The 72,089-nt window shown below is 35.0% G+C and overlaps 1 protein-coding gene across 1 annotated transcript; it reads left to right on the top strand.

Moving 5' to 3' along the window:
* The first annotated feature begins 42,357 nt into the window (after positions 1-42,357).
* On the top strand, positions 42,358-42,663 carry LOC139871507 (uncharacterized mitochondrial protein AtMg00860-like). The gene has a single exon (XM_071859209.1). It carries the CDS (start codon positions 42,358-42,360, stop codon positions 42,661-42,663), a length of 306 nt encoding a protein of 101 aa, XP_071715310.1.
* Positions 42,664-72,089: the final 29,426 nt, after the last annotated feature.

Raw genomic sequence — 72,089 nt, 5'->3', positions numbered from 1 at the left:
ACGTCTAAACTATCCTTGGAACGAACACGGATTTACCAACTTTATACTATTGCATGATCGGGTACACTGCCCATTAATGTGTAGTAATCCTTTTAACCGGTATTTTCCATTATATAAATTATAGACGCGATTTCACACATCAAGTTTTTGGAGCCGCTGCCGGGGATCAGTTGTGTCGAAAATTAAGATTTGTTATCTAATTGTTCTTAGTTTAGTTTAGTTATAGTTATTTATCTCTTTTCGATTATTCTCAGTTGAATCGGTGCTTTTAATCAGTTGTTAGTTGTGATTTCGCAGATAACAGGTAGTGCATGCCACATACGCGTTCTTCTAATTCTCCGATTCTTCAACCATTTGCAGAACCCGAAAGAGAGTTATTCAGAGCGTTCAGTCAAGAGCAACAGTCTACAGTGGATTCATTTTTTTCTTCGAGTGCTAATATAATTAATTTGGGTAGTAGTTCTGAGATTGTGGTGCCCGATACACCACCTGAAATCAGAGAAGAAGAAGAATCTTACGTTTCATTAGATCTTTTCGAGACTGAAGATATGGCTGACCAAGCTGATCAACCGAATCGTCCTCAGACTATGGCAGAAAAGTTGAAGACCACACGAGGGGGCCAAGGCAAATTGATTACTCAACCAAACATCACTCAGCCTTTTCAAATTACAGGGCCGATCCTGAGTTTGATTTTTTCTGACTGCCAATTTCATGGCAAGGATAGTGAGGATGCTAATGAGCATCTTCGTATTTTCAATGATGTATGCAACTTGTTCAAACTGCATGAGGTTGCCAATAATTCGATCAAGACAAGGCTTTTTCCCTGGACTCTTAAAGGAGAAGCTAAGAGATGGTTAGATAAGCAACCAGAAGGAGCGATTACCTCTTGCCCGGTAGATAAGTTCTTATCAAAGTTTTTCCCTGCGTCTCGAGCTGCTAGACTTCAAGCAGATATTTCTCAATTCAGACAAAAGAGCAGTGAGACACTATTTGATGCTTGGGACCGTTATTCTAATATGTTACGATCGTGTCCGCAACACGGGTTGAATGATTTACAAAAGGTCCAGATTTTCTATAAGGGGTGTGACATACCAACTCGTCAGTGTATTGATCAAGCAGTAGGTGGAACTTTAATGGATAAAACTGAAGACCAGGCACGAGAGATTATTGAAAAGCAAGCTGCTTATACTCACGAATGGCATCAAGATCATGAGTTAACTCGTTCAGCGTCAGTTAAGAGAACCAAAACCACTGGTGTGTTTGATGATTATGGGTCTACTAATGCTAAGTTAGACAAGTTTGGTAGACACTTGGAGAAGTTGGAGAAGGACATGCATGGTATTAAGGTTGGTTGTGAATTTTGCGGGGGATTACATTTAGGAAAATATTGTGATGCGGGTTTGACTATGAACCAGAAAGAAGAGATCGCTTATATTAGTCAACAGAACAACAATCAGTTTCAGGGAAGTGCGTAGTTTAATAGGAATTTCAACAATCCCTATAATCCTCAAGGTAATCAAGGTTCGAGGTTCCAGCCAGGTTCTAGTGGAGGATATCAACAGCAAGCTCCCCGGGTATTTTCAAAAGCCCCAAGTTGAAGAGAAAAAGTCCAACCTTTAAGCTATGATCGAGAAGCTTGTGATGTCTCAAACTCAGCTTGTTACTACTGTTACTCAAAACAATGAGAAGAACAATCAAATGTTTCAAAATCAACAAGCAGCTATTCAGAATTTTTAGAAACAAATTGGTCAACTTGCTAATCAGAATAATGAGAGGAAACCGGGGGAGTTACTGAGTAAGACAGATAATAACCCAAAGAATGGGCACGTTAATGCTATTACCACCCGAAATGGTTTAGCATATGATTCACCGTGTAATCCAGATGAGTATGATTTGTGAGTGCCGTTGGTTAAGGATAGTGAGCCGGTTGTTGTTAGTGAACCGGAGGGGGAAAGGAGCCGGAACAGGTGATTGAGAAAGTTGTGAGGGCACCGGAAACTATTGCTGCTAAACCGATAGTTAAAGAGTATCAACCACCGCTCCCATTCCCAAGGAAGCAGAGATTGGAGAAGCTTGAGGCGGAAAACTCCAAGTTCATGGACTTGATTAAAAAAGTTAATATAAATTTGCCTTTTATTGATGTGATTGCAGGTATGCCCAAGTATGCAAGGTTTCTTAAGGACTTGCTAACTAACAGGAAGAAGCTGGAGAACGTGTATTCGGTCAGGTTGAATGCCGCATGCTCAGCGGTAGTTGCAAACAAGCTTCCCGAGAAGCTTGAGGATCCTGGGAGTTTTACCATTCCTTGTTTACTGGGTAATTTGGATTGTATGAGGGCGTTGGCAGATTTGGGAGCTAGCATAAATTTAATGCCCTATTCTATTTACTTAAAGCTAGACCCCGAGGAGTTGAAACCCACGCGTATGGCTATTCAGCTAGCTGACCGCTCTATTAAATTCCCTCGTGGAATTATAGAGAATATGCTAGTTAAGACCGGGTCGTTGGTTTTTCCGACCGATTTCGTGGTGTTGGATATGGAAGTGGATGAGAGGATTCCACTGATTTTGGGTCGGCCATTTTTAAATACGGCTAGATGTATTATTGATGTTTATGGCCAACAGTTGACCCTTAGGATAGATAATTTGCATGCAACTTTCTCAATCGACCATGCTTTAAAATACCCTGCCTACACTGATGATACATGTTATTTTCTTAACACTGTGAATGTCTAGTCTGAGTTTTTGCAAGAATTCCCAGAGTTACAGGGTTCAGGAGAATGTTCATTGGTTGAAATTGATGAAGAGTTACAGGTTGAGGAGGTGGATATTTTGACCACCTTGATGGAAAACGGCTATGAGCCGACTGAGGAGGAGTTCAAAGAACTCGAACGTGATGCAGATTACCGGAGCAAGTCTTCAATTGAAGAACCTCCCGAGTTAGAATTGAAGCCACTTCCAGATCATTTGGAATACGCTTATTTGCAGGAGGAATCTAAGCTCCCGGTAATTATTTCTTCTTCTCTTACTACAGGTCAGAAAACTGAACTTGTGACCATGCTAAAGGCCCATAAACCGGCCATTGCTTGGAAAATTCATGACATTAAGGGTATTAGTCCCTCCTATTGCACCCACAAAATCCTAATAGAAGATAACTCCAAGCCTGTGGTGCAACGACAAAGGAGGTTGAACCCGCACATGCAAGATGTCGTGAAGAAAGAGATCATTAAGATCCTCGATGCAGGTCTGATTTACCCGATTTCTAACAGTCCATGAATTAGCCCGGTATGCTGTGTACCTAAGAAAGGTGGTATGACTGTTACCACCAATGATAAAAACGAGTTAATTTCCACTCAGACTGTCACGGGGTGGCGTGTTTGTATTGACTATCGAAAGTTGAACGACGCCACACGCAAAGACCACTTCCCGTTACCTTTCATGGATCAAATGCTAGAGAGGTTAGCGGGAAACAGCTTTTATTGTTTTCTTGATGGATTTTTGGGCTATTTCCAAATTCCTATCTCACCCGAGGACCAGGAGAAAACTACTTTCATGTGCCCGTATGGCACATTTTCATACCGACGCATGCCCTTTGGCCTTTGCAATGCTCCGGCCACTTTTCAAAGGTGCATGATGGCCATATTCCATGATATGATAGAAGATTGCATGGATGTGTTCATGGATGACTTTTCGGTCTTCGGTGACACTTTTGATTCATGCCTTCTTAATTTAGAACGGATGTTGGAAAGGTGTGAGAAGTCTAATCTTGTGCTAAATTGGGAAAAGTGCCATTTCATTGTTCAAGGGGGCATAGTTCTCGGGCACAAGATTTCTAAGAACGGTATTGAGGTGGATCCCATGAAGGTAACAGCTATTAAGAACCTTCCACCTCCCACCGATGTTAAGGGTGTTCGGAGTTTTCTCGGGCACACCGGTTTTTACCGGCGTTTCATTAAGGATTTTTCTAAGATTTCTAACCCGATGAACAAACTCCTCAAAAAGGACACGCCATGGAACTTCTCCGACGAGTGCCAAAAGGCATTTGATCTTCTTAAGGAGAAGCTGATTAATGCACCCATCATAATTGCTCCGAATTGGTCTCTTCCATTCGAGCTTATGTGTGATGCATCCGACTTTGCTGTGGGCTCTGTTTTGGGCCAAAGGGTTGAGAAACATTTCCGACCCATTTATTATGCAAGCAAGACCTTGCAAGGAGCACAATTGAATTATACTACCACTGAAAAGGAGCTCCTTGCTGTGGTCTTTTCGTTTGATAAGTTCCGGTCCTACTTAGTCTTATCTAAGACGATAGTCTTTACGGACCATTCTGCTCTAAAGTACCTTTTCGTTAAACCGGATGCTAAACCTAGACTTCTTAGATGGATCTTGCTTTTGCAAGAATTCGATGTTGAGATCCGGGATAAAAAGGGTGCCAAGAACTTAGCGGCTGATCACCTTTCACGTCTTGAGAATCCCTCCCGTGAGGTTCTCGATGAGACTACTATTCATGATGATTTTTCCGATGAATATCTCATGAAGGTGGAGGAGTGTGACGACCCTTGGTTCGTTGATTTTGCTAATTACTTGGTTGGAGGGTTCTTAGAAAAAGGTTGGTCACATCATAAACGTAAGAAATTCTTTAGTGACCTTAAGTATTATTTTTGGGAGGACCCTTATCTCTTTAGGCGGTGTTTCGATGGAATGATCCGCCGATGTGTTTCCGGGGAGGAATGCGAGCGCATTCTTGTCCAATGTCATCATGGACCGAGGAGTGGGCATTATGGTCCCCAAGTTACGGGGCGAAAAGTCTTTGAGGCCGGTTTTTATTGGCCTACTATCTTCAAGGATGCCCACCGAATTTGTCAATCGTGCGATGCTTGTCAATGGGCGGGCCAAATCACCCAACGAGATGAGATGCCTCAAAATGTCATCCAAGTTTGCGAGGTTTTTGATATATGGGGGATTGACTTCATGGGCCCGTTTCTAAAATCTAATAATAAGCTCTACATTCTTGTTGCCATCGATTATGTTTCAAAATGGGTTTTAGCAAGCTTTGCCCACTAATGATGCACGGGTTATAGTTTCGTTCCTTAAACAACTCTTTTCTCAGTTTGGTGTCCCGAAAGCTTTAATTAGTGATCGGGGAACTCACTTTTGCAATGCCCAACTTGAAAAGGTGTTGAAGCCAAATGGGGTGACCCATAAAGTTTCAACATCCTACCATCCTCATACCAATGGGCAAGTCGAAAACACCAACCGAGCTTTAAAGAGGATTCTTGAAAAAATAATTGGTTCTAATCCTAAAGAGTGGTCGTTTAAGCTTGATGATGCCTTATGGGCATTTAGAACGGCGTACAAAACGCCAACTAGAACCACTCCTTCTCGTCTACTCTATGGTAAAGCGTGTCATCTCCTAGTGGAGATTGAACACAAAGCTTTTTGGGCTCTCAAAATGAGCAATCTTGATCTTAAGGAGGCGGGACGTCTTCGTTTGAGCCAATTAAATGAGCTAGAGGAGTTAAGGCTAGATGCTTATGAAAACTCGTTGATTAGTAAGGAAAGGACAAAGAAGTGGCACGATAGTCATTTAAAAGATCCTAAGGAATTTAAGGAGGGGGATCGTGTGCTTCTTTTTAATTCACAGTTTCGTTTGTTTCCGGGAAAGTTAAAGTCTAAGTGGTCGGGACCCTTTATTGTTCGTAAGGTTTATCCCCATGGGGCGGTTGATTTGGTTAACTCGAAGGGGGAAGAATTTAAGGTTAACGGTCATCGGATAAAGCATTATATCAATGGACCGTAAGAGGTGGATGATGAGGTTAAACTCCGACACGTGATAATCTTGGTGGTAATTGTTTGTTGTAGAGTTTGTATACTTTTTGCTTTTGTTTTGTATATTTAATGCTTGAAACAGGTAATTTGATCAACGATATTGTTTTGGTTCATGGAGAATTGATTTAGATGAGTAAAATGAGCTAAGTGTGATAAAAATATTGAAAATTCGAGTCTGGGCATATGCGCGTCACGCACTTCCACGCGCACCGCGCGATTGTGAAGGAAAATAGCTGGCAGTTTTGTGAATTCTCTGCCCTCGTTTCATGTTATAACGCGCACCGCGCATAACTACACGCGCCGCGCAACTCGTATACGCTATAAAGCGCGCCGCGCCGGTCCTTGCGCGCCGCGTATAACCCCTTATCAGACCAGTTCGCTCTTTTTAGGACCCGAACCAAACTTTTATAACCCGAATTCAAAATGGGTCCAGTCGATTTTTAAGGGGTTTTAAGGCTATTTTATACCATTTTACACCCAATTTAACACACACAAACATATACAAACGCATCCTAAGCTAAGGGTTTTCTTCAAAGTTCAAATTTTTTGTGATTTTCTCTCAAATTACTTGTGAATCATGCCTCCTAGGGTCCGTTTCTCTTCCTCTTGCACTTAATTTCATCTCTATTTGTGTTAGTTATGCTTTAATTGATGATTAATTGAAAGTTAAGTGTGGGGTTAACCCTAAATTGTTAAATGCTTAATGATTCACATGCTTGGTGTTAATAATGCCTAATATGCTTTGTTTGTATGATGTTTACATGTGATTAGTGCATATTATTGATGCTAGGGTTTGCTATGAGATTAACTACGAATTTGAAGTTTTAATTTGGGGTTTTGTGTGTGAGATGGTTAATGGAGGTAGTTCATGATATTGTGGGGTAATTTGGGCGGGTCATGTGTGAAGTTACTTGGTTTTTGATGTTTTGAGTTGGATTGCTAATTAAGTTAATAATTTTGAGTATGTTTGAGCATGTTTGGAGCTTTTCATGCGTTGTAGTGTTTTCAAAGATGATTTTGAGTTAGTTCAAGTTTATGTACATGAATTGCTAAGCCTAGCTTGTTTGGAAATTGAATTTTATTGATACTTTGATTCTAGCTTTTCATGTAACAGGGCATGATTGTTTAGTTGGTTGCGAAGGATAGTGTTATTTTGAGACATGCTCTTATGTGATATTTAATTAGAAAAGGAAAATGAGTAAAAGAGGATGTTTGCGAGTTTAAATTTAGCTAACACTAACTTTTGAATTTTTGTGGTTGTTTTGTGGTTAAAATTGTGAATGCAGAGTCAAGCAAAGCGTACTAGAACTGCACCAAGTGCTTCAGCAGAAGCACAAGCACCGCAAGAGGATCCGTGGGATGGGATTGAGTACGTCAGGAATGAGTACCCGACTGAGTTTGCAAGGATAAATGATCGGGTTATTGGTCTCACTTGGTACTTTGATTGGAGCTTTCTTGAGGAAGCTCAAGTTCATCGAGAGTTTGATTCTATGCTAATGTTGTCCTATAACAACACGATTCTCCGCCCGTGGGAGAGGGTGTTTTCGCTTCATGATGATATTTATCCGTTGTAATGCAAGGAGTTTTTCTCTTCTTTGGTGGTTACTAATACCCGGGATCCGAATGAGCGTAACTTTATGCGGTTTCATTTGGGTGGCCAAAATCAAACGGTGAGTCGGTCTCAAATTGCTCGAGCTTTAGATTTGTATCCGGAATTGGATAATATCCGACTTCCGAATTATTTGATTAGGACTAAATTTTACAAGCAGGAGCCTTTTAACACTGTTGCTTTTTGGGGTAGATTGACTGGTGGTGAAATTTTTCATGCAGGAAGAGTAAGCTATGAGAAAATTAAATTACCATTCGATCGGTTGTTGCAAAGGTTGGTGGCTTGTACTTTTAATGCGCGGGTAAATGGGAAAGAGAAACCAAATAATAAGGATTTGTGGTACATGGATCAAATCAAGAGGGGGAAGCATACTGATATTGTTGGTTCTGTAGCTACTTACTTGAGCAAATGTGCAAGCGATACGGCTCCGGGAAAGAAGCTCTTGGGTTGCCATTATATTACTATGTTTGTGAGAAAGTTGAATGTGGATTTGAGCAGGTTGCGTACGACAGATCAGATTATGCCAGTTTTTGGTACGATGTTCTATACTAATGGGAAGATTTTGATGCACGGTTTTGAAAATCGATTGGTGATGTATTGGGAACCTGTGGGTTCTAGTACTGCAGGTACGAGTGCAGCTGGGGCTGTAGGTGGTTCTTCATCGGGACCTAGCACGGGAGCTGGTCCATCTGCTAGTACACATTTTGAAGGTTCTTGGTACCCGAGTCAGGAAGGTTGGGACAGTCTGATAAACAGTGTGAACAGAATGGGTTTAGATTATGGTGATGTTGCAGGTCAGGTAGAAAATCACGTGTATCAGTATACTATGGATCAAGCTGATAATGCGGAGTTTCATCGTGACATTCGTAGGCATACCGAGGTGGTGGAAAAGCATAATGACGAGGTTAGTCGACACAACGCTCAGATGTGGGATAGTCAGCAGTGAACGGAGGAGCTCGCAAGAGCTAATCATTATGATACAGGGATGATTGCATATGGTGTCGATTGGCAGCGCCATAATTCATGTTTGTATTTTTCTAACCCGGAGCAGTGTTGTGGTACGGCGAGTCAGGAGTCGGTTTATTATTATGATCAGAACCGTCCTGAGCATCCGCTGCATTATAAAGAGACAGAGGCTATGAGTGACGCACAGTTGAGGTTCCAGCAGGAGTATCCGGGCGGGCATCCGAGCAGGAGCAGTTCGGGGACCTATGGATGGCCTTTTGATGATTACCAGGGTTGAGGGCCTGCGTGCATGTTGATCATGTTGTATTTGTTTGCAAACATTTTATTTGGTTCTGTACTTTGATAACTATTTTCTTTAATTATGTACTGTAGATTTATTCGAGGACAAGGCGTTTCGGTACCGGGTGGTGCCACCTTGTCCCGTTTTATATAGTTTCTTTTATGTTTGTTAGGTTTGTTGGTGAAACGATTTTCAAGTCTGGCATTAAGTTCAGCAAAACCGCATGAGTGATGATATTGGTGTAAGGATCGGGAATGGACAATGTTCTTATGCTGGCAGTCAGTTCAGCGCCATCTGTCACTGTCATTCCATGATCAGTGGTTAACTCGATAAGTTTTTTTTTTCTTACCCTTTCGATTTTAATCTATTTTTGATCTCAAGTCATGGGGACATTACTCGATCTCAAGAGTGGGGTGGGGATGTAAAATCTCTCGGGTTGGTTATTAATGAAATCATCATCATATTAGTTTTGATATTAAAAGACTTGACGTTTCACGGGTTTTGGTCGTAAAAAAAAATGAACAAAATTAGGGGAAAAATAAAAAAAAATAGAAAAGTTAGTTTAAAAATAATAAAAAGTATAAAAACAATTGAAAATTCAGCCAAAACCTTTACTATGAAAATTGGCTTGGTATTTTATGGCATATTTTATGATTTCAAAGAAGCCAAAATTGTTTCACATGTTCATTACCATTGAACATGAAATCCTACGAGTTCGGAGAACTCAATAGTAGGTCACCTGTACCAAAACGGGTGTAAACTGTGAGAGAGCGGTGATTGCATAACGTGATTGTGACCGAAACACGTGCCAGATCAAAAACTTTTGGTTACTTGGTATAGCATACTTTCGAAACTATATCATTTTATTATTACATCATCTAATAGTGTGATACTGTGGGAAGAGGAGTCTTGAGCTTCATCAGTGTTGTCCTTTTTAGGAACAATAGCTACGTGCTTGTGTTTGCTTAGACAACACAACCCATAGCCAAAAGCTATGGCACCCAAAGGTTTTTGGGATTTAAACTGAGTGTCAATTGAAATATATTGGCACTCCCGAGTGATTCAGATCCACTCATTAAGGAAGTAAAGTCTTTCAACCGTTTCACTTGGTACGTATACCTCTTAAGCTATACCATTTCATTACCCATCATTTCACGATGAGGTACTATTAGAGGAGAGAGTCTTGAACTTTCAAGACATGTTCATTATTTTGAATGTGAAATCCTACATGAACATAAAAATTCATACGTAGGTCACTTGCACCAAGGCGGGTGTCAACCGTATGAACGGTGATAGTAGCGTGTGGTCGAAACCGGACCATGCACTAGATCGAAAACTTAAACAGGGCGATCCTCATTGTTTCTCCTAACAAGGACAATGTTGCACCCGACCACTTTATTTAACCACACAGGATGTATCCATTCCATCCTTAAGGGAGTCAAGTCTCCCGAACGACACACTTGCTGATTTATTTCAGAAGTTGTTGTCCAGACCGGTTGTAGGGTGACGAAAAATCTTGAAAAGTCATTGCTAAAATCGGCTGGAAATCTACCAGGCCTCAACATCAAATAGGAAAACTGGTAGTCAAAGCTTATCTCAATGGGGGAGATTTGCTAGCCAAATGGGAAGCGCACCATGATATACAAAATGTCAGTGATTGATCAGATTCCCAGTGGATAACCTCCGGAAAGGTAAGATATCAGCTTTTAAGCCTGATGAATTTCAATTTTTATGGTTGACTTAACGGATTAGATGATTACCTCATGATTATCGATGATATCTGGACGTAATGTGTATCCTCCTAAGCACATTATTTTCTTACTGACATCTCACGATGTTAGGTACTGTGGGAGGCATTGGCTTGACCAATCGTGGGGTAGCCCGTATGGTTCTTTGGTTCGAAGGTTCTACCTTCTCGGCTCATGGTTTCCACTTGTATCCACATTCAATATTTGAAGAAATTATCAGGTTCGGGATTCTCTACATTTATTTGGATTACATATTTGGAGCACGTTGTTCGAAATATTTTTATTGTGCCGATACTTTAATTGGGGATGTTGGAGATTTCGGGATTACAAGTGGAAGCCACATGGTTAATTTGTTCTCTTTAAACCGTACCCACGCTAGTTTCTCTTTTGGTTCATGTTCGTTGGTTCTACTTACACTTATGAAGATGTTATCATTTAGTAGAAGATTATTTTCGAGTTGACTTTGCTTGAGGACAAGCAAGACTCTAGTGTGGAGTGATTTGATATTGTGTGTTTCTCATATATTTATCATGGCAATATCCTTCATTTTTAGTCCATTCGGATATGGTTTTGGTTATTATTTGCGAATATTTGGAAGATTATGATTTGTGAGCCGAGAAGTGTCAAATGATTGAATTATGGTGTTTATGGGGCATTTACAGCAGTTTATGTGTTATTTGTGAATTTGGGACGTGACCAGGACTTGTTATGTTTAAAAACGGGCAAGAATTGCTGAAAACAGTTATGCACGCCGCGCGTTGGGGTGCGCACCGCGCGGTTCTACTTTAAAACAGATCAGAAGTTACTAATTTTCGAACAGCACTTTTTATGTAGAAGTGCGCGCCGCGCAAGTACCTGCGCACCGTGCATTTGGAGTCGGCCAGATTTCTTTTGCTATAAATAGGGAGCAGTTTTCTATTATGAGGGTTATCTTTTTCGCAGCCGATTTTGAGAGCATTATGGGCAATTTTCAATCACTTTTGGGGAATTCCAAGGTCACTTAAACGCTCCAATCATTCCGATTTCAAGGATCAATCTCAGTACTCATCAAGATTCATCGTGTTAGGTTGATTCTATTTTACCAAACATTGTTTTCTTTATTATTAGTTATTTTGATTTCTATTGTTGCCATGGTTATTGGCTAAGTTATTTAATGTTTGTCTAGACTTATAAACCTATGTATTGGATGCTACTTATCAGTTATTCGTTTAATTTATGATGTTTTGATGTTTGAATTAAAGAACGATTCTTATTTAAGCTAGACTTTTCGATTCAATTGGTTGTGTACTTGTTTGATAGGACGAGAGTTCATTAATTTAGTACATAAATTTACAATTGGTTTGTCTTAATTGGTTGTTTGCTTACTCGGAGATGAGAGTAAATTGGATTCAAAAGGCTAGACGAAATAGGGGTGAATTATACGCAACGAGAGTTGGTGTGATTGTGATTTGATTCTTCATCTCAGTCGAAATATTTGGTCACAATTGAGAGGTCTTAGGGTACGAGGAATTCCGTGTCGTGTAATCTTAATTGAAATGTTTGCGATGGGGAATTCCAGGTGAAACGACTAGATAATTCACATAAGTTAGATAATAGCTGGGGCTTAATTTAAATGCATCCAATACTAGGTGTAAAAGGTCTAGACGAGCATTCGTTTTCCTATTTGTTTACAACTATCTTATTTTTACTTGTTTGTTTGCTTTAAAGCTTAAATCTTAAAATACCAAAAATATTGTCTTTTCTTGTTATTAATTAAAGCTATCTTTGACTTGCTAATCGTTAAATAGCCACCAAAACTATTATCTCGTAATTTCCATTTTCTAGATTAACTTAGTTTATTCCTAATAGTTACAATCTTAATTTTCACGTCTAAACTGTCATTGGAACGAACACAGATTTACCAACTTTATACTATTGCATGATCGGGTACACTGCCAGTTAATGTGTAGTAATCCTTTTAACCGGTATTTCCCATTATATAAATTATAGACGCGATTTCACACATCAACAGGGCTAGTGCGGGGCGCGCACACTTAACCCTGCGGGACGCGCACAAGGTTCTGGGCAGGATTCTGACCTCTGTTAAACTGCACTGCACCCCCACACCTTATGTACTATATTTACACTGTTGTACAATGAATTATTTGTGAGAGGACCCGTCCTTATCCACCTGGACGAAGTCATCAACATTTGGTCCCATTGCGATGATCGACTCCAAGTAATGTCCTTAAAATGAGCTAATGCACAGCGGAAGACTTAATTCGTACCTGAGAATAAGCATGCTTAAAAGTGTCAACCAAAAGGTTGGTGAGTTCATAGGTTTATCATAACAATCATTTCAATATTTTAATAGACCACAAGATTTCATAATCATAAACATAATACACTCGCAAGTGTATGTAAAGCATTCTAAGTGGTTGAGCACTTGGTAACCATACTTAACATTTAATCAACGTCGCATATTCCCTTTATTATGAAATCTCACTACACCGTACCAAGTGTAGTCATGAAACGAAGTACTGTGCAACCGTTGAATACTGGTCGTCCAGTCCGGTTGGGGTTGTCAGGCCCGATAGATCTATCAACAGGATTCACGTTTACAATACCACATGTAAATAGTAGTTACCAAGCTACAGGGAAGTATGCCAGTGGTACAACTCAACGTAGAATATATTTTTAAGTACTTGTGTCTATTTCGTAAACATTTATAAAAGCAGCACATGTATTCTCAGCCCAAAAATATATATTGCAAAAGCAATTAAAAAGGGAGCAAATGAAACTCACATATTGTATTTTGTAGTAAAAATACATATGACGACATTGAACAAGTGTAGGGTTGATCTCGGATTTACGAACCTATATTCAATCATGTATATTAATACATGTAATGGTAATCGAACAAATAACTTAATTAGATATATTTATTTTTATATAAATAATTAGCATTTATTACAAAAGTATTATTATGGTTAGGTTTTTATGTCCTAAATATATTTTTATATAGAAAATCTTCGTTTGATATATTTAATAATACTAATAATAATAATGATAGAAGTAGTACTAATTATGATAAAATTTATTTTAATTCCAATAATAATATTAATGATAGTTTTAATAATAATTTTAAAAATAACTTTAATAAAAATAATAACTTATTAAAAATGATAATTTTAAAAATATTGATTCTTTTAACAATAATAATTATAATAATATTAAAAATGATAATAATATAAATTATACTAATGTTAATAATAATTATTATTTACTTAATCATAATAACAACAATTAATAATAATAACAATAAAAATCATAGAAATTATAAAGTGCTACCTTTGAAGAAATAAACTTTAATAAAAACATTTGCCACTGCCCAGGCTTGAACCTGCGACCTCTGGCTCACCATGACAACACCTTAACCATTTGAGCTAGTATACTTTTCTATTTTATTTTTCTAACTGAATAGATTCAATCCATTTCTGTTTCTAATCCAATAATATCAGCAAATGTTTGGCCCAATCTATAGTTTCAGCCCAACAGCATAATTAACTTCGGCCCAATCTTAGTATAAGCCCGATCAATTTATTTGTCCACTTTGCAGAATAATTAGGTTGACAGGAATAAAATAAAGGGGTGGGGTTCGGTGTTGTTAACAAGTGAAACAGAAACTGCAAGTGGGAACAAATATAGTTTTTCATCACGTCGCCTTATATCATAAATATCGTGTATATCATCTTCCTTACGTCCATCACCGTTGTTATATTTACAATTACTGTATCTTAACTATAGTATCACAATCATCTTTATCATTGGCTTCGTAAATAGTAGTAGGGTTTTGTGGGTTTTGTTGGGTTGTCAAAAGGAATAAGTAAAGGTTTAGTTAATGGTGGTTGTCGAATAGATTAGTAACGTTCAAGAACAATAGTAAATCAGTTTCGTTGTTGATTGCTCTATCAAAACAGAAACATAATAGAAACTGAATGCAATGGTAGCGGTTATGAACAATAGCAGTAGTTCAGTTCAATATTGAAGTGGGTTTGAAGGTTCCATTGGTGTTTGAGGGTTCCACGAAGGGAGAGAGATGTGAGAGAGACAAAAGTGGTGATGGACTTTTTAAATGGAAACAGAAAAGAGGAAACTTAAGATAACGGTTTGGTGGTGGGGACTCTTGTGTGATATACTCGACTAGAACAGAAATATATATATAGAAGTAGATAACAGTAGCAGGGAAAAGCGGGTACTGTTACAATTACAAGTGGGTTTGAAGAGGAATAGCAGCCAAATTCGATGGTGTCAGTTAGTTGATGATTAGTGGTTGTCATGATGATTGTTTTTGCCAACAGTAACAAAGAGTTTCAAGTGGTAGTGTTCGGGTTTCGAAAAGAAAATAATAACGATGATGTTTGGGTTGGTTCTTGATGATGGTTTTGGTCTTGATATGGTAAACTGAAACAGTAGTTGTAACCAGTTTCGATGGTGGTGATCGGTGATGTGAGTGCTCGAAAGAAAACGGATATAGACATAATAGTTTGGTGATGGGTGATGACGATATCGAGGGGTGGATTGAAGTGGTATAAGGTGGTGACGATCAAAGGTGTTAGAAGATGGTGGTGTTCGGAGATGTTTGCTCGTGGTGGCAAGTGGTGGCCGGTGAGATTGTGAACGTACGTGTGTGTTTGTAACTGGATGAATGGTTATGGGTTATATGCTTGGGTTGCTAGAAACATAAAAAGGGGTAGAGAAGATGGTTGGTTCAAGTGGTTATGGGTTTTAAGTTTCTATCTCCAAGTGCATGTATCTGACTATATATCTATGTATATACATATTAATATGAATGTGAGGTTCTTAAAATAAGTGTAAGAGGTTGAATAAAATATGTAAAAGAGGAACCTAAGAAATAAGTTGTAGGTGATCAAGTTACAAGTATAATATATATAAATATAATTTAGACAAAGGTAGTGATCATTGAAATTTAATAATATGATAAATCATCAATCAATGAATCCAACACAGTAAAGCCATCGAATATCTTGGTTCTTTCTACCGACAGTTTATCCCGGATGATCATATCGTGTCCATTGCTAAACAGTTAATGTATAAAAGTGTCCCTAAAAATTCCAAATTTTTAGGTTAAATATATTTAATTATTTCACTCATTACCTGTTTGAAACCTAATCAAAATGGTTCGAAAATTATTTATTTTCTGTTCTGATTTATATGTACGGAGTACTAATATTTGAACTTAAAAAGGTAAAAATACTTTTAACAAATCTAAAATCTTCGTAATCGATTTACAGTTCAACTTTTATTTTAATTCTTCATAAACTTATATTAAATCTATATGAACGCTAACGAAATGTCAACCGAGTATTACTGACGTTTACTAATTAAACTCGAAATCATTCATTTTCCATTTACACTCTCTCTATATATAACCAGTTTTAAATAACAAATTTTATCACATAAATATATATTATATATTTTTAAACAAATAAATTTAATATTATGTTATATATTTCCAAGTAGTATTTATATACACTCATATATATATATATATATATATATCTATTTATAAATAGTTGTTCGTGAATCGTTGACACTTGTCGAAGGGTAATTGCATATATAAAACAGTTCAAAATTTTTGAGACTTAACCTAACAGACTTTTCTTATCGTGTCAAAGATAATGAATCGTATCGAGAGTTTGGTTTAAAATTAGTCGAAATTTTTCGGGTCGTGACAGTACCTACCCGTTAAAGAAATTTCGTCCCGAAATTTGAGTGAGGTAGTCATGGCTAACAATAAAAATATAAGTTGATAAATAGTGTTTTATCATTTTTTGATTAATATAGATAAGACGATTCGATTACTCGAAGCTACGAATGAAGCTATCACAAATGAGTGAAATGAGAAAGTAAAGATTCGTCTTGACTTTTGACGTAGTAATGATGGATTTTCGAAATTCAAGGAATTTAAGGAAATCTTCTAATCAGAAGGAAAATGTATTAGCACGAATTATTAGCAAACTGTTGGAATTACGAAAGAACATAAATATCAAAGGAAGTATTTCCGTGATATGCATAGAACTTAAGTAGAATGAAAGAGTCGTGTAACATGGCACATGATGACGTTATGATCTGTGAATCATCAAGCTCCAATAGAACTTCCAGCATGACTTACTGTAATATAATCACGTTGGCCAAGCGCATTATAATATACTAACTCATGCTTCAATTCCCAACACTTCTCCACAATTCATTCATAATTTATACTTAGATTTACAGAAGTTTCCAATATAATGGAATACATAAAACACGAAGAAGTAGGTAATTTCGGACAGGAATATTTATGAAAATATCCTCAGAAATATCGAAGATATTTGTGATGACGTTTTGGAATTTCTAAGTTCGAAGGTTGATGAAGAAAAATTTTTCGCAAGATTTTAACATGAGTACGGAGCAAGGTATTCTCTAAGGATTTCATCGGATATAGAGTTATCTGGATTCCTTGAAGGTAGGGTTTTGGACCTTGTATTTGTCCTTGGTCTCCTTCATGGTTTGCTCAATCCATTTTTCATTACCAAATTTTTTTATCGAACGTTCCTAACACTTCCTTCTTTATCATTAACTTTTGGCCATTAAGACCATCTACAACATACTGCTTCGTCAGCATTTTCAAAGTTAACGGATCTGGGTCATCGGTTATCAAACCGAGGTGTTTTCATGAGAATTGCGTTTTGAGATGATTAAACGCTTATGGTAGTATGGTGGAATATAAAAGGTTCCTCGGTAACCATAAAAGAGTACGTATATATATCAAAGTTATAATAAGGTTGTTTCGGATAAAAAGTCGGAGTTGACTTGCTGCTGTGACAAAATTTGCTACTTTGAAAGGGATTACCAAATCATTTTGGGTAATAATAACACTAAAGGAATTAGCATAGCTATGTGTTAAACGTTTACTCAGTTTTCGAGGTTTTTTTTTTCAGGTGCATAACTATATGCATCAATCTTCTCTTCCGTAGATGAAGTGCGGCTGGTTCATCCTCTCGATCGAGGTGTTTTCAAGAATCATGAAAGATTTGAACGCAGATTGTAATCGCTAAGATACAAATGAAGTTTAAAATGAAATCAAGTGGCAAACTTGAAGAATTGTTTAGTTTCATATGTTATAATCAATATTTTAATTCATTTTAATTGTCCAATATTATTAGTCCACAGTCGATAGTCCACAGTTAACAGTCCAATAATTCATATATAGTTTTATATATAATATTCAAATTAATTAATACGTATCGTGACCCGTGTACCGGTCTCAGTATTGATCACAACTCAAACTATATATATATTTTGGAATCAACCTCAACCCTGTATAGCTAACTCCGTCATTTGCATATAGAGTGTCTATGGTTGTTCCAAAATAGATATATAGATGGGTCAATATGATATGTCGAAACCTTGTATACGTGTCCCGTTATTTGAAGTGCGTAAAAGTAAATAACAGAAATTAAATAACGATAAATTAAATTGCGATAAATAAAATATAATACGGAATTAACAGTTAGCTGGGAACAGTTAGCTAGGATTTTGTCAGCGTGGATTCTTAACAAATTCATCGTAGTTAATTTGTTTGTTTCTAACAAATTTTATTTTGTCCAATGTTTTCTTCATTATGCCACTTGTTGGATTTTGATAGGTCAAAATCCAAATATGAAATTGAAAGAAAATGGTTATTCTGTGGTGAACGAATACGTATATCGGTGGATGTAAGTAGGATAGTAAATGACCATTGAGTCAGATTCGAAGAATGTACGGTGTAGCTTTTTAATGTGAAATCTGAATATTCCTCGGGTATTACCTACCCGTTAAAATATTTTCAATAATAACAGTTTGTACGAAAGAATTTTTAATTACAATCTTTATGAAAATATACATACATATATAATTTCTTCAGATTTAATCATGGATTTAATGAATTAATATGATATTAATCTCATTTGCTTTTTGGTTTGAGCTAGAATAGCTAATCTCTAAGACTTTAGAGATTACATAATTGCCATGTTCCGTGAAGATAAATGATATAGAACGATTCGTAGAACGAAAATTAATCGATGTAGAACAAAGTGTAAAACGAAGATTATGCTCGAGGTACAGAATGAGATGTTGAGGCATGATTTGTTGATGGTAATGGTGCCAATGCTGGTGGTACTGTTGGTGTCGGTGATGCTGGTGCTGGTAAGTTTTGCACCATATTCTCCCAATTGATTTACTCGAGCGCGAAATTCGTTGACTCTTCTATTATTCCGGGATGATTGTCGGTCGATACGAGCGGATGAATAAGGTTCAGAATTGTGGATAGAATATAATCGTGTCGAACTACTCTGGAACTGAGGCTGAAAATGGTGTTACGAACAGGTTCGCCGGTAAGTACTTCAGGTTCTTCATCAAAAGGTGAATTCGGTTAGTGGAAGGGATCGCCTTCTTCTTGTCTCCATTGGTTAAGTCGACTATGAACCCATCAGATGAATTGGGGATAGCTGATTGATTGATTCATTCTGGTGACGCTGCTTTTGGGGCTGGAGTGAGACTCCATATCGGAATCCGAGGGACTTGAACTAGTGGTGAGTTCCATTGCGTACGATTGAATAAAGGATTTTTCGATATGAAATGATTTTCGGATATCGGATGATATTCTAATTATATAGAATACTTATACATAGTACAGAAGATCCCGTAGATTACGAAGGGATTTAAGGAAACGTGTCAGATAAAGTCTACAGTAACAGATACGCTAAGATATGAATTAGCAGATACGCTAAGATATGAATTTATCTGTACACTATCTATCAAATAGGTGCAGGAAGTCGTGTCTAGACTTAGGAATGATAAGCAAGTAATTTTCCAGTAGGAATGACAAACAATACTTATAATATGTAGCTAAGGTCGAAGTACAGACTCACTAATGCATCATAGCGACTATCAGTTAGACACACTAATGCAAGACCTGGTTCACTAAGACCACCGCTCTGATACCACCTGTGAGGACCCGTCCTTATCCACCTGGACGAAGTCATCAACATTTGGTCCCATTGCGATGATCGACTCCAAGTAATGTCCTTAAAATGAGCTAATGCACAGCGGAAGACTTAATTCGTACCTGAGAATAAACATGCTTAAAAGTGTCAACCAAAAGGTTGGTGAGTTCATAGGTTTATCATAACAATCATTTCAATATTTTAATAGACCACAAGATTTCATAATCATAAACATAATACACTCGCAAGTGTATGTAAAGCATTCTAAGTGGTTGAGCACTTGGTAACCATACTTAACATTTAATCAACGTCGCATATTCCCTTTATTATGAAATCTCACTACACCGTACCAAGTGTAGTCACGAAACGAAGTACTGTGCAACCGTTGAATACTGGTCGTCCAGTCCGGTTGGGGTTGTCAGGCCCGATGGATCTATCAACAGGATTCGCGTTTACAATACCACATGTAAATAGTAGTTACCAAGCTACAGGGAAGTATGCCAGTGGTACAACTCAACGTAGAATATATATTGCAAAAGCAATTAAAAAGGGAGCAAATGAAACTCACATATTGTATTTTGTAGTAAAAATACATATGACGACATTGAACAAGTGTAGGGTTGATCTCAGATTTACGAACCTATATTCAATCATGTATATTAATACATGTAATGGTAATCGAACAAATAACTTAATTAGATATATTTATTTTTATATAAATAATTAGCATTTATTACAAAAGTATTATTATGGTTAGGTTTTTATGTCCTAAATATATTTTTATATAGAAAATCTTCGTTTGATATATTTAATAATACTAATAATAATAATGATAGAAGTAGTACTAATTATGATAAAATTTATTTTAATTCCAATAATAATATTAATGATAGTTTTAATAATAATTTTAAAAATAACTTTAATAAAAATAATAACTTATTAAAAATGACAATTTTAAAAATATTGATTCTTTTAACAATAATAATTATAATAATATTAAAAATGATAATAATATAAATTATACTAATGTTAATAATAATTATCATTTACTTAATCATAATTAGAACAATTAATAATAATAACAATAAAAATCATAGAAATTATAAAGTGCTACCTTTGAAGAAATAAACTTTAATAAAAACATTTGCCACTGCCCAGGCTTGAACCTGCGACCTCTGGCTCACCATGACAACACCTTAACCATTTGAGCTAGTATACTTTTCTATTTTATTTTTCTAACTGAATAGATTCAATCCATTTCTGTTTCTAATCCAATAATATCAGCTAATGTTTGGCCCAATCTATAATTTCAGCCCAACAGCATAATTAACTTCGGCCCAATCTTAGTATAAGCCCGATCGATTTATTTGTCCACTTTGCAGAATAATTAGGTTGACAGGAATAAAATAAAGGGGTGGGGTTCGGTGTTGTTAACAAGTGAAACAGAAACTGCAAGTGGGAACAAATATAGTTTTTCATCACGTCGCCTTATATCATAAATATCGTGTATATCATCTTCCTTACGTCCATCACCGTTGTTATATTTACAATTACTGTATCTTAACTATAGTATCACAATCATCTTTATCATTGGCTTCGTAAATAGTAGTAGGGTTTTGTGGGTTTTGTTGGGTTGTCAAAAGGAATAAGTAAAGGTTTAGTTAATGGTGGTTGTCGAATAGATTAGTAACGTTCAAGAACAATAGTAAATCAGTTTCGTTGTTGATTGCTCTATCAAAACAGAAACATAATAGAAACTGAATGCAATGGTAGCGGTTATGAACAATAGCAGTAGTTCAGTTCAATATTGAAGTGGGTTTGAAGGTTCCATTGGTGTTTGAGGGTTCCACGAAGGGAGAGAGATGTGAGAGAGACAAAAGTGGTGATGGACTTTTTAAATGGAAACAGAAAAGAGGAAACTTAAGATAACGGTTTGGTGGTGGGGACTCTTGTGTGATATACTCGACTAGAACAGAAATATATATATAGAAGTAGATAACAGTAGCAGGGAAAAGCGGGTACTGTTAAAATTACAAGTGGGTTTGAAGAGGAATAGCAGCCAAATTCGATGGTGTCAGTTAGTTGATGATTAGTGGTTGTCGTGATGATTGTTTCTGCCAACAGTAACAAAGAGTTTCAAGTGGTAGTGTTCGGGTTTCGAAAAGAAAATAATAACGATGATGTTTGGGTTGGTTCTTGATGATGGTTTTGGTCTTGATATGGTAAACTGAAACAGTAGTTGTAACCGGTTTCGATGGTGGTGATCGGTGATATGAGTGCTTGAAAGAAAACGGATATAGACATAATAGTTTGGTGATGGGTGATGACGATATCGAGTGGTGGATTGAAGTGGTATAAGGTGGTGACGATCAAAGGTGTTAGAAGATGGTGGTGTTCGGAGATGTTTGCTCGTGGTGGCAAGTGGTGGCCGGTGAGATTGTGAACATACGTGTGTGTTTGTAACTGGATGAATGGTGATGGGTTATATGCTTGGGTTGCTAGAAACATAAAAAGGGGTAGAGAAGATGGTTGGTTCAAGTGGTTATGGGTTTTAAGTTTCTATCTCCAAGTGCATGTATCTGACTATATATCTATGTATATACATATTAATATGAATGTGAGGTTCTTAAAATAAGTGTAAGAGGTTGAATAAAATATGTAAAAGAGGAACCTAAGAAACAAGTTGTAGGTGATCAAGTTACAAGTATAATATATATAAATATAATTTAGACAAAGGTAGTGATCATTGAAATTTAATAATATGATAAATCATCAATCAATGAATCCAACACAGTAAAGCCATCGAATATCTTGGTTCTTTCTACCGACAGTTTATCCCGAATGATCATATCGTGTCCATTGCTAAACAGTTAATGTATAAAAGTGTCCCTAAAAATTCCAAATTTTTAGGTTAAATATATTTAATTATTTCACTCATTACCTGTTTGAAACCTGATCAAAATGGTTCGGAAATTATTTATTTTCTGTTCTGATTTATATGTACGGAGTACTAATATTTGAACTTAAAAAGGTAAAAATACTTTTAACAAATCTAAAATCTTCGTAATCGATTTACAGTTCAACTTTTATTTTAATTCTTCATAAACTTATATTAAATCTATATGAACGCTAACGAAATCTCAACCGAGTATTACTGACGTTTACTAATTAAACTCGAAATCATTCATTTTCCATTTACACTCTCTCTATATATAACCAGTTTTAAATAACAAATTTTATCACATAAATATATATTATATATTTTTAAACAAATAAATTTAATATTATGTTATATATTTCCAAGTAGTATTTATATACACTCATATATATATATATACATATATATATATATATATATATATATATATATATATATATATATATATATATATATATATATATATATATATATATATATATATATATATATATATATATATATATATATATATATCTATTTATAAATAGTTGTTCGTGAATCGTTGAGACTTGTCGAAGGGTAATTGCATATATAAAACAGTTCAAAATTTTTGAGACTTAACCTAACAGACTTTGCTTATCGTGCCAAAGATAATGAATCGTATCGAGAGTTTGGTTTAAAATTAGTCAAAATTTTCCGGGTCGTGACAATTTGGGTCTTACATGACCTCTTACGTCGGGAACACCATCGATGTTACGTCGGAATACACCCTCGACGTTAGCACTGGGTGTGCACATAATCACATATAGTCACTGCAATGGTCACAGATTCCTAAACAGTCTAGTCATAAGCATGGAACAGATCACTATACTTGTCACTGTATAATCAAATCCATAAAGATAGTCCCATTCACCTGGAAGCACAAGTACTCAGTTGTCTTATATCACTGAGCCTTCACCTTTTCGTTTATCACCCGAGAATATCATTTCTCTAGTTAGTACACTTTTCAATCAAGTTACATATTAGAATAAATAAACATAGCAATACAGTAAATGAGTCAGAATTGCACTTGGCCCAAACATACAAACACTGTCACTCGCACGAATTGGGTCTCACTCGTGCGGCTGACTAGCTCACTCGTACTGGTGAGTATCATCACTCACACGACTGACTTATCACTTATTCGAGTGGTTTTCAAACTCACTCGCATGGTTTAGTGTCTCACTCGCACTGATGGACACTTCACTCGTACGGGTGAGTGCCTCAAACGCACGGTTGAGCAAGAACAGCAGCAGACCTACAATTCGAGCTTTTTACACCCAAACCAAAGTTTGATTTAGTATTTTAAAACCTTATCATTGGAAATTAGACCTAAAGACAATTTCAACGATAGTTTATTTGTCGAAAATGAAGTTACGGTTTGAAAGTTACACCCTTTTCAATTTTACCAAAAGCTGACCACTGCTCAACCGCGTGGTTGAGCCCTCAATCGTACGGTTGAGCCCCCAACTGCATGGTTGAGCCCTCAAAAGTGTGCTCAACCGTATGGTTGAGTTGTCACTCGTGTGGATGCTGAAGAACAACATCAGCTCGCTGTTTTTGAGTTTTTTACACCTAAAACTCGTTTTCTGCTTGTTTTGACCAATCTAAAGACTCAATAAAACCATATAACACATATATAATCTATTTCTAACCATAAAAAAGTATAATAAACACATTCAAAGCAAGAATCAATCACTATAAACCCATTTAACCAAACCCACATAAAACACAATTCAATTCATCAAAATTGAAGATACTTACCTTGTTTTGATTCTGAAATCACAGAGAATTTGATACACACAATCTCTAGCTTTGATTTACACTTTTTAATTTTAAGGGTTTGAAGAGTTGAGAGTTTTTAGGGTTTTAAACTTACCAAAAATGGTAAGTTAAAGAAACGTACACGTATATATCTAATTTGGGTTTCTTCAATGTAAGGAAACCCTACTCCGTATAACACACGAGTATTTTACCAGTTATCTGAAATCCAAAATCTTTAATAACTTATTTATTCTAAGTCCAATTCACAAAAGAAAATATGTTCTGTGACCCTTGTCACAAAATGCACATTATCCCATACACAATAATTATAAAATACATAATTATTAAAATCACTATACTAACCCGTAAGGGTAAATAGGTTATTACTACTAGGCCCAAAGCGAGGTTATTACATTAAAGTATTCAAAAATAAATATCATTACATAATTCAAAGTGACATGATAAACATCATCCAATCATATACCCATGTTTGTGATATAATAAAATGAGAAACATATATTAACTATACTTTTTTTGCTAATATATGTGAATCTACAATGTTTAAAATTAACAATCAAAATTTAGTTGCTAATTAAACTAATCAGTAGGTTGACGAATTACTAAATGATAGACAAAAATTAGATTTATTAAGATAGTCTAATAAATGAAATAAACAATAACATGCTTTGATTATATAATACATGTAATGTGTAATTGTGGGATTCTCTAGTTACTAAAAAAGTTCGATACCAAAATGGTATGAGGAATGTAGAAACTTATATGGATTAAATTATTACCTATTGGTCATTTATTCCAGGTGGCGATTCCCACCAAATTAGAATGGATATATCCGTGGATTATTCAAACGGGTACTATGAATTTTCAGATTGAATTTTAGCAGCAACGGATTTATTACATCCATCACCCACCCGTGACCCGTCAGCGGGTGCAATTTACATCCATCGCTCACCCGCGGGTAAAGATTTTTTTTCTGCCCATCACGGGTGCATGTACTCCCGGATCTCGGTTTTTTTAAATCCATTACCATCCCTACGGGACGTGTTACCAAGAGGTCAAAGTCCAGTCAACACACTCTATATGCGATGCTTTCAAAAATAGCATTCATTTATTAAAGTAAAGAAACATTGTCTTACAAAGCATTTGGCATAAACTAGTTAAATGCTAAAAGTACGTAACAATAAAGTAAACGTTGAATGCTAAGTAAACGTTTAAAACTCCAATGTCATGATTGATCTCTAAACCAGTCTCTTGTTTTGCGAAAATGCTAACTAAAGCTAATTACCTGAGAAATAGAATTCTAACAAGTTAACATAATGGTTAAGTGAATTCATATGTTTAAGTACATAAATAAAAGCATAGACCACGAGATTTCAGTTGTTTATAAACAGTTGCAATATAGTGTATATAACATGAGCACCCGAATTACGACGCTTAAAACCACACATGGTATCCCACGGCTCGTCCTTGTACCCTTAGTTTAGTTTTGTGTACACAGTTTTACGAAGTACAAACACCTTCAGTTGGCGGGATGGGGTTGGTAAACCTCGATAGATCTACCTTTGTGATTCGCGTATAATTAACTTATTCGAAATAAGAATTCTCGAGGCTACTAAAACAAGTCAGATATGTCTGGGCTTTCCTCCCCATGATCATACTACATTCAGGAGGTATGTGATAAATCAATCTTGAAGATCTTGATAGAAATATAAATTAATCAATTCAGTAAATTTATTATTATTTATTTATTTATTTATTTATTTATTTATTTATTTATTTATTTATTATTATTATTATTATTATTATTATTATTATTATTATTATTATTATTATTATTATTATTATTATTATTATTATTATTATTATTATTATTATTATTATTATTGTTATTGCAGGAATTTTAATAGGTTTAAACAACACAGTTATATATATAACGGATATCACAGATTGTTGCATTTTGGTAGATCAAGGAAAGAGCAATATTTGGGGACAAGTTCATCAATAAGAAAGACTTCCTTGGCTGTGGCATATCTTTGAATTCAAGAATTGTAATTTTCACCAAAAATGGTAACATCAAGGGTAGACCTATAAATCTAAATGTTTCTACAAATGTCATTCCTACTTTGAAGCGTGCCATTATCATACCAAGTGTACATGAAAGGTAAGGTTGTATATTTAATTATTTAGAATTAATTTAATTATTTTATATAAATTTATTTTATTTTATTGTATGTGTAGGGTTTCAATTAATTTTGGGAGGGATGAGTTTGTCTTTAAAGGAGCTTTACCTGGGTAAAGCTTATCAGCCGTTCAAAAAGGTTAAACTATATTCTTCTTTGTAGATAATCCGTTAGTACCTATCACTAACCACAATCACATAGGTGCATATATCTACATTCACTTGTCCTCCATTAGGATGTTTGACAAGACACATTCATAAGTTTGGGAGTATGTCACTTACACAGTGTACATACTGCTAAACCTACGCTCTGATACCAACTGGTAACACCGTACTTTTTACATACACATTTTTTTAAAGACACTTACACGGAATACTTATTAATTACACATCATATATTAATTACCAAAATATATGATTACACAAATCACAGGTGTTATGTTATTACTACGAACCATTTAAACATATCGTTTATTATAAAACATCAGAGTTATGCACTGTGTCAAATATCTTCAGTTGTCCCGCAAAACCCACCAAAAGCTGCTAATACACACCTGCAGGGCAAAACACTGTGGGGAAATTAGCATAACGCTAAGTGAATGGCAATATCTAGGTGGACATTACTACAAGCATCAAGCACAGCTTAAAGGCACTGGTCACCAAATTACTTAAAGCCATAAACAAGAGGACCGACAACCCGTAGCTGATCAAGCTAGAATCCACCGATAGCCCCCATTACTGAATCAATCGTATAGTCTTCCTGACGTTACGCACTCTTCGTTCACACTATACACCAATCAGTAATTTGTGGACCCAACACTATTACCCGACACCAAAGTAAATATAGTTTACCTCTTACGTCGGGAACACCACCGACGTTACGTCAGAATACACCCTCGACGTTAGCACTAGGTGCGCACATAATCACATATAGTCACTGCAGTGGTCACATACTCCTAAACAGTCTAGTCATAAGCATGGCACAAATCACTATACTTGTCACTGTATAATCACATCCATAAAGATAGTCCCATTCACCTGGAAGCACAAGTACTCAGTTGTTTTATATCACTGAGCCTTCACCTTTCCGTTTATCACCAGAGAATATCATTTCTCTAGTTAGTACACTTTTCAATCAAGTTACATATTAGAATAAATAAACATAGCAATACAGTAAATGAGTCAGAATTTCACTTGGCCCAAACATACAAACACTGTCACTCGGACGGATTGGGTCTCACTCGTGCGGCTGACTAGCTCACTCGTACGGGTGAGTATCCTCACTCACACGAATGAATTATCACTTGTACGAGTGGTTTTCAAACTCACTCACAAGGTTTAGTGTCTCACTCGCATGGATGGACACTTCACTCGTACGGGTGAGTGCCTCAAACGCACGGTTGATCAAGAACAGCAGCAGACCTGCAATTTGAGCTTTTTACACCCAATCCAAAGTTTTATTTAGTGTTTTAAAACCTTATCATTGGAAAGTAGAGCTCAAGACAATTCCAACGATAGTTTATTTGTCGAAAACGGAGTTATGGTTTGAAAGTTACACCCTTTTTAATTTTACCAAAAGCTGACCACTGCTCAACCGCGTGGTTAAGCCATAAACCATACGGTTGAGCCCCCAACCGCATGGTTGAGCCCTCAAAAGTGTGCTCAACTGTGTGATTGAGCTGTCACTTATGTGGATGCTGAAGAACAACATCAGCTCGCTGTTTTTGAGTTTTTTACACCTAAAACTCGTTTTCTGCTTGTTTTGATCAATCTAATGACTCAATAAAGCCATATAACACATATATAATATATTTCTAACCATAACCAAGTATAATAGACACATTCAAAGCAAGAATCAATCACTATAAACCTATTTTAACCAAACTCACATAAAACCCAATTCAATTCATCAAAATTGAAGATACTTACCTTGTTTTGATTCTGATTGATTCTGAAATCACAGAGAATTTGATACATACAATCTCTAGATTTGATTTACACTTGTTAATTTTAAGGATTTGAAGAGTTGAGAGTATTTAGGGTTTTAGACTTACCAAAAATGGTAAGTTAAATAAACGTACACGTATATATCTAAATTGGGTTTCTTCAGTGTGAGGAAACCCTACTCCGTATAACACACGGGTATTTACCAGTTATCTGAAACCAAAATCTTTAATAACTTATTTATTCTTAGTCCAATTCACAATAGGAAATATGTTCTGTGATCCTTGTCACAAAATGCACATTATCCCATACACAATAATTATAAAACACATAGTTATTAAAATCACTATACTAACCCGCAAGGGTAAGTAGGTCATTACTACTAGGCCCAAAGCGAGGGTATTACATTAAAGTATTCAAAAATAAATATCATTACATAATTCAAAGTGATATGATAAACATCATCCAATCATATACCCATGTTTGTGATATAATAAAATGAGAAACATATATTAACTATACTTTTTTTGTTAATATATGCGAATCTACAATGTTTAAAATTAACAATTAAAATTTAGTTGCTAATTAAACTAATCAGTAGGTTGAAGAATTACTAAATGATAGACAAAAATTAGATTTATTAAGATAGTCTAATAAATGAAACAAACAACAACATGCTTTGATTATATAATACATGTAATGTGTAGTTGTGGGATTCTTTAGTTACTAAAAAAGTTCGATACCAAAATGGTATGAGGAATGTAGAAACTTATACGGATTAAATTATTACCTATTGGTCATTTATTCAAGGTGGCGATTCCCACCAATGTAGAACGGGTATATCCGTGGATTATTCAAACGGGTACTACGAATTTTCGGATCGGATTTTAGCAGCAACGGATTTATTACATCCATCACCCACCCGTGACCTGTCAGCGGGTACAATTTACATCCATCGCTCACCAGCGGGTAAAGATTTTTTTTCGCCCATCCCGGGTGCATGTACTCCCGGATCTCGGTTTTTTTTTAAATCCATTACCATCCCTACGGGACGTGTTACCAAGAGGTCAAAGTCCAGTCGACACACCCTATATGTGATGCTTTCAAAAATAGCATTAATTTATTAAAGTAAAGAAACATTGTCTTACAAAGCGTTTGGCATAAACTAGTTAAATGCAGATATCCAAAATAAAGAAAAGTACGTAACAATAAAGTAAACGTTGAATGCTAAGTAAACGTTTAAAACTCCAATGTCTTGGTTGACCTCTAAACCAGTCTCTTGTTTTGCGAAAGTGCTAACTAAAGCTAATCACCTGAGAATAAGCATGCTACATAATGGTTAAGTGAATTCATATGCTTAAGTACATAAATAAAAGCATAGACCACGAGATTTCAGTTGTTTATAAACAGTTGCAATATAGTGTATATAACATGAGCACCCAAATTACGACGCTTAACACCGCGCATGGTATCCCACGCGTCTTCCTTATACCCTTAGTTTAGTTTTGTGTACACAGTTTTACGAAGTACAAATACCTTCAGTTGGCGGGGAGGGGTTGGTAAACCTCGATAGATCTACCTTTGTGATTCACGCATAATTAACGTATTCGAAATAAGAATTCTCGAGGCTACTAAAATAATTCAGATATGTCTGGACTTTCGTCCCCATGATCATACTACATTCAGGAGGTATGCGATAAATCAATCTTGAAGATCTTGATAGAAATATAAATTAATCAATTCAATAAATTTATTATTTATTATTACTATTATTATTATTATTATTATTATTGCAGGAATTTTAATAGGTTTAAACAACGCAGTTATATCTATAACGGATATCACGGATTGCTGTATTTTGGTAGATCAAGGAAAGAACAATATTTGGGGACAAGTTCATCAATAAGAAAGACGTCCTTGGCTGTGACATATCTTTGAATTCAAGAATTGTAATTTTCATCAAAAATGGTGACATCATGGGTAGACCTATAAATCTAAATGTTTCTACAAATGTCATTCCTACTTTGAAGCATGACATTATCATACAAGTGTACATGAAAGGTAAGATTGAATATTTAATTATTTAGAATTAATTTAATTATTTTATATAAATTTATTTTATTTTATTGTGTGTGTAGGTTTTCAATTAATTTAGGGGGGATGAGTTTGTCTTTAAAGGAGCTTTACCTGGGTAAAGCTTATCAGCTGTTCAAAAAGGTTAAACTATATTCTTCGTTGTTACTATTAATATTACTATTACAATTAGTATTACTATGACTATGACTATGACTATGACTATGGCTATGACTATGACTATTATTATTACTATTACTATTATTATTACTATGACTATGACTATGACTATGACTATTATAAAATAAAAAAGATTAATAATTAATTTGATTCCATTCATTTATTTGGTATAGGCTCTTTCATATACAGTTTTACGTGACCAAAGTATGATATTTGATGATGATAATAGTGAGGATGAAGATGATGAGGTAAAACTACAACTTTTGGTTTCATTTACAAATGATTATAATTATAACTAGCCCGGTTCGGCCCGCGCGATGCGGCAAGGGCTTTCGGCCTGCATACTCATATTTAACGTAGAGTTGTGTATGTACAGAAGGGGAAACGACACATGTGTTAATACTCGTTTTAGACATAGGTGCGCGTACCATTTTTGAAAAATTATCCGTTTCAAACGTAGTTAGTCTCGTTTTGTTCGAAAAATTATTTCAAGTTTAATGGTGGTAGCGGTGAAAATTAACTCGCGTCAGGTAGGAAGATAAGGCTCGCTGAAGTTAATAGTGAGCTTTGTTTTTTTGAATTAAATAAAAAATAAATTTACATTTTAAACCCTAAAAATTTACGAGTTATACCCCTGAAAAATTGTGTTTATTGAAATCTTGGGGTGGGGGGGGGGGGGCAGGGTGTAAATTTCTGGTGTGAAAGCAAGGAATGAAACGACATTTTTTTTTCTGCAAGGACATCAATATTCACAACTTTTAGTATATAAAATAACAATAATAAAGAAACATCAATTTGATTAGGGGTGACCCATTGATTGATTTTGTATAGGGTGAAGTTCCATATAAAATGGTGGGTTACGAAAGCAGCAGAACATATGATATTGAGGCTGAAGATGAGGTAAAAACTAAAACTTTTAGTTTCAAACATTTAAAAGTTTCATTACATTTGATGAAAATAATTTTGGGTTTTTTGTTAACTTTTAAAAGTTTCATTTATGGAGAGTACAACAAGACAGACAAATGTCACATTTGCATCTTTTTTTTTTTTTCAATTTGTCTTTCTAAGTTTGAGATTTTGTCTTTAATACACCGTTCTTATTCTTTGTGGTGTAATCAGCAAATAATTCTAATTCATCATGTTGATGAATGAATTATATTGGATTTAGCATAATATTTGCAGTTTACAGTTTCTGAGCTATTTACAATTTACAGTTGCTTTGTCATTTTTTTTCAATGGAGGCTGAAATTAACTATCAGTTTGACTAAGTTGACCCTCCATTTGACTTTTAATTCAAAGCCTGGACCATTTCATGTTGATACAATACTTGTGGGCCCTGTAGTGCACCCTGCTGCTGATGAAATCGACCCACATGGCCCACCCATATAACCAGCCATCTAGTGTGACGTAAGCTTGAACTTTATGCTCACCATCCTTTTAAAGGGATATTATTCAACACTCCAGTTGCTGTTACAACATACAAACAAAATTTGGTTAAACATGATCCAAATTTTATGTCATAATCAAATCAATTTGAGCCCAATTTTCATTTTAAAGTATAAAACATTACATGTGGGCCCGAATGAATTGCATCTATTGTTTTACACTTAAAACTTCACTCATATTAGTGTTTCATGTGTGTGTAAGTATTGGGTTATTTTTGAGCATACCTTGACCATTCTGATTGACAAAGGGACCCACCAAACTACTTATATATGCTGTTACACCAATAAAAAAACATTAGTTAGCAACTAAAATTATACACCACAACAATAAACAAAAATTTAAACAATACAAACATTTACCAAAGCTTGTTTTTGACTTTCAATCAATAGAGGATTCACCGAGTTAGACGGATTTAGCACCACGCCCAAATTACCACCATACCATTGCTATATACAAACACACCATAAACAATATTTAACAATCCATTAGAAATAGTTTATATATATATATATATATATATATATATATATATATATATATATATATATATATATATATATATATATATATATATATAACCACATTCGATACCTTTTGAATTAGTTGTCTCATAGGATTTAACACATTCAGAGCATCGTTTGTGTTGACTATCTGCGTTTGATGTTGACTTTCTTGTAGCTGATGTATCATTTGCAGTATTCTAATAGCCTATCATTAACGAGATTCTTAGATCATTAATCTAAAATCTTGAATTATTTAATAATCCCATTTGATTATTAATACAAAAAGTCAATGAATAAGTATGTCATTAATTATCATGAAATTTCACCTCGTCACAAGGTTCCATAGAGCCCTGATGAAGTTTGTACCAGGAAATAAATATATCCCAAAATACGGTCCACCATTCGAACAAGAAACCACGTGGGGCATTAATTGCTGAAATGATCAAAAAACAGTACAAAGAGATATAAATTTTACACTGTATAATCATATTTGATAAAAATGAAGTTATGATCTAAATTTTATGAAATGTTATGTTCTTTTACCTCGAACATTTACGGGTACTTTTGCTTCATCTTCAAATACCTTTGTTGTATCAATAAGTTTCCTCTTTACAAGAATATAAACATCCAAACTTGTTAATCCACAAGAAAGTAGAAATTTTGATATAATCCCAATACTAATAGCATAAAAAATAAAAAAATAAAAGCATAACTATAGGTAAATATCACATTAATATAAATATGCATTTGTTTTGCAACTACTTTTTACTTGCTTCTCTTTACAGTAAATAATCAGAAAACCACAATCGTAATAGGTTTATCAGCATATATAACTAAAGCAACAAAATTTCACATTTAACTTGGCATGTTGCATACATAGGCTTTAATAATAATAACATAAAAATGAGTGCTTTATATGCATATACATCGACATATACTTGCACATAATCAATTATCACAACTGGCTCAAAAGAACCCACAAAAATAAATCTAAAACAAACTCATAAGAACAAAATTTCCCTCACAGAAGCTACCTACACAAAAACACCAAAATTCACATTTCCATTACAATATCTAAAAAACACACACACAAACAACGGTTCTTATGATAAATTTACTAGTGATGTAACAAATTATATCAGAAGCTGCATATGGGAAACGTTTCAAATCACGCATACATTTAAAATTTTGCAAATATCAGAAAATTTCACATGAAAATATATATATCTAGGCTTAATTTAGCAAACAGATATCGATATACTAATTTTTTTTTGTTGTATCATGTTTCCAAGTGATACCTGGAGAACTTTGGGGCCAGATAAATGATTGGATTTACTTCGGGTGGATAAATCGAGTAAGGATTTAACTCTAATTGCCCGTAAGTCGATGTTACAGAGCTCCGATGCTACGTTATATTCAAATTGGGGTCAAATTAGGGTCACATGCCACTCACGTGTCATCTGCAAATAAGAACACACGTGCATTGCACATGATTTCTTCTTCCTCGTCATTTCAATTCAAACGGCGAGTTGTTAATCTATTAGGGGAATCCAAAATTAGTTAACTGTACATATATAAGCTAATGTAACGATTTAGTCTGTTAGATTTTCAGTTATCAATTCCCACTTTCCTCTTGTAAATGTAACAAACTCAATTTCAATAAAGTTCGATTAAACTCCATTGTTCTTTCTAGATTCATAGAACTTTCAGGTTTAATTCGATAGTTAACTCTAATCAAGATTAATTATTCCAGGTTAACGTATCAATTGGTATCAGAGCTTCGATCTTGAAACAATTCAATTCAATTCAACAATGATGAACACCAGAACAAATAATGATGACGTCATGCAAGAAGCTGTTCAAGCTGCAATCACCAATCTCACTCGTTCAATACAAGACATGGCTACTCAGTTCAATACTCGAATTGATGCAATGACAGGATCGATCAATCACAAGGTAGAATATGTCATCCAGCAATAACAGTATCTGACTACAGAAGTCAATAGGCTTAAAATTGGAGAGGGAACACACAGAAGAGGTGTTGCAGGTCAACAAATGACCAGATTAACCAAATTAGATTTTCCAAAATTTGAAGGTGATGATGTCAAAGGTTGGCTATACAGATGCAATCAATACTTTTCAATAGATGAGGTTGAAGATGATGATAAGATAAGGATTGTGTCTATTCATTTGCATAAAAAGGCTTTAGTTTGGAATCAATAATATGTCAAGAAGCATGGGCAATAAGTGTCATGGGATGTATATCAATAAGCTGTACTAAAAAGATTTAGTACAAGCATTGAGGATCCATTGGCTGAAATCAAGAATCTCAGACACACAGACACCTTACAAGCTTATAATGATGAATTTAAGGTGCTCTTAAACAAGGTGGACATTAATGAACAACAATCAATTAGTTGGTATTTAGCAGGGTTACAGAAGGAGATAGAAATGCCTGTGAGGATGTTCAACCCTAAATCACTTGATGATGCTATGAGTTTAGCAAGGTTGCAGAATGAAGCCATTACTATCATAAAGAAAAGGCATGCTCCCATCCTTCCTACTTCAAGGAACAATACCAGCAATTATAATCCTAAACCTTACTACAATACCAACAATTATACCAAAAACAACCCTGCAACCACAATCAATCCACCATTAGCCATCACGAATCCAACTCACACCCACAATAAACCAGCAGGCCAGTTGGGTGGAAGGAAGCAGTTAACACAAAAGAAATTGAAGAAAAAAGGGCCAAGAACCTATGCTTTTATTGTGATAAAAAATATGTACCTTGTCACAAGTGCTCAGGCCAACTCTATGCTTTAGAAGTCTTAGCTGCTGAGTGTGATCCTGATGAAGAAATTAAAGATTTAGAGCAGGTCATATGTAACACCCCGCCAAAATCGCCATTGACGCGGATATTAACGCTGGTCCCAGTGATTGGCTTGACTTCTAAGTAACAGCAGAGTTCTACAGCGGAAGTAATATATCTAAGTACCTGAGACAAAACATGCTTAAAGTGTCAACCAAAATGGTTGAGTGAACAACATAGGTTTAATAATTATAACAAGTTTTTAGACCACAAGATTTAATAATAAAATTCAATCAGTTCGGTAGTAGTGCTGAGGTGTATGATATCGAGACTAAACAAAGTTACCCCATGATCACTGTATTTGTTTGTGTCGTTAAATCATTATTATGTAACGAAAGACCAGTGGTCAAATGGTTAGAGACGTCGCTCTCAATAGGCCTACTCACAATAACTAAGTTTGCATTTATACGTAGCAATTAACGATATCATGGCAGGGATTTAGCATGAATCAAAGCATGCAGCACAGTTTGAACTAATAAAAAAAAGTTTTCATGTACTTGTGTCTAAGCGTAAAACAGTTTAAAAGCAAGCATGTGTCTCACCCCAAAGTTTAAAATAAGTATATAAAGATAGTTAAAAAGTGGGGCTATGAAGTTCACCTTAGTAGCAAGTAAGATATTCCACGCAAGAAGTATGAACGGAGTATGAAATCGGAGATCTCAACCTTGAGATGTAATGTTCGATTAGTTAATGTCTAATAGACATAAAGTTTGTTTATTAATATAGCAAACTATATTAACAGTGACCGTTCTCGAGAATAGTTATATTTATATAAGTGATAATATACTTAGTGTACTTAAGTGTTACTATATAGATATGTATATAAATTATACTAATAATAGTATTATTAGTCTTTAATTATTCAACTATTATGTATACTTGTATGAATATACCTATATGATACATACATATATATTCTTTATTAGTATTATATATAATATATAATATATATGTTAGGTATAGATGTTACATTTTTATAAGTGTAAGATGATACATATATATAATCCTTACTACTTTTTATTATTTTCTAATCTTATATAACTTATATAATACACATTCATACATACATACACACGTACATATACATACATATATACACATACATATATACGTATGTATATACTTACATATACACACACACATATACATACAGTGTATACATGCACGTACGTACGTAAGCATTCATGCATGCATGCACGTACACCACGATCATAATTACTTTAATAATACATAATCATAACCCTTTATCATAATCTTAAACTAATCATCACATAAAATCATAACTTATTAATCAAACAACCAACCTTTCATTATAACAACTAATTAATCTCCTACCTTTTTCAATTACATAAAATCATAATCCTTTTAATTGCATTTACCATATTATTAAGATGATACTTACAACCCTAACATGTTAAATCTTATTAATCATAATCTTTTATTAAACAACTAATCCTAATCATGAACTAGATTAATCATAATTCTTAATCGTATTAACTATATCAAGTACAAAATCCATGATCATATTTCATACTTAATCTTATTCAATCTATACTTCATCTATTAATCATAATCCCTTTTTTTTACTAATCACATCCAAACTCATCATCTTTAACTATTATTTATCTTACTTAACTTATTAATCATATTCATCATATTTATAAACCTTTAACTATTTATTATTATCTAGTCTCATGATCAATTTAATTATTTATAGTTCATATTCATAATACTTTAACTTCATAAACAAGATCATAATTAATCAACATAATTCTTTAAAGTAATAAATTAATAAGTAACATCAGGTTAGGATTTAGGGATATCTTACTAGGATTAAGATCAAGAAAAAGGTGGTGATTATGAACCAACACAGAACAGAAAATCCCAGCAGCAAAAACGAACCAAAAGAGAAAGGTTTTGGGCTATTTTTATCACTCAGTGACAGCAGGAAAGAAACAGCAACACCCGCGACTTTTGAGCTGTACGTGGGGCGGTTTACAGCAGCAAACAAGGGTGGTTTAGGTAGTGTTTAATGGTCGAAAACACAGCAACAGAGTGACCAAACGAGCGGGTTTTTGGCCTGGTTTGGGTCACGCAGAACAGCAGCAACAGGAGCAGTTTTGGGGACGTTTTGAGGCGATGTTTGGGTGACGAATTGCAACAGAAAAACAGCAGAAAAAGGGCTGTTGGGTGGCGTTTTGTAACAGCAACGGGGCTATAGGAGGGCAGTTTGGGACTATTTTGGGTGGCGGTTTGATAGCCGAAAATCTGCTATAGGTGGCGGTGGTGGTGAGCTGCAAAAACGCAGCAAAACAGTGGCGTGTGAGGGTTGTTGTCGACTGCAAGTTGCTGCAGAAAAGTGGAGATTTAAGTGGCTGATTTTGAGGGGTTTATAGTCGACTAAACAGCAGTGTTGAAGGGTTTAGAAATCGATGCAGGTTGTAAGTTTAAAGGCTGTTGGAGAGCTGGTTTTTCCGTCGACAAGGATGAGGATAATGTTGCCAAATCTGTCGACTAAAAAAAAGCTATAAGTATAGGGTTTTTGAGTTTAATTGGTGATGCATATTATGAGAAAAACTTGAGCCTATTTATAGATAATTAACATGAGTTGTGATTTATTTAGGATTCATGAATCACTTGGTGCTCAAGGATTAGAGTTAGGATTAAATTTGGTTTGGTTTTGCTTAGTGATCAAGCATTAGTTTCCTATTTTTTTTTTCTAAAAACCGACCCCTACATTTGTTATTGTTATATTACTTATTATTTTTTTATGAACCGGCATTTTAAATTTATACATATATATTATTATTTTTTTTATAATACTTATTATTATTAAAGTTACATGTTATTTAAAATACATTTTATTTAATTATTAGTCCCTAACTTTTATAAATTTTTAATTTGGTCCCGACTAGTTTATATTAGTTTAAAGTTTATATAATGTCACAGTTAATATTACATTTAGCTTATTTTATTAAATTATTATTAGTGTCAGGGTTTACAAGATTAGGGTTTTAATAATAAATACGGTCATTTAATGAGAGCATAAATTTTTAGTTCATAGGTCGTAACGGATAACAACCCTAAATCGATTGAACAGATGAAAAACTCCTAGGGCATTTTGGTCATTTCAGAACGGAATTGTGAGGGTTGTTATATCATAACTGAAGAAGAAGATGAAGAGCATGTATCAAATTCAACTGGAAGTGTACCTTATATCTCATTGAATGCTCTAACTGGAACAAGTGACTACCAAACTATGAGAGTTACTGGGTTGGTCAACAAGAAAGAAGTTCAAATTCTCATAGATTCAGGAAGTACTCAGAAATTTTTGGATATTAATGTGGCTAAGAAATTGGGTTGTATGCTTAAAAATGTTGAATCCATACCTGTTATGATACCTGGGGGTGATACAATGTTCAGTACAGGGGTATGTGAAGCTCTCAACTGGAAGATTAGTGGTGAAACATTTGTTAGAGATGTTCTAATCTTACCAATCGGTAGTTGTGAAATGGTTTTGGGTATACAATGGCTTAAATTCTTGGGTGATATAGTCTAGAATTTTGATCAACTCCAAATGACATTCAACTACAATGAACACAGGGTTGAGCTTAGGGGAAAAAGATCAAAAGTACAACTGGTTAATGGTAAAAGGATGCATAGAAATGAAGAGAAACATGCAGCTCAACTCAATGTTATGTCTGTTTGCATTTACCTAGTTGAGATGTGGCACATGACTACTCAAAAGGAAGACTTAGATGAATGTATCACACAATTACTGGATGAATACTCTGATGTGTTTACTGAACCTACTACCCTACCACCTAAGAGACATTATGATCATAGGATTCCACTTATAGAAGGTTCACAACCAGTAAACATAAGACCCTATAGGCTTCCACCTTCACAGAAAGATGATATAGAGTCCATGGTGACTGAACTCCTAGATAATGGAGTGATTATAGCAAGTCGGAGTCCATTTGCCTCACCTATAGTCATGGTTAAGAAGAAGGATAGAACCTGGAGGATGTGCATAGATTATAGAGAGCTTAATGCTAAGACTGTCAAAGATAGGTTCCCTATCCCTATTATTGAAGAGCTCATTGATGAGCTAAGTGGGTTAGCAGTGTACTCTAAACTGGACTTGAGATCTGGTTACCACCAGATCAGGACGCATGAAGATGACATATACAAGGCTGCACTTAGAACAAATGAAGGACACTATGAGTTCCTAGTTATACCATTTGGTTTAACTAATGCACCATCAAGTTTTCAAGCTTTGATGAATGATGTTTTTAAACCTTTTTTGAGAAGGTTTACATTGGTGTTTTTTGATGATATCTTGGTTTATAGCTCAAGCATGACAGATCACTTGGTGCACTTATGTAACACCCTGTTTTTTAGTTACGCGTTATTTTGGACGTCATTAAAATTACGAGGCGTGTAAGCATATATTTAGATCCCACATAAAATTTGAGTTGATGTTCCAAAACCTTACCATTGGATAGTAAATCTCAATTCCGTTTTCAACGATATTTGATTCATCAAAAACGGAGTTACGGGTTTGAAAGTTACGACCAAAACAAGTTCAGAAAACTGATCCAGTTGATTTGGACGCCGTCCAACCTTTTTGAACGCCGTCCAAAAGGCCTGACGGGCCAGCAAATGTATTTTACTTAAATTAAAAGGGGTACTTTGGTCTTTTCACTTGTGGATTGATTGGTGGCTTTAATATCAGCTTTAGATCCACTTTTGGATCATTTTCACCTTCCCAAACACTCTCATCAACCCTAGTGAGAGAGAGAGAGGTTCTAGAGAGAGAGTTGGGGATTTGGAGAAGAAGAAGTGTGATTCGGGTCGGGTCTCAAGAGTTAAAGTTGTTCACCTCGTTCATGGCTACATTTTGGTAGTGTCGGTAAGTTGTAACTCCGAAATTTCATCTTTATGATTCCATATTCAAGTTAGGGTTTTGAGCTTTTTAGTTGTAAAACCCATTTAGATGATGAAGTGGGTTTATGGAAACTAGTTATTTTTGATACATGGCGGGTTTTGGGTTGATTGACGTTTTGGTCATGATTAGGCTTTGGTTTTGGGTGTAATCACTTAGTTTAGTGATATTGGAAGTGTTGGAACCCTTTTGGGTGTATTTGGGTTGACTAATTTTGAAATGGGTCAAAATTAGGGTTTATGTGTCAAATTGGGTGAGCTAAGTGTTTATCACTTGTGATTTAGTTTAATTGGTGTATTAGGGCCATTTTCACTTGTGCTAGTGATTATTGGTTAGTTTGGGCATTTTTGGGACGTATGTCAAAATGGGTTGACTTTGAGTTGGGTCAAAATTGATGATGACACTAATTTGGATTAAATGGATGTTAAACGTCTTTGTTAAGTGTTAAATGATGTTTTTGGGTGTAATTAGTCGCGAGAAGTAATTTTGGATTAAAATAATATTTTAACATAAGTCAAACGTGGTCATAAGCAATATGGGTCAATGTTGCATGTATTGGGGTTTTGGTGTAAATGACGTTTGAAATGATTACTACCTAAGTAGTAATTTAGTGTTAAGACCTATGTTGGTCTAATTGGTGTCAAGTATAATTTTGGGTTAAATTGTACTTTGTTGAGTGGGTTTAAATTACCACCCTAAGTGGTAGTTGGTTTGTGTCCATTAGGTGTTAAATGGACGGGTTTTGGCGAGCAAGGTGTAATCCCTCTGTTAAGGGATGTTTGTGTTGGATTCTCTTTTAGAGAATGGCTATTTATGTGTATATTGTGCATGTGTGTGATATAGGTGGTTACTTGCTCGGATTTGAGGACGGAGATCATGTTATACATGACTTGTGCGGGCATTCCAAGGTGAGTGGAATAATTATATATGTATGTATATGATTTATTTGCTTGTGGGGTATGGGTTAAAGTTTGATGTTGACGATACCATATCCTAGAGTATATTGTTTGTTCGTTTTGATGAGGGTTTAAGTTCGATGTTGACGATACCTCATGTATGGATTTAAAGTTCGATGTTGACGAAGCCATACCACTATTGTAGTGACGTTTGTATGATGAGGGTTTAAGTTCGATGTTGACGATACCTCATATGTGGGTTTAAGTTCGAAGTTGACGATACCACATTTATTAGGACGAATGGGGATTAAGTTCGATGTTGACGATACCATTCGTTGGGCTAGCCTTGGGACTTGAATACTAATGGATGTTGTGAACATCAATGTTTTATGTGTTGTAGTGTAGCATATTGTATTTCTCGTGTTATATGCTATTGTTGTGCTAGCTTGTATTATCGGAGATTTAGCGTTATACTTTGCAGTGGTATGCTAATTAAAATGCTAGCGTGTATGAGGAAATTGTGTAAGTGTGTGCAAGTAAGTAGATTATATATGTATATATATAATTATTGCATTCACTAAGCTTTATGCTTACCCCTCTCGTTGTTTACCTTTTTACAGGTATTGTGTTATGAAGCTAGCTAGTTGTTAAGCTAGATGCGTAGGAGCGCTTCAGCTCGATGGGGTAGCTTTTGGAGATATGGACGCGGATTGGGGATTTGGTAGTCCCCGAGATTATGCTCTTGGTATTGGGTTGGGTTACTGAGTCTTAACCCGTATTTATGTTGTAAACACTTTTAATTAACGTTTGTGATGTAAAACTCGATTCTATTGAGGAAATCTCTTAATTATAATTATTATAGTATGTTGTGAAAACCGTTTTGTTTAAAAGTGTCGGGAAGCGGGTTTTCTGCCAGTGTGAATTTGTAAAACTGATCAGGAACTTTTAGTTCATTTGGACGCCGTCCAAATGGCTTGGATGCCGTCCTGGTCTTCTCTGCTGGATGCCGTCCAGATAACTGGACGCCGTCCAGATGGTTTATATAAAAAAAAATAAGTCGTGTTTTTGGTAAAACGAAGTTGGGTCGTTACAACTTAAGATTGGTATTAGAAGTGATGAGGCAGAATACCTTGTTAGCAAAAAGATCCAAGTGTGTATTTTGTACTCCAAAGGTGGAATATCTGGGCCATTTTATTTCTGCTGATGGGGTCTCTACTGATCCAACCAAGATAGAAGCTATGGCTAGTTGGCCAATGCCAAAAACATTAAAGCAGTTGAGAAGTTTTTTGGGATTGACATGGTATTATAGAAGATTTATAAGGAATTATGCTGTGATAAGTAGATCTTTAACACTGTTACTCAAAAAAGATTCATTCCTTTGGTCAGATTTGGCTACAAGTGCCTTTAATGAGCTTAAATAGAAAATGCAAGAGGCACCAGTGTTGGCTCTACCTGATTTTAATCAATGTTTTGTTATTGAAACCAATGCTTTCGGGGTAGATATTGGTGCAGTTCTACAACAAGCAGGCTACCCAATTGCTTTCATGAGTAAGGTACTTTCACAAAGACAACAAGCTTTATTTACTTATGATAGAGAGTTTCTGGCTACTGTACAGGCAATTAACAAGTGGAAGGGTTACTTGTTTGACCACCATTTCATCATTAAAATAGCCCACATTAGTCTCAGACATCTGCTAGATCAAATGTTATCTACCCCTACTCAAACCAAGTGGTTACCTAAGTTGATTGGGTTTGATTATGAAATTGTGTATAAAAAACGAAAGTGAAAATTGTGCAACAGATGCCCTATCAAGAGTTCAAGGCACAACTGCCTTGTTTCATATCCAAGTTACAAGTATCACCAGTGACATGTATGCTAGAACTCGGGCTAGTGTTGCACAAGATGTGGATTTGCAGGCTCTTATACCTAATTTGGGTAGTGGTGAAGACTCAGTTAAACATTAGGTGTGGCAAGATGGTTACTTGAAAAGAAAAAGAAGGCTGGTAGTGGGTGCAAATGGTCCATTGAGAGCGGAACTCATCAATTACTTTCATGCCACTCCTCATGGTGGTCACTCTGGTGTAAATTCTACAATGCAAAAGCTCAAAACTTTTTTCTATTGCAAGTATATGAGGAAACAGGTTAAAGAACATGTGAGGTAATAAACTATCTATCAAAGATGCAAAGAAGATTTGGCTAGGTATCCAGGGTTGCAACAACCACTCCCTATACCAACTACTATCTGGACAGAGGTATCTATGGACTTCATAGAAGGACTTCCATTGTCACAAGGTAAATCTGTCATATTTGTTGTGGTGGATAGGTTAAGTAAGTATGCCCATTTTATGGCTCTAGCACACCCCTTTACTGCATCTACTGTGGCACAATGCTTCCTTGACAATCTGTACAAGTTACATGGGCTGCTCAAAGTAATTGTGAGTGATAGGGATAAGATATTCCTCAGTACTTTTTGGAAAGAATTATTCAAGCATTTGCAGGTTAAGCTCAACATGTCTACTTCTTACCATCCACAAACATATGGTCAAACAGATGTGGTAAATAGATGCTTAGGTGTTTATCTTAGGTGTATGACTAGTGATAATCCTAAAAATTGGACCAAGTGGTTGGCTTTGGCAGAATATTGGTACAATACCAACTACCACACTTCCATTCATACCACACCATATGAAGTGGTTCATGGTTAACCAACACTAATTCCTATAGTCTATACTACTAAAGATAGTCAAGTTGAACCTGTAGATCGTTCATTGACTGCCAGAGAACATGCTTTGACTGTTCTTAAGTTTCAGTTAAAGAGGGCTCAAGACAGGATGAAAAGTTTGGCTGATAAGAAGAGGACTGACAGATTTTTTAAAGTGGGTACTTGGGTTTATGTTAAACTGCAGCCACACAGACAAGTTACTCTACGTCACACAAGTACAGCAAGCTATCCCCTAAGTATTATGGACCATTTCAAGTGGTGGCTAAAGTAGGTGAAGTTGCTTATAAACTTCAATTACCTGCTACAGCTCAAATTCATCCCGTATTTCACGTGTCACAGCTCAAAGAGCACAAGGGTGATGTTTCGGCTATAGGAGTATTATCAGATTTGACTGATGAAGGATTAATTTCAATCATGCCGCTCAAAATCTGGGAAAGGAAGCTGATGAAAAGGGTAATAGAGCAGTGGTTTGTGGGTTAATTCAATGGTGAAATGGTATAATTAATGCTGCTACTTCGGAGTCACTGGAAGAATTGGCTTAACGATTTCCTACATTTGATGTTTTTGCAGATTATTGAGGACAAGAATGGTTTAAAGGGGGAGGAATTGATACGTTATATTCAAATTGGGGTCAAATTAGGGTCACATGCCACTCACGTATCATCTGCAAATAAGAACACACATGCATTGCACATGATTTCTTCTCCCTCGTCATTTCAATTCAAACGGCGAGTTATTAATCTGTTAGGGGAATCCAAAATTATTTAACTGCACATGTATAAGCCAATGTAACGATTTAGTCTGTTAGATTTTTAGTTATCAATTTCCACTTTCCTCTTGTAATTGTAACAAACTCAATTTCAATAAAGTTCGATTAAAATCCATTGTTCTTTCAAGATTCATAGAACTTTCAAGTTTAATTCGATAGTTAACTCCGATCAAGATTAATTATTCCAGGTTAACGTATCATCTGATTCAGCAGCGATAATATCATTAGTTTTGATTAGGGTTCTGATATGATCGTCATCACGAAAGCACCAGCCTCTGTTGTTCAGGGTTCCAATTAAAAGATCAGATAATGATGAACTCGCCATGTGTTATATTATGTATACAAAGCTGTAAATTAGGATAATTTAGTGATGGAAACGATAAAGAAGACCGTTTGTGAGTGTATTTTTGAAGCTTTGTTTATGGTTTTTCCTCACTCTGATGGAAGTGAGCAGTGAATAAAACAAATTTGGGGGGATTGTAGAAAGACATCAACTTTATGGCCCTTTTGGGCTGGGGTTATTTTATATCGAGTCCAACTTCAAATACTAACCAATCTGGTACTTTATAATTTGTACGTACATTGCATTGGACTGCTAATAGTAATTAGAATTGGTAATATTGTAACGATCCATATCCGTTTACCAAAAACGAAGCACATTTTTTTATAAGTTAGGTCCCATCAAAGCGTTCATAATACATAACGTTTCCCACTCTATTTTAAACAAAAACATAATATCATAACGATACGTTTAACAATTTATAATGACCCTTGGTACACAAATGACACATTATAAAGCATTTGTAACAATGACCCAAATCACACAAAATACGGGTTAATACTCAATAACCCAAAGCGATACCAAGAGCATAATCCAGGGGACTACCAAATCCCCAATATGCGTCCCAATATCTAAAAGCTAATCCTCCAAGCTTAAGCAATGTCTATCAACCCTAGTCTAGCAACTAGGTAACTCTGCATCAACGATACCTAGGAAAAGGTAAACAACGATAGGGGTAAGCATGAAGTTTAGTGAATGCAATAATTATACATACACATATATAATCTACTTATGTAACATCCGTGTTACATCCATCCCACATCGATTGGAGAAGAGAACGAAGCATACCTTATAAGGGTGTGGAGACCTTTCCTAGCATGACGCTTTTTGGGACCACAAGCGCAACAGATCTCATGAGAACTCTGCAGTTAAGCATGCTTGGACGAGTGCACTACCAGGATGGGTGACCTCCTGGGAAAGTGTTCGTTGTCTTTGGTCGTCAAGAAAAATTCGTGCGCCTACGGGCAAAGCGGACAATATCATGCTACGGGGAACGTGTTACCTGGGATGTTACAGATGGTATCAAAGCCACTCATGTGTCGTTGGGGGTGGTGGGGCAAACCTCATCGAGGACGATGAGTCCCTGAGGGGGTGAATGTAACACCCTAGGAAAATTCCACATCGTCCACAGACATGAGTGATCATGGGATTATAAGGTAATACTCACGCTTAAATGACACAACGCGTTTTGGGACCACAGGCAGAGCAGGTGTGCGAGTAAATTATAGTTAAGCGTGCTCGGGCGAGAGCACTATCAGGATGGGTGACCTCCTGAGAAAGTGCTCCTCGTGTGTGGTCCCCAAGAAAAAGTCGTGCGCCTGCGGGCAAAGCGGACATTTGTGGTTATGTTAAGATGGGGTGTTACAGAATGGTATCAGAGCCAGGCCCCGGACCAAACGTGCACAGCAGGGATGCAGTGTCCCATTAGGGGTGAGGATTGTAACATCCGTGTTACATCCGTCCCACATCGGTTGGAGAGGAGAACGAAGCATGCCTTATAAGGGTGTGGAGACCTTTCCTAGCATGACGTGTTTTGGGACCACAAACGCAGCAGATCTCATGAGAACTCTGCAGTTAAGCATGCTTGGACGAGTGCACTACCACGATGGGTGACCTCCTGGGAAAGTGTTCGTCGTCTTTGGTCGTCAAGAAAAATTCGTGCGCCTACGGGCAAAGCGGACAATATCATGCTACAGGGAACGTGTTACCTGGGATGTTACAACACTTACACAAATACCGCATACGAGCTAGAAATCAACAACCATGCAAACACAATGCATAAACCAGATATCCGCAATTCACAATAAGCTAGCATCGCCAATAGCGTATAGTTCACAATTTAGTATGCTAATACAGAAATCACACAACCATGGTTAACCAATAGTACAAGGGAATGGTGCTCGCGAAAGACCATTGGTGTTCACAACATCCGTTAGTGTACTTAACATGTCGAATCACTAACCCCCTGGTGGTGTCTTAACACACCGACACTTCACCCATCATTCTTCCCGGAGTGGTGTCTTAACACGTCGACACTTCACTCATCACGTGAAATGTGATGTTGACACTTCACATCTCACGCTACACAAGTACATACATCATATACATACATGTATAATTATTCCACTCACCTTGAAATGCCCACACAAGTCATGTATAACATGATCTCCGTCCTCATATCCGAGCAAGCAACTACATATATCACACATAGGCACAATATACACATAAATATACATTCTCTTAAAGAGAATCCGACACAATCATCCCTTAGCCGAGGGATCACACCTTGCTCGCCAAAACCCGTTCATTTAACACCTAATGGACACAAAACAATTATCACTTCGGGTAGTAATTCAAACACACTCTATAATGTACAATACAATTTAACCCAAATTATACTTTACACTAACTAGACCAAACTAGGTCCCGACACTAGATTACTACTTAGGTAGTGATCATTTCAAATGCCATCGTGACGACCCGGACAATTTTGACTTATTTTCAAGTCAAAACTCTATATGATTGAACATTCCAAACACGATAAGCAAAACCTGTTATGTTGAGTCTCAATTTTTTTTATGCATGTTCATTTACCCTTTGACTATATTCGACGATTCACGAACAATTGTTTGTAAATAGATATGTATATATAAGAATATGTATATATAAATATATATAATAACTTGAAATGCATAAATAAAATATTATATGATTTAGTTGTTAGAACTAATTATGTAAAATAATATATGATATAATAAAACTTATTTATAAAACATATATATATATATATATATATATATATATATATATATATATATATATATATATATATATATATATATAATGAATATCGAATATAGTTATTAAGCGATAGTAATACTCGTTGTTCATTTCGATTACTATTATACATGTTTACTATAAGCATTTTGTTTTTTTTTAAATAAACGTTGATCCGTAAGATTACATAGATTATAGGTTGGTTAAAAATACATTTACCTTCTTATTTTAAATTCCTTCTTATTTTAAATTATAATACTCCGTATATATTACTGAGGACTGAGAACACATAACAGACAACCTTTTTACGACTGATTTTACACAGTTAATGACCAAAATGAATATACAAATTCAATTTAAAAAGATGAGATTTTTTTTTATTAATACTTTTAATCGTCACTGTTTAGCAACGGGGCACGATATTCCAGTTCATGTTATAAAGGAGAATAGTGTCAGCAGAAATATAAATGTCTTCACACGTTTATAATTGATTCATTGAATATTACCTTTATTAATTATTTATTATTATTACTTTACAATATTATATATATTATGTTACATACATGCATATGGATCACCAATTAATTCTATAATTGCTTAATGTTTAATTTCTTTTTATCCAAACCACACACACACAACATATATACATATATTCATGCAACTGAAACAACAATCCATGGATCAAATAAATTTTGCCATTGTCTTCTTGATGCTATCATCGACTAGAAATCTTAAGACATCTATTGGATTAAACTTTGTACTCCGATTTAAACTGACAAGAAATTGAGTTAATCCTTACCATTTTTTTTTATTTCTTTGTGGTGTCGGTAGCATAGGACAAGGAAATGTCACGGATATTGAGTTGCTCATAAAATGGCAAAGTGTTCACGTACCTTTTTAAATTACATTTGCATATTTTAATATTATACGTAAACATTCACATAAGATATAATACCCTGGCCACCACCACACCAACTTGACTTTGCTACTACCCGTTTCCTTTACATGATTACTGTGTTTGATATTTTTAACACACAGACACACACACACACACACACACACACACACACATATATATATATATATATATATATATATATATATATATATATATATATATATATATATATATATATATATATCCTTGAAACTAGAACACTACAACCCCACTTCTTTTTCTCTCTTCAAACATTACCATCAATCACCACTTTATCCTTATCATTGACAACCATCAAATAAAACACAACCATCATCATCTTAGTCGAAATTCTTCCAAGGATCAAGAACTCATCAATTACTTGCTTGATCGTTAAATTGATCGCATATCCGTGTTCCTCTCGACGAGCTCTACACATCTATACCAACAATTGTATGATTAGGGTATGATTTAAAAACTCTATTTTTCTAGGTTTAATTGTTAATCATAAGATTTAGATGTTCTATTGCTCAATTTGCCGCGTTTATACATATAATTAGTCGTTATATTGTTCGAATTGCGAGTTAGGTTTTAATCACGAATTGTATTGCTATGCTGCTGGTTTTGTGACTTTGTTTTCTGTAATTAAAAAGTGTTTAGATGGATATCTATCGAAAAACTATTGATTTTGCTCTATTGAATCGCATGATTTCGTTTTGTATAGCTTAATTTATGCTATATAAAGTTTCGGTATGTAATTATGCTATATTTCGAAAACTGCAACTTGTGTGATTTGAATTGGCTTATGAACTGATGATATATGGATAAATAATTGAAAAACACATAAAATAGACTAGGATATCATAGTAATTAGATTTGTGAAAGTCATTTTATGACTACTTGAATGTTTGAGGTAAAACGTGTTGACTAGAAATTTGTTCATGAACCAAACGACCATTTAACATGATTTTTGATAACCAAGCTTTTGTATTCTGTAAATTTCATGATTAGTACTTGATGATTCATGTAGACTTCACATGCTAATTGTTTCTATATGTTTGTATAGTCGAACCTAAAAATGACTACTTAAATTGGATCGAATCTGTCTAGTTTTCACAAATAATTGTCTAGCATGAAGTAGAAGTGGAATTGGACCTTGTGCTTCTGGTATGATGTTAAATATATGTTTCTTAGCATATCTTGTTTGTATATCTAGCCCTGAATGCTTTGTTTTCTATGTGTTGTATGCACACCGAAACCGAAGGTCTGAATTCTGTCTAAATCAGAAAATACAACTTATTGGTCAAAACTTTACAAATTGGCTAAATGGTTTTATTTAATCTTTTTACTACTGATAATTTGAGGTGTTAAGAACCATCTCCAATTAGTTGTTTGTTAATTGCTATTTTCTAGATTAAATGCGAATTAAAATAAAATTGATGCGCAAACAGAAACTAAACTTGAATGTTTTGCATGCTACGTGAGTTCTAGGAATCGTATGATAGCGTGATTGGTTTTTTTAGAAAGCTTATGACATGAACTTATGATCTGGAGCTTCTCATAATTGTTTGATGTGTCATTTGTAAACTATGCTTGTCTGATTGCATGACCGTTGCGAGAACGTACGATAGCTAAACTAGTAAACGTTAATTGGCTAAACGAATGTGTGAAACTCATGACTTGACCTTGGTTTGAATTTGTGATATCATTGACATGAACTACTGATGTAGTTGACTTAGTTTGACCAAATTGACTAAGTTTGACTTTTGTTGACTTGCGGGACTAGTTGACTTCTGTGTTGACTTTTACTATACAATGGCGTCGGTCTGAGCAATAGGACAATTGTACTGTGAGTCTGTCTTTTAAAACATAAGTTAGGACAATTGTACTATGAGTCTGTATTTTGAAACATAAGTGTGTAACTATATAATGGTACATTTAGGTTCCATTACTCGATCGTTGTAATTCGACTACTCTTTGCTTGTGAATTGTCAAGTGCACTCAAGGTGAGTTTATAGATCCACTTTTAAACGCTTTAAATATTTTTGGGCTGAGAATACATGCACTTTATTTTATACGCAATGGACACAAGTACATACTTAATTCTACACTGAGTTTAAATCGAAAATCTCTTAGCTTTGGTAACTAGTAGCTGCCTGACATAGGATGTGGACTGGTGGGCGCGAGTAATTGTATATGGATCCATAGGGCTTGACATCCCAGTCCGAGCTAGAGAGCTGGCCTTTCAACGGATGTATGTTACTTGAGTTTACGACACGTTGGTTTGCGTGTATTAAAACAACAGGGGTAATTATTATTATAGTGTTAAGTTTAGTTACTAGGGTGCTCTGTTACGTAGAATCTATTGACAAACTTTTGATAAAATCTTGTGGTCCACCTTTATATACAGATTATGCGCAATATTAAAACTATGAACTCACCAAACTTTGTGTTGACACTTTTAGCATGTTTATTCTCAGGTCCTTAGAAGTCTTCTGCTATTTGCTTATATGTTATACAAGCTATGTGCATGGAGTCATACATGCTTTATTCGAGACAACTTTGCATTTACAAAATCATCACCATGTATCTTATTTTGACTGTATTGTCAACAGATGTATTATTAAAAACTATTATTAACGGTGATGTCTATACGTAGAAATCATCAGATGTCGAAAACCTTGGATATATATATTCAATTGATAGTGTACCTTTTCAAAAGAATGCAATGTTTATAAAACGTATCATATAGAGGTCGATACCTCGCAATGAAACTGGTTATTAACGTACTGCGCCAATATCGACTTTGGCGGGTTGTTACAGCCATTTACACCAAAACTACAACATGTTGACCCATATTGCACTTGACCACATTTGACTTATGTTAAAAACATCACTTTAACTCGAAACCACTTCTCATGAGCGATTACTTTCAAAAACGCCATTTAACACTTAACACAAGTTTTTAAACATCCATTTGACCAAAACTAGTGTCATCATCAAATTCGACCCAATCAACTTACCCATTTTAACACAAGTCACAAAAACACCCATAATCACTTAACGACTAGTGATTATATTTCCAAAACACCATTTATTACATGAATCAAGCATTTACATACTAGATTCATCAAATCTTGACTCAAAACTTAGATTGTCAACAAATCAAGGTCAACACCCATTTTGACTAACAACATGCTCTTAAGAACATCAAAATCACCAACACACTTCCAATCTAGTGATTTAACACCCAAAGCATGACAAATACTTTTAAATTCGTCATCTAACCCTAAACCCACAATAAACGGTTTTACATACACTAACAATACTCAAAATCCCCAAATTTCACAAGAAATGAGGTTTGTAACCCTAACTAGCACAAACCCTAACCCCAAATCATAATCAAAGTAATTAAAATCGAATCTAGGGTTTACCTCAACTCCAAAACTGAGCTAGTAACTAGAAACATAAGAAGAACCAAGATCCACTCCCAATTTGGGCAAAAATCGCCATCTTCATCACCATTGGAGCTTCCTCTCTCTAAAAACTCTTCTCTCTCTCTCTCTCTAAGACTTGAGGTTGAAGATGAGAGGATAAGATGGATGAGGATAAGGTTGAATGAGCTCAACCTTGCCCTTTTGTGGCTTAAAACTGGCCACCAAGTGAAAAGACCATGTTACCCTCTTCAATTTTACAAAATTACAATAATAACAAAAGTCCTGCTGTGGACCGCCGGTCCAATTCTGACCAGTTGAACAAAAAGCCTAGTGCTGGACCGTCGGGCCAATCAGAGTTTGCTCCTGTTTTGCCTTTGAACTAAGGTTGGACTGCTGGACCAATCTAAACTGCCGGTCCACCCAGCCTTTGGAAATTCGAGTGTTACAGATGTAGTGACCCGAACTTTTCCATGTTTATATATATTAATTGAGATTGATAGTTACATGATTAAATGTTTCCAACATGTTAAGCAATCAAACTTGTTAAGACTTGATTAATTAAAATATGTTTCATATAGACAATTGACCACCCAAGTTGACCGGTGATTCACGAACGTTAAAACTTGTAAAAACTATATGATGACATATATATGGATATATATATATAGTTAACATGATACTATGATAAGTAAACATATCATTAAGTATATTAACAATGAACTACATATGTAAAAACAAGACTACTAACTTAATGATTTTTAAACGAGACATATATGTAACGATTATCGTTGTAAAGACATTTAATGTATATATATCATATTAAGAGATATTCATACATGATAATATCATGATAAAATAATAATTTAAAATCTCATTTGATATTATAAACATTGGGTTAACAACATTTAACAAGATCGTTAACCTAAAGGTTTCAAAACAACACTTACAAGTAACGACTAACGATGACTTAACGACTCAGTTAAAATGTATATACATGTAGTGTTTTAATATGTATTTATACACTTTTGAAAGACTTCAATACACTTATCAAAATACTTCTACTTAACAAAAATGCTTACAATTACATCCTCGTTCAGTTTCATCAACAATTCTACTCGTATGCACCCGTATTCGTACTCGTACAATACACAGCTTTTAGATGTATGTACTATTGGTATATACACTCCAATGATCAGCTCTTAGCAGCCCATGTGAGTCACCTAACACATGTGGGAACCATAATTTGGCAACTAGCATGAAATATCTCAAAAAATTACAAAAATATGAGTAATCATTCATGACTTATTTACATGAAAACAAAATTACATATCCTTTATATCTAATCCATACACCAATGACCAAAAACACCTACAAACACTTTCATTCTTCAATTTTCTTCATCTAATTGATCTCTCTCAAGTTCTATCTTCAAGTTCTAAGTGTTCTTCGTATATTCTACAAGTTCTAGTTACATAAAATCAAGAATACTTTCAAGTTTGCTAGCTCACTTCCAATCTTGTAAGGTGATCATCTAACCTCAAGAAATTTTTGTTTCTTATAGTAGTTTATCATTCTAATACAAGGTAATAATCCTATTCAAACTTTGGTTCAATTTCTATAACTATAACAATCTTATTTCAAGTGATGATCTTACTTGAACTTGTTTTCGTGTCATGATTCTGCTTCAAGAACTTCGAGCCATCCAAGGATCCGTTGAAGCTAGATCCATTTTTCTCTTTTCCAGTAGGTTTATCCAAGGAACTTAAGGTAGTAATGATGTTCATAACATCATTCGATTCATATATATATAAAGCTATCTTATTCGAAGGTTTAAACTTGTAATCACTAGAACATAGTTTAGTTAATTCTAAACTTGTTCGCAAACAAAAGTTAATCCTTCTAACTTGACTTCTAAAATCAACTAAACACATGTTCTATATCTATTTGATATGCTAGCTTAATGATTTAAAACCTGGAAACACGAAAAATACCGTAAAATCGGATTTACGCCATCGTAGTAACACCGTGGGCTGTTTTGGGTTAGTTAATTAAAAACTATGATAAACTTTGATTCAAAAGTTTTTATTCTGAGAAAATGATTTTTATTATGAACATGAAACTATATCCAAAAATTATGGTTAAACTCAAAGTGGAAATATGTTTTCTAAAATGGTCATCTAGACGTCGTTCTTTCGACCGAAATGACTACCTTTACAAAAACGACTTGTAACTTATTTTTCCGACTATAAACCTGAAATGTCCCGTTCTTATTGATTAAAAACGTTCCATATTAATTGATTTTGTTGCGAGGTTTTGACCTCTATATGAGACGTTTTTCAAAGACTGCATTCATTTTAAAACAAACCATAACCTTTATTTCATCAATAAAGGTTTAAAAAGCTTTACGTAGATTATCAAATAATGATAATCTAAAATATCCTGTTTACACACGACCATTACATAATGGTTTACAAAACAAATATGTTACAACAAAATAAGTTTCTTGAATGCAGTTTTTACACAATATCATACAAGCATGGACTCCAAATCTCGTCCTTATTTAAGTATGCGACAGCGGAAGCTCTTAATAATCACCTGAGAATAAACATGCTTAAAACGTCAACAAAAATGTTGGTGAGTTATAGGTTTAACCTATATATATCAAATCATAATAATAGACCACAAGATTTCATATTTCAATACACATCCCATACATAGAGATAAAAATCATTCATATGGTGAACACCTGGTAACCGACATTAACAAGATGCATATATAAGAATATCCCCATCATTCCGGGACACCCTTCGGATATGATATAAATTTCAAAGTACTAAAGCATCCGGTACTTTGGATGGGGTTTGTTAAGCCCAATAGATCTATCTTTAGGATTCGCGTCAATTAGGGTGTCTGTTCCCTAATTCTTAGATTACCAGACTTAATAAAAAAGGGGCATATTCGATTTCGATAATTCAACCATAGAATGTAGTTTCACGTACTTGTGTTTATTTTGTAAATCATTTATAAAACCTGCATGTATTCTCATCCCAAAAATATTAGATTTTAAAAGTGGGACTATAACTCACTTTCACAGATTTTTACTTCGTCGGGAAGTAAGACTTGGCCACTGGTTGATTCACGAACCTATAACAATATATACATATATATCAAAGTATGTTCAAAATATATTTACAACACTTTTAATATATTTTGATGTTTTAAGTTTATTAAGTCAGCTGTCCTCGTTAGTAATCTACAACTAGTTGTCCACAGTTAGATGTACATAAATAAATCGATAAATATTATCTTGAATCAATCCACGACCCAGTGTATACGTATCTCAGTATTGATCACAACTCAAACTATATATATTTTGGAATCAACCTCAACCCTGTATAGCTAACTCCAACATTCACATATAGAGTGTCTATGGTTGTTCCGAAATATATATAGATGTGTCGACATGATAGGTCGAAACATTGTATACGTGTCTATGGTATCTCAAGATTACATAATATACAATACAAGTTGATTAAGTTATGGTTGGAATAGATTTGTTACCAATTTTCACGTAGCTAAAATGAGAAAAAATATCCAATCTTGTTTTACCCATAACTTCTTCATTTTAAATCCGTTTTGAGTGAATCAAATTGCTATGGTTTCATATTGAATTCTATTTTATGAATCTAAACAGAAAAAGTATAAGTTTATAGTCGGAAAAATAAGTTACAAGTCGTTTTTGTAAAGGTAGTCATTTCAGTCGAAAGAACGACGTCTAGATGACCATTTTAGAAAACATACTTCCACTTTGAGTTTAACCATAATTTTTGGATATAGTTTCATGTTCATAATAAAAATAATTTTCCCAGAATAACAACTTTTAAATCAAAGTTTATCATAGTTTTTAATTAACTAACCCAAAACAGCCCGCGGTGTTACTACGACGGCGTAAATTCGGTTTTACGGTGTTTTTCGTGTTTCCAGGTTTTAAATCATTAAGTTAGCATATCATATAGATATAGAACATGTGTTTAGTTGATTTTAAAAGTCAATTTAGAAGGATTAACTTTTATTTGCGAACAAGTTTAGAATTAACTAAACTATGTTCTAGTGATTACAAGTTTAAACCTTCGAATAAGATAGCTTTATATGTATGAATCGAATGATGTTATGAACATCATTACTACCTTAAGTTCCTTGGATAAACCTACTGGAAAAGAGAAAAATGGATCTAGCTTCAACGGATCCTTGGATGGCTCGAAGTTCTTGAAGCAGAATCATGACACGAAAACAAGTTCAAGTAAGATCATCACTTGAAATAAGATTGTTATAGTTATAGAAATTGAACCAAAGTTTAAATATGATTATTACCTTGTATTAGAATGATAACCTACTGTAAGAAACAAAGATTTCTTGAGGTTGGATGATCACCTTACAAGATTGGAAGTGAGCTAGCAAACTTGAAAGTATTCTTGATTTTATGTAACTAGAACTTGTAGAATTTATGAAGAACACTTAGAACTTGAAGATAGAACTTGAGAGAGATCAATTAGATGAAGAAAATTGAAGAATGAAAGTGTTTGTAGGTGTTTTTGGTCGTTGGTGTATGGATTAGATATAAAGGATATGTAATTTTGTTTTCATGTAAATAAGTCATGAATGATTACTCATATTTTTGTAATTTTATGAGATATTTCATGCTAGTTGCCAAATGATGGTTCCCACATGTGTTAGGTGACTCACATGGGCTTCTAAGAGCTGATCATTGGAGTGTATATACCAATAGTACATACATCTAAAAGCTGTGTATTGTACGAGTACAAATACGGGTGCATACGAGTAGAATTGTTGATGAAACTGAACGAGGATGTAATTGTAAGCATTTTTGTTAAGTAGAAGTATTTTGATAATTGTATGGAAGTCTTTCAAAAGTGTATAAATACATATTAAAACACTACATGTATATACATTTTAACTGAGTCGTTAAGTCATCGTTAGTCGTTACATGTAAGTGTTGTTTTGAAACCTTTAGGTTAACGATCTTGTTAAATGTTGTTAACCTAATGTTTATAATATCAAATAAGATTTTAAATTATTATATTATCATGATATTATCATGTATGAATATCTCTTAGTATGATATATATATATTAAATGTCTTTACAACGATAATCGTTACATATATGTCTCGTTTAAAAATCATTAAGTTAGTAGTCTTGTTTTTACATATGTAGTTCATTGTTAATATACTTAATGATATGTTTACTTATCATAGTATCATGTTAACTATATATATATCCATATATATGTCATCATATAGTTTTTACAAGTTTTAACGTTCGTGAATCACCGGTCAACTTGGGTGGTCAATTGTCTATATGAAACATATTTCAATTAATCAAGTCTTAACAAGTTTGATTGCTTAACATGTTGGAAACATTTAATCATGTAAATATCAATCTCAGTTAATATATATAAACATGGAAAAGTTCGGGTCACTACAGTACCTACCCGTTAAATAAATTTCGTCCCGAAATTTTAAGCTGTTGAAGGTGTTGACGAATCTTCTGGAAATAGATGCGGGTATTTCTTCTTCATCTGATCTTCACGCTCCCAGGTGAACTCGGGTCCTCTACGAGCATTCCATCGAACCTTAACAATTGGTATCTTGTTTTGCTTAAGTCTTTTAACCTCACGATCCATTATTTCGACGGGTTCTTCGATGAATTGAAGTTTTTCGTTGATTTGGATTTCATCTAACGGAATAGTGAGATCTTCTTTAGCAAAACATTTCTTCAAATTCGAGACGTGGAAAGTTTTATGTACAGCCGCGAGTTGTTGAGGTAACTCAAGTCGGTGAGCTACTGGTCCGACACGATCAATAATCTTGAATGGTCCAATATACCTTGGATTTAATTTCCCTCGTTTACCAAATCGAACAACGCCTTTCCAAGGTGCAACTTTAAGCATGACCATCTCTCCAATTTCAAATTCTATATCTTTTCTTTTAATGTCAGCGTAGCTCTTTTGTCGACTTTGGGCGGTTTTCAACCGTTGTTGAATTTGGATGATCTTCTCGGTAGTTTCTTGTATAATCTCCGGACCCGTAATCTGTCTATCCCCCACTTCACTCCAACAAATCGGAGACCTGCACTTTCTACCATAAAGTGCTTCAAAAGGCGCCATCTCAATGCTTGAATGGTAGCTGTTGTTGTAGGAAAATTCTGCTAACGGTAGATGTCGATCCCAACTGTTTCCGAAATCAATAACACATGCTCGTAGCATGTCTTCAAGCGTTTGTATCGTCCTTTCGCTCTGCCCATCAGTTTGTGGATGATAGGCAGTACTCATGTCTAGACGAGTTCCTAATGCTTGCTGTAATGTCTGCCAGAATCTTGAAATAAATCTGCCATCCCTATCAGAGATAATAGAGATTGGTATTCCATGTCTGGAGATGACTTCCTTCAAATACAGTCGTGCTAACTTTTCCATCTTGTCATCTTCTCTTATTGGCAGGAAGTGTGCTGATTTGGTGAGACGATCAACTATTACCCAAATAGTATCAAAACCACTTGCAGTCCTTGGCAATTTAGTGATGAAATCCATGGTAATGTTTTCCCATTTCCATTCCGGGATTTCGGGTTGTTGAAGTAGACCTGATGGTTTCTGATGCTCAGCTTTGACCTTAGAACACGTCAAACATTCTCCTACGTATTTAGCAACATCGGCTTTCATACCCGGCCACCAAAAATGTTTCTTGAGATCCTTGTACATCTTCCCCGTTCCAGGATGTATTGAGTATCTGGTTTTATGAGCTTCTCTAAGTACCATTTCTCTCATATCTCTAAATTTTGGTACCCAAATCCTTTCAGCCCTATACCGGGTTCCGTCGTCCCGAATATTAAGATGCTGCTCCGATCCTTTGGGTATTTCATCCTTTAAATTTCCTTCTTTTAAAACTCCTTGTTGCGCCTCCTTTATTTGAGTAGTAAGGTTATTATGAATCATTATATTCATAGATTTTACTCGAATGGGTTCTCTGTCCTTCCTGCTCAAGGCATCGGCTACCACATTTGCTTTCCCCGGGTGGTAACGAATCTCAAAGTCGTAATCATTCAATAATTCAATCCACCTACGCTGCCTCATATTCAGTTGTTTCTGATTAAATATGTGTTGAAGACTTTTGTGGTCGGTATATATAATACTTTTGACCCCATATAAGTAGTGCCTCCAAGTCTTTAATGCAAAAACAACCGCGCCTAATTCCAAATCATGCGTCGTATAATTTTGCTCGTGAATCTTCAATTGTCTAGACGCATAAGCAATCACCTTCGTTCGTTGCATTAATACACAACCGAGACCTTGCTTTGATGCGTCACAATAAATCACAAAATCATCATTCCCTTCAGGCAATGACAATATAGGTGCCGTAGTTAGCTTTTTCTTCAATAACTGAAACGCTTTCTCTTGTTCATCCTTCCATTCAAATTTCTTCCCTTTACGCGTTAATGCAGTCAAGGGTTTTGCTATTCTGGAAAAGTCTTGGATGAACCTTCTGAAGTAACCAGCTAGTCCTAAAAACTGGCGTATGTGTTTCAGAGTTTTCGGGGTTTCCCACTTTTCAACAGTTTCTATCTTTGCCGGATCCACCTTAATACCTTCTTTGTTCACTATGTGACCGAGGAATTGAACTTCTTCCAACCAAAATGCACACTTTGAAAACTTAGCGTACAATTCTTCCTTCCTCAATACTTCTAACACCTTTCTCAAATGTTCACCGTGTTCTTGGTCATTCTTTGAGTAAATAAGTATGTCATCAATGAAAACAATGACAAACTTGTCAAAGTATGGTCCACACACTCAGTTCATAAGGTCCATGAACACAGCTGGTGCATTAGTTAAACCAAACGGCATGACCATAAACTCGTAATGACCGTAACGTGTTCTGCAAGCAGTCTTTGGAATATCATCTTCTTTCACCCGCATTTGATGATACCCGGAACGTAAGTCAATCTTTGAATAAACAGACGAGCCTTGTAGTTGATCAAATAAGTCATCGATTCTCGGTAGTGGGTAGCGGTTCTTGATGGTAAGTTTGTTCAACTCTCGGTAGTCGATACACAACCTGAATGTACCATCTTTCTTCTTGACAAACAAAACAGGAGCTCCCCACGGTGATGTGCTTGGTCGAATGAAACCACGCTCTTAAAGTTCTTGTAATTGGCTTTGCAGTTCTTTCATCTCGCTGGGTGCGAGTCTGTAAGGAGCACGAGCTATTGGTGCATCTCCTGGTACAAGATCTATTTGAAATTCAACGGATCGATGTAGGGGTAATCCCGGTAATTCTTTCGGAAATACATCGGGAAATTCTTTTGCAATGGGAACATCATTGATGCTCTTTTCTTCAGTTTGTACTTTCTCGACGTGTGCTAGAACAGCATAGCAACCTTTTCTTATTAGTTTTTGTGCCTTCAAATTACTAATAAGATGTAGCTTCGTGTTGCCCTTTTCTCCGTACACCATTAAGGGTTTTCCTTTTTCTCGTTTAATGCGAATTGCATTTTTGTAACAAACGATTTCTGCTTTCACTTCTTTCAACCAGTCCATACCGATTATCACATCAAAACTCCCTAACTCTACTGGTATCAAATCAATCTTAAATGTTTTGCTAACCAGTTTAATTTCTCGATTCTGACATATATTATCTGCTGAAATTAATTTACCATTTGCTAATTCGAGTAAAAATTTACTATCCAAAGGCGTCAATGGACAACTTAATTTAGCACAAAAATCTCTACTCATATAGCTTCTATCCGCACCCGAATCAAATAAAACGTAAGCAGATTTATTGTCAATAAGAAACGTACCCGTAACAAGCTCCGGGTCTTCCTGTGCCTCTGCCGCATTAATATTGAAAACTCTTCTGCGGCCTTGTCCATTCGTGTTCTCCTGGTTCGGGCAATTTCTAATAATGTGGCCCGGTTTTCCACATTTATAACAAACTACATTAGCATAACTTGCTCCGACACTACTTGCTCCGCCATTACTAGTTCCGACACCATTTGTTCCTTTCGTTCTATTAACCCCTGGTCCATAGACCTCACACTTCGCCGCGCTATGACCATTTCTTTTACACTTGTTGCAAAATTTGGTGCAGAACCCCGAGTGATACTTTTCACACCTTTGGCATAGCTGCTTCTGATTGTTGTTGTTGTTGTTGCGGTTATTATTGTGGTTGGGATGATTGTTGTAGTTGTTGTTGTTCTTGTTGTTGTTGTTGTTGTTGTTGTTGTTGGGCCGTTTGTTGTAGTTGCGATTGATGTTGTGATTGTTGGGATAATTGTTGCGATTATTGTTGTAATTGCTGTTGTTGTTGTATTGGTGATTCTTATCACCGTTTTCCTCCCACTTTCTTTTGACTTGCTTCACATTGGCCTCTTCAGCAGTCTGTTCTTTAATTCTTTCTTCAATCTGGTTCACTAGTTTGTGAGCCATTCTACATGCCTGTTGTATGGAGGCGGGCTCGTGTGAACTTATATCTTCTTGGATTCTTTTCGGTAATCCTTTCACAAACGCGTCGATCTTCTCTTCCTCATCTTCGAATGCTCCCGGACACAATAGGCACAATTCTGTGAATCGTCTTTCGTACGTGGTAATATCAAATCCTTGGGTTCGTAACCCTCTAAGTTTTGTCTTGAGCTTATTGACCTCGGTTCTGGGACGGTACTTCTCGTTCATCAAGTGCTTGAATGCTGACCACGGTAGTGCGTACGCATCGTCTTGTCCCACTTGCTCTAGATAGGTATTCCACCATGTTAACGCAGAACCTGTGAAGGTATGCGTAGCGTACTTCACTTTGTCCTCTTCAGTACACTTACTTATGGCAAACACCGATTCGACCTTCTCGGTCCACCGTTTCAATCCGATCGGTCCTTCGGTTCCATCAAATTCCAAAGGTTTGCAGGCAGTGAATTCTTTGTAGGTGCATCCTACACGATTTCCTGTACTGCTAGATCCAAGGTTATTGTTGGTATGTAGCGCAGCCTGTACTGCGGCTATGTTTGAAGCTAGAAAAGTACGGAATTCCTCTTCATTCATATTCACGGTGTGTCGAGTAGTCGGTGCCATTTCCTTCAAAATAGTCAAATGGAACAAGTTAATCATACATAATATTAAGAGTAGTTAATAGTATTTCGTAGCATAATATGAACTCATTTATAAAAGCTTTTTCTTCATATTAGCGTTTTATAAGTTTAAATCGGGTAGTACCTACCCGTTAAGTTCATACTTAGTAGCTAATATACAATTCAACTACTACAATTCTATATGAAAAACTGATTATAATAATATTTCGCGTTCAAACTTTTACACAATATTTTACAAACTTACAATACCGCTTATTTTACATATAGCATGAAATATAGCACACAATAAATTTGATACAAGATGGTTGTGAAGATAATTCTAGCTAGTACACAAGTCGTTCAGCAAAGGCAATAAAGACACGTAATTCATACGTCCAGAAACAAGTCATGCATTCTGGTTTTACAAGGATTACTTCCCATCCTTGGTCTTGTGGAACTGATAATGCCAAAAATGAACACATATTTTATAGCATTATTCCTCAGGAAAGACAAGATTTTAGTTGCAATTGTTCAAATTACAAGCAATATTCGTTTAAATATTAAAAAGAGAAGATAAAAGGCAAATTCGACAAATTGAAGACAAAAAGGTCCAAAGAGCTAAAAAGTACAAGATACAATTAAAAAGGTTCAAAATATTGATGAGGAACGTCTCAAAATGACAAGAGTACAAGTTACAAGACGCAAAGTACGCGATTTAAAATAATACGCGAGGACGTCCGAAAATCCGGAACCGGGACCTGAGCCTAGAAGAAACGCCCGACGCAACGGACCAAAAATATCTACTCAACTATGCATATAAATATAATATAATATATAAATAATTATTAAAATTATTTATATATTTATATTATTTATTTATTATGTCGGCAAGCAATCAGACAAAAGATCATGAGCTGGAATCTCTTGCCATGCGACTCGCATGGCTGGAAGGGGAAACTCATGCGAGTCGCATGACCCCCTTTTCCAGGCCACATTCTATTTAAAGCGACTTCTGGCATCCGTTTTCTACACACCATAATATCTATAATCTCTCTTCTCTCATATATACAAAAAATATATATATATAATTTATATTTTAATTTTAATTTTAATTAATAATAATAATAAGGTTATGTTAAGGATTGTTTTAAGGGTGTAAGTCGAAATTCTGTCCGTGTAACGCTACGCTATTTTTAATCATTGTAAGTTATGTTCAACCTTTTTATATTAATGTCTCGTAGCTAAGTTATTATTATGCTTATTTAAAACGAAGTAATCATGATGTTGGGCTAATTACTAAAATTGGGTAATTGGGCTTTGTACCATAATTGGGGTTTGGATAAAAGAACGACACTTGTGGAAATTAGACTATGGGCTATTAATGGGCTTTATATTTGTTTAACTAAATGAAAGTTTGTTAAAGTTAATATAAAGATTTACAATTGGGCGTCCCTATAAATTACCATATACACTCGATCGGACACGATGGGCGGGGTATTTATATGTACGAATAATCGTTCATTTAACCGGACACGGGAATGGATTAATAGCCACTAGAATAATTAAAACAGGGGTGAAATTACATTCAAGGGTAATTGGTGTAATTGTTAACAAAGTAGTAAAACCTTGGTTTACACGCAGTCGATAACCTGGTGTATTCATTAAACAAAGTATTAAAACCTTGTTACAATTCGAATCCCCAATTAGTTGGAATATTTAACTTCGGGTATAAGAATAATTTGATGAGGACACTCGCACTTTATATTTATGACTGATGGACTGTTATGGACAAAAACCAGACGGACATATTAAATAATCCAGGACAAAGGACAATTAACCCATGGGCATAAAACTAAAATCAACACGTCAAACATCATGATTACGGAAGTTTAAATAAGCATAATTCTTTTATTTCATATTTAATTTCCTTTATTTTATATTTAATTGCACTTCTAATTATCGCACTTTTATTTATTGTTATTTAATCGCACTTTTAATTATCGTACTTTTTAATTATCGCAAGTTTATTTTATCGCACTTTTATTATTCGAAATTTCATTATCGTTATTTACTTTACGCTTTAATTTAAGTCTTGTATTTATTTTATATTTTACATTAGGTTTTAACTGCGACTAAAGTCTTAAAATCGACAGACCGGTCATTAAACGGTAAAAACCCCCCTTTATAATAATAATATTACATATATATATATTTGTATTTTTATAAAAGTAAACTAATATAGCGTTGAGCTTTGTTTAAAGATTTCCCTGTGGAACGAACCGGACTTACTAAAAACTACACTACTGTACGATTAGGTACACTGCCTATAAGTGTTGTAGCAAGGTTTAAGTATATCCATTCTATAAATAAATAAATATCTTGTGTAAAATTGTATCGTATTTAATAGTTTTTCCTGGTAAAATATAAAGCTATTTTATATACACCTCGCATAACATCAAGTATTTTTGGCGCCGCTGCCGGGGATCGCCGAAGCGAAACGCCATATTTTTAAATTTTAAGTTATAATTTGTTTTTGTAAAATTTATATTTTTGTTTAAAAAAATTAAAAAAGTAAAAAAAAAAAAAAATTTAAAAACTATAAAAAATCGAAAAAAAAATATAATATTTTAAAATCTATTTTTAAGTTTATTTATAAAATTATAAAGTATTTTCTTTTTAGTTTTAAAATTTTAAAAGTTTTTATTATTTATATATTTTATTTAATTATAAAACAGAAAAAGAAAATAAATATTAAATAAAAATTACGATTGAACCTGTCATTGACCCCCCTGATTTGAACCTGCAAGGAAGGTCATGCGACTCGCATGACCCCCTCCCTAAAATCATGCGACTCGCATGGTAAGCCCAGACAGGCCACAAACTTACCCTAATTCCGCATTTATTACGGGTATTATTTAATTAATATTATCTAAACCCTAGTTTTTATTAATTATTATATTTAAGTTTTAGTTTAATTAATTTTTATTACTTATAATTATTTTTTATATTTTATAAACTTAATACTTTTATTATATAAAATATAAAAACAATATTTTTATAATAAACTAATAATTTTTATTAACTTTTTATAACTTTTATATTTTATACTTTTTAATCGTTTTAGCGTAATTTTTATATTTTCTTCGGTCGTACTTAGTTTTTAGTCTAGTTTTTTGTCGTAGTTTTATTTTTACTTCTAGAATTTTTAGGATTGCCGTAAAATCCCTTAAGTGCTTATTCCTTAAATTAAGTATTAGGTGCTTTAGAATTTTACGACGCCTTTTGAAGTTTTAGTTTCTTTTTAAGTTATTTCCATTTGGGATTTAGTTTTTCCTGTAAGCTTTAATATTTTTAGACACCTTTTACTATGTATCAATTATCATTCCAATTAGTAATTTCAATTTGCGATTATAATTTTAAGTTAGTTGTAGTAATAAGGTTAGGTTAGTCAAATATTTTTAAGTTTTTATAAGTTTCTTTTATTTTTCCGTCACCTTTTATTTTTCAACCATTATTTTTCCTTTTTCGACTTTTTTCGACGAACTCTTTTTCTTTCTTATTTCTCGCTATTCTAGTTTTAGGACTTAGAATTTTTTTCTACTTCTTATCTAAATTTCTTAAAATTATGAAAATTTATTTTAAGTGGTTAAATTGATAGACATCAAAATTTTCTGGTTCGTAGTAATAGTTGGATTTGTACGTGGACCGGGTTATTGGAGCCAAACAGTCCTCAATTATATTGAGACCAAACGAATCCTGCCCCTCTGCTGCATCTTTTGGCTATTCGAAACGTGGGCAAAATCAGAAAAGTCTATTGATTGGATAACTTATTATAATTTTTCTTTCCTTTTAAAAACTAATAGGATATTCTGTGAATGCACCGAGCAAGACGTTCATCACCTTTTGTACGTTCACCACCTGTAACTAGATCAAGACATTTAGCAAATATTACCGCCGTTGATTTTTCTTTAGAATCGTCATCCAGTCGACCAAGTACTTCAGTTCAAATTTTCGATAATCCATTTTTTGAACCCGACCTCACAATTGAGAATCCGGAAAATATTCAGGAACGGTTCGTAGATCCTGAACCATTAAACTTTCCTCCGGAACCACCAATTATTCAAACAGAGATTGTTGAGGAACGAACCATTAAATCAGAATCATCTAGTGATTCCGATTCAACAAATTCAATTATGGAGAATCTGGAACCTTTAAGTATGGAAGACCGAATGAGAGCTAAACGCACTGGCCAAGGTCATGCAATTACTCATCCAGACATTAATGCGCCAGATTATGAAATCAAAGGACAAATTCTACACATGGTGACTAATCAATGCCAATTTAGTGGTGCGCCGAAGGAAGATCCAAATGAACATCTACGTACCTTTAATAGGATCTGCACACTATTTAAAATCCGAGAAGTGGAGGATGAACAGATATATCTCATGTTATTTCCCTGGACTTTAAAGGGAGAAGCCAAAGATTGGTTGGAATCGTTACCTGAAGGGGCGATCGATACATGGGACGTTTTAATTGACAAATTTCTTAAACAATTCTTTCCTGCATCTAAAGCCGTAAGACTTCAAGCAGAAATTGTTACGTTCACACAGAAACCAAATGAAACTCTATATGAGGCATGGACAAGATATGGAAAGTTGTTAAGAGGATGTCCGCAACATGGTTTAGACACCTGTCAAATAGTACAAATATTCTACCAAGGATGCGACATCACTACAAGGAAAGACATAGATATAGCAGCTGGTGGTTCTATTATGAAGAAAACCGAAACTGATGCTTACAAAATTATTGATAATACTGCTTCCCACTCACATGAGTGGCACCAAGAAAAAGATATCGTTAGATCATCTAAAGCAGCTAGAGCCGATTCTAGCCATGACTTAGATTCCATTTCCGCAAAGATAGATGCTGTGGAGAGACGAATGGAAAAGATGACTAAGGATATTCACTCAATACGAATTAGTTGTGAGCAGTGTGGAGGACCACATTTGACAAAAGATTGTCTCAGTATTGAATTAACAATGGAACAAAGAGAGAATATTTCATACATAAACCAAAGGCCTGGAAATAATTATCAGAATAATTATCAACCGCCAAGACCGATTTACAATCAAAACCAAAATTATAACCGAAATGTTCCATACAACAACCAACAAGGTCCTAGCAATCAACAAGTATCTAACAATACTTACAATCAGCAAAGACCTATTTTTCCGATTAAAGCACAACAAACCGACGAGAAAAAGCCAAATTTAGAAGATATGATATCAAAGCTAGTTGAGTCTCAAACGCAGTTTTTCACATCTCAGAAACAAACCAATGAACAAAATGCTCAAGCATTTAGAAATCAACAAGCTTCTATTCAAAATCTGGAACAAGAAGTGAGTAACCTAGCAAGGTTAATAGGTGAAAGAAAACCGGGAAGTCTACCTAGTGATACAAATGCTAACCCCCGGAATGAAACAGCTAAAGCCATTACCACAAGAAGTGGTACAACACTTAAACCACCGAAAATACCTGTAACTTCTGATGAAACCATTCCTACTCCACAAGAACCACAACCTGATCAAGATAAGGAAAAAGAACCGGTAGTTGAAAAGGTTAATGAAGATAACACAGTTAAGGCTAAACCTTATGTTAAACCGTACCAACCACCGCTTCCTTAACCGAGTAAAATGAGAAAAGAAAGACTTGAAGCCGAGCAATCCAAATTTTTGGATATGTTTAAACAAATAAATATAAATCTTCCTTTCATTGATGTGATTTCAGGAATGCCAAGATATGCTAAATTCTTGAAAGATCTAATCTCAAATAGAAAGAAAATGGAAGAACTCTCGGCTGTTACTATGAATGCTAATTGTTCAGCAGTGCTGTTGAATAAGATACCAGAAAAACTATCTGATCCAGGAAGTTTCACAATTCCATGTTTTCTGGGTAGTCTTAGTTCAATAGAAGCATTGGCAGACTTAGGTGCTAGTATAAATCTAATGCCGTATTCACTATACGCTAAACTAGACCTTGGAGAATTGAAACCAACAAGAATAAGCATACAACTAGCCGATAGATCAATAAAATATCCTAGAGGGATAATGGAGAACATGCTAGTTAAAGTTGGTACTTTAGTATTTCCAGTAGATTTTGTTGTTTTGGACATGGAAGAAGATTCTCAAGTTCCTCTCATATTAGGAAGACCATTCTTAAACACGGCTAAAGCAATGATAGACGTGTTCGGTAAGAAACTGACCCTAAGTATAGAGGATGAGAGTGTTACCTTTTCAGTTGATAGAGCAATGCAACAACCACAATCTGCAGATGATACATGTTATTATATTCAAACTATAGATGCACATGCAGAATTATTAGAAGAATTTCCAGAATTACAAGGAACAGGAGAATGTTCTTTAGGAGAAGGTAATGAACCAATTGATGAAGCTGAAATGTTAGCTACACTTATAGCTAATGGATATGAACCAACAACAGAAGAAATTCAAATGCTAAAAGAAGAAGACAGATATCGATATAAATCATCGATAGAAGAACCTCCGAAATTAGAGTTAAAGCCACTTCCAAACCATTTGGAATACGCTTATTTACATGGTGAATCTGAATTACCTGTAATAATATCGTCTTCTCTTACTGAAAATGAGAAATCACAACTCATTTCTGTGTTGAAAGCTCATAAACCAGCCATTGCATTGAAGATTCATGATATTAAAGGAATAAGTCCTTCGTATTGCACACATAAAATCCTTATGGAAGAAGGTCATAAAACGTATGTGCAACGCCAACGAAGACTAAATCCTAATATGCAAGATGTAGTTAAGAAAGAGATTATTAAACTGCTAGATGCAGGTTTAATTTATCCAATCTCTGATAGTCCATGGGTAAGCCCAGTTCAATGCGTGCCTAAGAAGGGTGGCATGACTGTCATTACAAATGAGAAAAATGAGCTTATTCCTACTAGGACTGTAACAGGATGGCGTGTATGTATTGATTATAGAAAATTAAATGACGCCACCAGAAAAGATCACTTTCCCTTACCTTTCATAGATCAAATGTTGGAAAGATTAGCCGGAAATAGTTACTATTGTTTTCTAGATGGATTTTCCGGATATTTTCAAATTCCAATAGCACTCGAAGATCAAGAGAAAACCACATTCACGTGCCCTTATGGTACTTTTGCTTACAAACGCATGCCATTTGGACTTTGTAACGCCCCTGCAACCTTTCAAAGGTGTATGATGGCGATTTTTCACGACATGATAGAAGAATGCATGGAAGTATTCATGGATGACTTTTCAGTCTTCGGTGATACATTTAAATCATGTCTAGTTAATCTGGAACGAATGCTAATTAGATGCGAAAAATCAAATCTAGTACTTAATTGGGAGAAATGCCATTTCATGGTTAAAGAAGGCATCGTTCTTGGTCATAAAATTTCAAAAGAAGGAATTGAAGTGGATAGAGCTAAAGTAGATGTAATTTCTAAACTTCCACATCCCACCAATGTTAGAGGAGTTAGGAGTTTTCTAGGGCATGCCGGTTTTTACCGACGTTTCATAAAAGATTTTTCTAAAATTGCCACTCCTATGAAAAAACTCCTAGAAAAGGATGCGCCATTCATCTTTTCAGATGAATGTATCAAATCTTTTAATATTCTTAAAGAAAAACTCACTAATGCGCCGATCATGATAACACCAAATTGGAATCTACCATTTGAACTAATGTGCGATGCAAGTGATTTTGCAATGGGAGCCGTTTTAGGACAAAGGATTGAAAAACGATTTCAACCTATATATTATGCTAGTAAGACATTACAAGGAGCACAAACGAACTATACAACTACTGAAAAAGAACTCCTTGCTATTGTCTTTGCTTTTGACAAATTTCGATCATATCTCGTTCTAGCAAAAACGGTGGTCTATACCGACCATTCTGCTCTTAGATACCTATTTTCAAAACAAGATGCTAAACCAAGATTAATTCGTTGGATCTTACTCTTACAAGAGTTTGATATTGAAATCCGAGATAAAAGAGGAGCAGAAAATCTAGCCGCTGATCATCTTTCTCGTCTTGAAAATCCCGAATTAGAAGTTCTGAATGAATCAGCCATACAAGACAACTTTCCTGATGAATATCTATTGAAGATAGATTATAAAGAAATCCCATGGTTTGCAGACTATGCAAACTACTTAGTTTGTGGATTCCTTGAAAAAGGATTATCGTACCAAAGACGAAAGAAATTCTTCAGTGATATAAAACACTATTTCTGGGAAGATCCACATCTGTTTAAAAGTTGTCCCGATGGAATAATACGCCGATGTGTATTTGGAGATGAAGCTAGTAAAATTTTAAACCATTGTCACACAGGACCAACAGGAGGGCATTATGGGCCTCAACTAACAGCAAGAAAAGTTTATGAAGCTGGATTCTATTGGCCTACAATTTACAAAGACGCACACCTTCTTTGCAAATCCTGTGATGCATGTCAAAGGGCCGGAAAAATAAGTCAACGTGATGAAATGCCACTAAATGTCATCCAAGTATGTGAAGTATTTGACATTTGGGGTATTGACTTTATGGGTCCATTTCCAAAATCTAATAATAATCTATATATACTCGTAGCCATTGATTATGTATCTAAATGGACGGAAGCACAAGCTCTCCCAACTAACGATGCACGAGTTGTAGTCAACTTTTTAAAACGTCTTTTTGCAAGGTTTGGAACACCGAAAGCTTTAATAAGTGATCGGGGTACTCATTTCTGTAATAATCAACTTGAGAAAGTTCTTAAAAGATATGGAGTAACTCATAAAATCTCCACCGCATATCATCCACAAACAAGTGGACAAGTTGAAAATACCAACCGAGCTTTAAAACGTATTCTAGAGAAAACCGTAGGATCAAATCCGAAGGAATGGTCCATTAAATTGGAGGATGCACTCTGGGCTTTTAGAACAGCCTACAAAACTCCAATTGGAACCACACCTTTTAGACTTGTTTATGGAAAAGCATGTCATCTTCCAGTAGAAATTGAACACAAAGCATTTTGGGCTTTGAAGACATGTAATCTTGATTTACATGAAGCCGGACGTCTACAATTAAGTCAATTAAACGAATTAGAAGAATTAAGACATGAAGCATACGAAAATTCGTTAATCTATAAAGAAAGAACGAAGAAATGGCATGATAAAAGAATCAGAAGTTCAAAAGAATTTAAAGAAGGAGACAGAGTTCTTCTTTTCAATTCACGATTCAAGCTATTTCCTGGAAAATTGAAATCAAGATGGTCTGGACCATTCATAGTAAAAAGAGTTTTCCCATACGGAACGATAGAATTGATAAATTCAAATGGGATTGAATTTAAAGTTAATGGTCACAGAGTTAAACATTACATACATGGTCCGATGGAAGTCGACAACGAAGTTAATCACAATTTCGATACCACAACTAACTAAGTGTGGGGAGAATCAAGTCTTTAAAGGATAATATGTATTTCTGTTAGAGTTAGATTGTCTGTTTTCGTGTAGTTCTCGAAAATGGAACCCGAATGGTCTTTCCCTAGCAGACCCTAAAGAACTAGTCTTCTCCCCCCATTCTGAATTTTTATTTTTTTTAGGTTTTTACGAAATGAAGACTGCCTGTGAACTAAACCATGGTCTAATGCTACACGCTTTGATCACTAAACGTAATAATGACATACTCCCGAGTGAAATAGTATCAGTAATCAGAGAAAGAATGG

The sequence above is a fragment of the Rutidosis leptorrhynchoides genome, chromosome 10, assembly GCF_046630445.1.
Source record: "Rutidosis leptorrhynchoides isolate AG116_Rl617_1_P2 chromosome 10, CSIRO_AGI_Rlap_v1, whole genome shotgun sequence".
NCBI classification, from domain to species: domain Eukaryota; kingdom Viridiplantae; phylum Streptophyta; class Magnoliopsida; order Asterales; family Asteraceae; genus Rutidosis; species Rutidosis leptorrhynchoides.
The sequence above is the reverse complement of the archived record's forward strand: the minus strand, read 5'-3'. Positions and strand labels throughout refer to the sequence as shown.

Coding starts and splice junctions, on each gene's coding strand:
- LOC139871507 (XM_071859209.1), top strand. CDS start 42,358: ATGAGGCAGAATACCTTGTTAGCAAAAAGATCCAAGTGTGTATTTTGT.